The sequence below is a fragment of the Lycium barbarum genome, chromosome 4 (assembly GCF_019175385.1).
Source record: "Lycium barbarum isolate Lr01 chromosome 4, ASM1917538v2, whole genome shotgun sequence".
Classification (NCBI taxonomy): domain Eukaryota; kingdom Viridiplantae; phylum Streptophyta; class Magnoliopsida; order Solanales; family Solanaceae; genus Lycium; species Lycium barbarum.
The window spans coordinates 6,756,161-6,828,249 of record NC_083340.1 but is presented as its reverse complement, the minus strand read 5'-3'; the positions used below and the strand labels follow the sequence as shown (position 1 = coordinate 6,828,249).

Sequence of the window (72,089 nt, the reverse complement as noted above, 5' to 3'; positions counted from 1 at the left end):
GGATGCCACTGCACAAAAAGTTGGAAGAAAAGTTATTCAGCAAGCGGAGGTTTCTTTTTTTTTTTTTTTCAAGTCAGTAAACAAGAGATATTATTAATAGAATAAAACCAGACAAGGAAGTTTTAACAATGAAAAGTAAAGATTATGTATCCCAGTGGAGCAGCATACACCAAATAAAACCCTCCTAGTATAAGTAACAGCCTGCTTTGTATTCAGTTTGCACTCCCCCCCGAGAAGTCGACCAAAACCCAAAAGCTCACAAACCACGGAACCCTTCCCATCCCACTGCACCCCCAGTACAGAGGAAAGGAACCAAAACCTGAAGAATCACAGGCAAGCAAAGTACTAAACATTAAAGGCAATATAACTCTAGCAAAGAAAAGCCAGGAGAAGACACAAAATCGATTGCTTGTTTTCTTCTGAAAGCAAGTATTATTGGACTACAATTACCTTAAAAGGATTTTAACTAGTATAAATAGAAATTCCTCATCATTTATTCTTCTATAGAATTAGGTCAGCCAAATGATTCCAAATCACAAGCTACCTCTTTGTCTTCCCACTTTAAGTATTTAACTTGCTCAAATATAACAGTCGATATGAAGAAGCATTGTTGTTAATGTGAGTCCTTTCATATATCCATTTGTATGAGTTTTATGGGTTTTGAAATCACTCTGTTCAAATTAGACTTAAAAACTTTAGTTTCGGCCATGAAGAACAAATCTTATTACTATCTTTTACCATCAAATATCAATCACTTCCACAATAACTTTCTTGAGAGATAATTTAATGATTTATGCCTGCCTCCACCTGAGCATAAACTTCCTTTTTTTGAATGTTTGAACATTGTCCAATGATAAGTTAAAATTCCGCCTCAGAGTAATACAACAAAAATTGCAAATTACTGTTTTGAAACACTAAAAACCAAAGTTGCAAAAGATAATCCACGGTCTAGGGTTTGTATGCATACAGTAACAGTCTTCGAATGAAAGCTTAGTGCAGCAGCTACAACATACAGCGCCCCTAACGCCAATAATATAATAGAACAAGGAAGCAAGAAAAGAAAGATCGGAAGAAAATTGGCAAATACTGATTACTATCCATGTCGAGGGATTTTAGTTGAGCAAGGACTATCTTACTGCAACAATATGTAGATCACAAAGGACTTTTACTTTTTTTTTTTTCCCCCTTCAGTATTCTCTTTCGCATCAATCATTTTGTATTTTTGACTAGTGGCATAGTTAATCATACAAAAACCAAATTCATAAGGCCCGCTACAGGAAGAAATAGCTTTTCCTGGCTCTTGAAAATAAGGTTTTTCAATATCCTGCAATGACCTCCACTTGCTAGAGCATAGTAACTGTCTAAGTTAAAAATTACAGGCAACTATAAGCATGGCAAGGGGGGGAAAGGGAAATGCGGCCTAAGAAACTTTTCCACCATTGAACAAAGTTATGCTGACACATTCGCCACGCTAGGACAGCTTATATTCCTAACACCTCAAATTGCTATTGCTGTACTTCAGAACACCTCAGGCATTAACCAGTTCAATTATGACGTGACTTGGAGAGCAACAATTAACATTTGTATCCACATGCATATAATCCCTTTTTCACTTGGCCAGCTGTGAGGGGGTGATTAATGGCTGACAATTTGAGGAAGATTACATGTCTCCGATGGTGCATCATGTGTAAAAGCTTGGGAGAAGACGTGAATCATATACTTCTAGAATGTCAGATAGTGTCTCGCTTCTGGTGGGAAACACTGTCATGGTTTGGTCTTGAGTGGTAATGCAAAACACGTTAAAGAAGCCATGTTCAGCTGGACCATTAGAAAAGGAAGAGAAGACGTATGACATGGGATGTTGCTCCTGTAGCACTCATGTGGAACATACGTAGAAATAAGAGAGCTAATGATGGAATAGAGAAGGATTTTACACATTTGAGGAGTGACTCTTATCCCTCAGTTCTTTTTGGTGCAATACGAGGTCCCTATATTATGTATAAAAAAACGGGTGTCGTTCACAGAAAACCGTATGTTTTTTAAGGTTTTCGACTTTTTGGTATTTCTTGCACACGGGTGTTTTGTTGCCCTTCTTTAATAAAATATTATTACTTTACCAAAAAGTTGAAATAGATAGTGGTGCAACCTCCTTAGGCACCACACCTTGCATTTTTAAAACTGACCTCCTCTGAATGTGAGGTGTATAAGCGTCAAATTAGGTCGGTCACCAGTCCTATAACTAGCGAACTAAGGCAAGCACTATTCCTATCCTCTATTAGTATTCAGGAGAATATCTAGTTATTCTCAAATGATTAAGTGACAAAGGTTGCTTTTAATCTTTAGAAACCAGAGGCGTGGGTGGAGGGGAGGGAAGGGATGCAGACATGGAGGGAGGGAAGGGATGCAGACATGGAGGAATGGAAGGGAGGACCTGCCTACACCTGATAGATATTTTATTAAACAGATATTGGTGTCACAAGAAATACACCGAGTCAATTCTCATACACAAGAAAAGAAAGAGAAGTCTTACGTGTAAATTGTAACAAATATTTCTGGAACCATGCCAATGAGTGTCCCCAGCAAATAAGGACCATACTTGACTCCAGTTGCCATAGCACAGTAATTATACACCATGTACGGAAAAGGGGAAACCCTGATTAATGCGACAGCTCGAACCTGATTAAACCAATTCCCTTCACCAGCTAGTCTAATAACAGAAGCATTCTTGGGGTATCTTTCTATCCAGCTCTACAGGAGTAAATAAGAATGAGATTAAGTAATTTATTGAAGTAAATAAGTCAAAATGAAGAACAGTGCAATCAGCCTGTGGAAAGTAATGAAGTACATACTTGGATTCTGTGATGGAAAAGATGACCTATGAAATAAGGAAGAGATACACCAATAGGAACTGCTCCAATGATAAGTAGAAAACCATAACCATAACCGAACGTCATCCCAGCTACCCACATGGAGGGAGTGGAAGGTATAAGCAGGGTGGGGAAAAGTGCCACAGAAGCATAAACTAGCACTGCTAGTACTGGAGTACTGAATGTTCTGGTCTCCCAATTTAGTATGGGAATAATCTCCTGAAATAGGAAAAACAACAGTCAGAAATTGATATGATTCAGAATCATAAAACAGTGGTGATATGCACTACAATAAGTGTCAAAAAATCAGTATCACCAGAGAGAAATACCAAATTAGAATGATGAATGGTGTTTACCCCTAGTACACCATAAGCATTCCGCCTATTCGGGTCTAATTCATTCCAACACTAAATGAATCTCTGAGACTCCTAAAATTAATAACCTCAGTAAATCTTATCTACAACTCTCCTCTGATTTAGTTAGCAAAATTGAGCTCACATAATGCTTTATAACAGTTCTTCCACCTAAAGTACTAAACTTAGTTAGTACTCTAAATCCAAGTCATTTCACAAAGTCAGCCCATATTAAAAAGATCGGTTTAAGTAGAGCTCAAACTTCTACCATAAGCAGTTTAGCCAGAATCAGGAGCCCTTGACAGAATAAAAATTAGTTTTTGATAAAAGACAGCACATTACAATCTCTAATTCTGCTGAAGCATCAATAAACTCACAACCAACTTATGAATTTATCTTATCACTTACAATAATATACTGAGAGGGGTTGAAAAGCAAGAATCAATGCACTTATAGAGCAACCATAAAAGCTAAACCTAGGTGCTCTCTCACAAATATTCACCTGAAGCTATAAAGAATTCAACTTTCTCACATGCAAATAAATAATTTAATAGGACATACAATTCCACAAAAAAAAAAAAAAAAAAAATTATAAGAATAACCAAAGATCATGCTCAAACTGACCTTATCCATGAAAAAGGGACCAACCCATTTAAGAAAAACAGCAGCCAATACTCCCACAAAAACAAGAAGTATTACCAACTTAGCCCACCACCAAAGTGACCAACATTTACTATTCCCTTCACCTGAAGATGAACCACCCATACAACCCCTAACAAAACCTTTATTAGTATTATTTTCCTCCAAATCATCTCCACATAATTTTACATAATCACCTTTTGGATCTTCCCTAACCAACCCTAACAAAGGTGCTGGCACAACCACCACTACCCCTTCTTCATCATCATTCCCAACAAACGTCATATCACCACACAAACAAAAAACCAGCAATCCAAAAATACCAAATTTACAATCAAGAATCACAAAACCCAAATGGGGGTTTCCCAAATTAATCAAGAATTTGATTACAATTACTATCAAGAATCCAAAAACCCAAATGGGGTTTTCCCCAAAAAGTAATTTAAGCCTTAATAAAGGGGTAGGAAAAGGTGGGGATAATTGGGAAGAATTGTAAGTGCGTTTCTTGTAAAGATTTTTTTTTTTTTAAGTGTGTTATGTATATGACAGACACATTTATTTATTACATATACACACATACAAACGTTAGAGAAATAAATTTGGATGCTGATGAGTGAACGATGAAGGAAGAAGAAGAAGAAGAAGGGTAGATGAGAAGAGAAGCAATCAATAATGTAGTAACGAACACACAAAAAAAATAATAAGGGTTTAATATATTTTAATCAACAAGTGAAACCGATATTTTTGTTTAATGTTAATCAACAAGTGAAACCGATATTTTGTTGAGTTATGTTAAAAAAATACACTATAGGCAACTCAGCTTTCGGCCGTTCTTGCAATGAAATGACAACATTGCCCTTAACCAACTTCTTTTGTTTTATATTTGGGAAAAGGGTCAAAAATACCCCTCCACTTTGGAAAAAGTGCTAAAAATATCCTCCAAATTTATTTTAGATCGAAAATGCCCCTCTCATCCTTAAATTTTTCAAATATACCCCTCCCATCCTTAAAGTTTTCAAATATACCCCTGTCTTGACTGAAATTATCCCCCAAAATAACCCGAAATTATTTTTTAAACCCGCTCCATCATTTAAATCCGACCCAACTAAATAATAACCCATAAGATCTCCTTATTCCCCCAATGCGTAGGTTTGAAGTTTGAGGGAATTGGGGGATCTTATTGGTTATTATTTAGTAGTGTTGGGTTTAAATGATGGAACGGGTTTAAAAAATGATTTCGGGTTATTTTGGGGGATAATTTCCGTCAAGACAGGGGTATATTTGAAAACTTTAAGGATGGGAGGGTATTTTTGACCTAAAATAAGTTCGGAGGATATTTTTAGTCCTTTTTCCAAAGTAGATGGGTATTTTTTACCCTTTTCCCTTTATATTTTTATATATGGTGGATTACATGGACATTCTTTAAATATGTCATTAAATTTTATTTAGAAACTCGAACTACAACCTATTATGATTAAGCAGTCTGAACACATGATATTTTCGGGTCAAATTTCGTAAAGCTTGCGTGTTTACAGGAGCTTTGGAGCAACAATAAAGTTATGTTTGTGTGACTTATAGGTCACGGGGTTGGAGGCTTGAAGCTGTGGAATCAGCCACTAATGTTTGCATTAAGATAGGTTATTTACATCACACTCCTTAAGGTGCGGCCCTTCCCCAGACTGTCCTGCTAACATAAGATGCTTTGTGCATCGGGACTACCCTTTACATGTATTCAAACATCTATTATACAAATAGGTTAATCACTTAAAATATATCACCTCTTAATTATACGCATTTAGCCTCTGCAGGTGATAGATTTCAAGCTTGTTTTAATTGGGGCTGATGTATTGCTAGTAATTAGGTTATTCTCTATCAAGTTTTACTAATACTAGTAATTACAAGGAAAACCTCAACAAGCATGCATTACTTAGACGTGAATTTGTTCACGAAATAAATTCCTCATGTTATTAATTACCAAAAAAGAAAATCCTCGTGTTATTTGTCAAAAGTATCATTTTCCTCATGTTATTTGTCTGATGACAAAGATATTACCATTATGAGGCATTTCACAAGAACTCCTCATGGGACAAGATTGTCATTTGACTAACTTCTTTTTTTGACTTTTGTTGGTTTTGGCACACTGCCATATTTTACTCAAAAATATCATTTGGTGGTGACCTCACCAACTTGTACTATAATATGCGTATAATCCTAAAATATGATCTTATCACTTGCTAAAGCAACTTCATTACGACACCGTAAGTAACTGATACCGACACGTATATAGGACACGTGGCGTAACGTCGTTCAATTATGCGTGCCAGTGAAGATACAAGTGTGCTTAACGGGAAGTTTGGTTTGGGGCCTTATGCATTGGGCCCCATATGGGCCCTTGTCTCTTTGTCTCAAATTATTTATTTTTTGTTCTGCATGCTCTTAAGAAATACTTCCTCAGTCCCACAATAAATCTTAGTTAAAAATACATATATTAAAAAATTAATATTGTAATATAAAGTTTATCAAATTGCCTTTATATAATAAAAATAAATTACTTTTATCTTTGGATTAAAGCACGCATAAGAAGTAAACCTTTTGATATTAAGAATTCAACAATACCAAGTTACTATATGACTTTTTCAATCATCATTCAGATGCTACTTTATTGTTTAAGGGTGGAATTGAAAAAAACTAGTCAGTTTATGTCTCGTTTCCTAAGGTGACACTTATTATGGGACAAAAAGTTAAAGTGACACTTATTATGGGATGAATGGAGTATTAATTAGGAGTAGTATTTGACTAACTTTATGTTTATGTCTGAGTTTTAACCTCTCTTCATTAAATATTTATTCTATCTATGTGTCATTTTTATTAATGATAAAATTTATTAAAAATAAAATGAGAAAAAAATAATTAATTGTGTTTTAAACTCTAAAACAATAAATAATTCGAGATAATTATTTTTAGTGACCACAAGGAAGGAGGGAGTAATGACTTCTGTTTTTTTTCTTTTTGTCGTGACTTCACCGCTACGACTGGAATTTTGTGCAGAGTTCCTATTTTGGAAATTATAAAGCAAAAAAGTGAAAGAGAGTTCTGGCTGGATGCGCGTAAAGTCTACTGGAAATTGTGCCTAATCTCTTAATATCAAATGAAAATTTGACACGTATGAAAAAGCTGAATTTGGTGGGCCAGAAGGACAGAAAAGCAGAGTCCGAAACCAAAATAACTCAATAAAAAATCAAGTGAATCAAAATATTTCAATAAAAAAAAAAAAGTTAAAAAACTATCTTTAGCGCAGTATTGCGCTAAAGCAGCTCACGAAGACGGAGCCGTTAACTGCTTTAGTGCAGTAAAAAGATTCTTTTTTTTTCATAGCGCAGTAAAATACTACGCTATAGCGAGCACTTAAAAAAAAATTGGTAAACTTTTTTTTTACAACACTTAGTGTGTTTTTTCATACTTTGACCAATGATCAGTCGTGTGTCAAGACTCCGAAACGTCAATATTTTATATAGAACCTGATATTTTTTTTCTGCGTACAATAATGTAGGCTCAATACATCAAGGATACGCAGACGTTCGGATCATCATTTTAGGGGTTGAAAAGGTTCCCGAAGTAAGTTTTGTTTGAAAAAACTTAGTGTTTGACTGTAAGGTTATTTTAGTCAACTTTATATGTCGAGAAAATTAGTCAGCTTTATTTTCAAAAATTGAAACCACAGAAGTGAAATTGACATTCACAGCCACATTACCTCGGGATTTTTACGTTGAAATCTATTGCATATTATCATATTATAAGTAAATAAAACTGAAAATTTCACGCCAATTTGGAGAAAAATTGAATGGAATAAAAGGTTTTTTTTAAGAATCTGCTCGGCCAAACGGCCTTGTGACAGTTTAATCAATTTACAACTAGTTTTTCTCCCTATATTTTTTTAGAATTATATTTATATTCAAAATAAAGTTATGTCTTGATTAAAAAATAACACGCTCAAATCAAAATCTTAAAAAATAAAACACTCTAATTTTTTCAAACAAAACTTACTTCGGGTACTTTTTCAACCCCTAAAATGACTATCTGAACGTCTACGTATCCTTGACGTATTGAGCCTACATTATTGTACGCAGAAAAAATATCAGGTTCTATATAAAATATTAACGTTTCGAAGTCATGACACACGACTAATCGTTGGTCAAAGTATGGAAAAAACACTAAGTTTTTTCAAACAAAACTTACTTCGGGCACCTTTTCAACCCCTAAAATGACGATCCGAACGTCTAGATATCCTTGATGTATTGATCCTACATTATTGTACGCAGAAAAAAAATCAGGTTCTATATAAAATATTGACGTTTCGGAGTCTTGACACACGACTAATCATTGGTCAAAGTATGAAAAAAACACTAAGTTTTTTCAAACAAAACTTACTTCGGGCACCTTTTCAACCCCTAAAATGACGATCCGAACGTCTACGTATCCTTGATGTATTGAGCCTACATTATTGTACGCAGAAAAAAAAAATCAGGTTCTATATAAAATATTGATGTTTCGGAGTCTTAACACACGACTAATCATTGGTCAAAGTATGGAAAAAACATTAAGTTTTTTCAAATAAAAATTACTTCGGGCACCTTTTCAACCCCTAAAATGACGATCCGAACGTCTACGTATCCTTGATGTATTGAGCCTACATTATTGTACGCAGAAAAAAATATCAAGTTGTATATAAAATATTAACGTTTCGGAGTCTTGACACACGACTAATCATTGGTCAAAATATGAAAAAACACACTAAGTGTTGCAAAAAAAAAAAAAAAGTTTACCAATTTTTTTTTTTTTGTGCTCACTGTAGCGCAGTATTTTACTGCGCTATGCAAAAAAAAAAAAAAAACTTTAGGGCAGTAAAATACTGCGCTAAAGCAGTTAACGGCTACGTCTCCGTGAGTTGCTTTAGCGCAGTATTTTATTGCGCTAAAGGTAGTTTTATAAAAAAAAAATGTTGGGATAGTTTAGTCCACTTGATTTTTTATTGAGTCATTTTGGTTCCGGACTCCAGAAGAGCATACGGCTAAACAATTGAAGCGAATTAATAAAAGGAATTAAAGCATATAAAGCTCATATTATACTGAATATTATTCATTATTATAGTATTAATTAAAAGCATATAAAGCTAATATTATACTGAATATTATTCATTATTATAGTATTAATTAATGTATGTTATCCTTTTTAGTTCGCTTGTGCACCAATTCAGGAGCGGGGCACGATTCTTAAAACTCAAAATGAAGTTTACATAATCTATATATAATATAAAGCTAGGCATAGACAAGACGATGTGACACCTCTCTATAGCCAAGAAACCTATTTATCTTTTTTCTCCTTATTTTGGTATTTTTTTTCTTTTTATTCCTCTCATTCAATCTATTTAATAACCAACAATATTTCTACTAAAGAAATAATCTGGAAAACGTTACCAATCATCAATTAATCTCTACTAACTAAATGGAGTAATAAAGAAAAATAAAGTCACACAGCAGCGTTATCAAGCATCAATTGAAGAAAGAAGCTCAAAGAGTCGTTTGGTTTACATTAGGACGTTTTTTTTGGTTAATACATTAGGAAGTTAAAGCCCACGTAGCATGAATTTTAACATAAACAAATTCTTCCCATTTATTTGGAAATGGAAAGACTCCATTCAATAATGGAATTGAAGGGGTTTTACCATTAAACATTGGACGCCTCTATATGACTATATATACACAGACACACAACATTATCCTTCAGCTTCCTTTATATGGTTATAAATGGATTTCATGCCTTTTTGTTTTTAGCTAAATGCTTTTACGTGTAGATATTTCTATTTCTTCCATTAAAAATATAATAATGATAATCTTTTATTTTCTTATAGGCGCAAGATATGGATATATTAAATATTTATGCTGGCGTCTTTGAATTCAGCAGTTCACACAACTCATATGCTACAATAACGTAAGACACTTCATCAAATGTCGAGGCGTTATGTGTAAGTGCAGTGTAAGAAATTGCTGCTCCAAAACCTATCAATAGTTTTATTATTTCTTTATTAAATTCTTAATATCTATTTATGTTTTCTAATTCAAGGTTTCAAACTTTTCTCCTCCACCTGTAATTGTTTATTTGTTAGATTTATTAACATATTTTTAGGTTTATTTAGTTAGTATGTTTAAGTAATAACCACTTGCCAGTTTGTGGAAGTAGATTAAGAAACGGAAATCAGCCAACATAGCAACTACATTTTTTTTTTTTTTTTTTTTTTTGTTATTATGTATTTTTGTGAGTTTTACAGAAAGGTATGTGTTTCTGGTGCTTTTGAGTAAAATAGAAGTTATATGTAATGTGATTTACATTATATCTCAGGATGAAGTTCTATTTTCTGCTCTACTTTAATGAGTTCTTAAGTTACGCCTAAAGTAGGGCAATATGCATTGCACATAAAAGTGGTGGGGATTTCTGTCCATGAAATTTTGAGAATATATTTCAATTCGAAGAGCATTTTGACATTTAAAACACTCTCAATCAGTCATTTGTTAATGTTGGGAGAAGTGGTAAAAGAGAATTCATAAAATTCAATTTGTTTTATCATTGGCTCTATTTGCGACTAAACAAGGAGAAATGTAAAAGCACCATAATTTATTTCTTAAAAAGAAAAAATCAAACTAGATATTTATATATGCATATTTTAAATGTACAAATGTAAATTCTTAAATTTTGTTAAACATATGTACATAAAAGAATCAATTGTGGTCTATAGCTAATAGCATAAAGGTATGGCATAGTTCTTTGCCAAAGATTCCTCTTTTTGGACTTCTTTCGCTCATTTTCTTCGTTCATTCAATTCACTCTAAGGTATTCATATTTATCATTTTTTCCTTTATGCTTTTATCCCTTTTTTTCCTACTAATTTTATCTTCCTTTTGGAAGGAATGATGAAGATATTTTTTTGGTTAATTACATTTGATGCATGTAACAGTTTTGGAAACTGGAAAGCGAAAGGCCCTTCAACTTAATTACAGAACTTGTAGAGGTCTTTCATTATTAAATCGTGAACACAATTATATGTAAACATACTCGCCATTTTGAAACTAAATTGTTGGCTTACTACTGTTCAGTTAATCATATCTCTTGAGTTAGGTTAGTGTTTGCTTTCGTATATCCTTTTACTAAATTTATTTTTTTCTTCACCGCAAAGCTTTTATTGTTTTTCAGCAATTTTGCCACAACCATCTCAGTTATTATTAAGTAGGAAGTAGGTTTTGGTAGAGAATGTAGATTTATTTGAAGCTTCTACATAGCGTCATCTTATTTTTATTTTACCAGTACCAAAGTTTTTGTACGTGCGCTTTTGAAACGAACATTTTTTTCCATTGTTGCTATATTAGTTATAATATATGGGTATTAATTTCAATATTGCTATATTGAAATTAATATTGTTCTTTTGTGTTTCACATATTTTTTGCATGGAAATTGTCAGTGCCTAAAGGCAAACATATGAATACTTTTTATTAAAAGTAGAATTAAGGAAACAGGAGATGAAATAAAGATGAAAGATTGACGTCGATGATCATATGCATATGTACCCACATTTTTATTTAAAATCAAATGATATAATCATATATTTTGAGCCTCTTCCCGTTGGAAAGGAGTGTTGGGATTGAGAGCGCAATAGTTAACAGATTAATTAAATGGTCATCACAGATATGATCGTTAATAAGTAAATATTTACCCACATATTGTGTTTACACCTCACTAAATAATTAGTTTTAAGAATCGACAATTCAAAGTGACATTCATATGATCACTTAACCATAGTTAAGTGTGAAGAAGTGTATACGCAAGACATATATCCGGCATTCACTGAATTGGGGCAAACACCGGGAGTGTGTGTGTGTATGTGTGTTTAGAATATGCATGAAGATTAAAACAAATCACATTCTTAATAGCTTAAAATTCTAAACAATACTATAAAAGATTATCATTGTAAGAGAATCCGTTTAACTTCTCAAATTATAACAAACTGAAAAAATTATTTCGTAAATTTACTAATAATTTTAATGACCGCATGAAGCGCGGATAAGTACACTAGTTTTTTATCTAGCTATAAGGCTACGAGCTGGTACAGAATACCTCATATGTTATTTTGTTACGTTTTAATTCAACATCTAGTGTATATGATTGCGTAAGATAACAAGATTCACGGGAAATTTGGTACATTTAACATATTTTTTAATTTAAAAATTTAAAAATTAGAAGTTTTTCCTGCTTTATTAAATTTTGCGTTAAGTCAAACTATAAGGCTTAACAATTTACATAATTTTTTTATCTAACTATAAGGCTTCGAGCTGGTGCGGAATAACCCCATTCGTTATTTTGTTACGTTTTAATTCAACATCTAGTGTATATGATTGCTTAAGACAACAAGATTCAAGCGTCATTTGGTACATTTAACATATTTTTAATTTAAAATTTAAGATAAGAAGTTTTTCCTGCTTTATTAAATTTTGCGTTAAGTCAAACTAGAACATATTTAATAAAAGAGAGGAAGTACAATTAATGATGAATGAATTATTACCTTATTGTTGGTTAAAAATGAATTATATTGATACTAAACATAAAAAAAAAAATGAATGAATTATTGGTGAGAAATATAGAAAGGAGAAATTTATGTTTAGAATGGAATAATCTGGCAACAACAGACACACTTGTAATTATTGTGTACAAGGAGAATAGATGACAAGAAAAGGAGTTGTCTGCTATATTTGTATTTTCTTTTCTCTTCTTATTCTTTTCTATCTCTAAGTTTCTCTCTTTCCTGGCAAAATAACTCAAAGAAATATGAGCGAATTGACAATGAAAGCCTTTGATTGATCAATAGACTATAACATTAAAGTGGTTGACATTTTATTTATAAAAAAAAGTACTACTATTTATTTCAGCTGCTTTTATAAAAGAAAAACTTAAGTTAGAACAATTATATCTGAAAATCTGCAAAAAATTGACCTTTTATGGGTGCAAAAATAGATCATATTCTATAGTGCATAGTTGTTTCTTATGGATTCAGAGTAACGAAAAAGACGAGAAGCTTTCACTCAAATGCCTTGTGGGTCCTACCTTTTGCAGAATGGGCCCAGCAGGGTATTGACGTAAATGTGTTAAAATTGGAGCACAGTAGATGACTGAAAAGGAATCGTACTGTAGCTGCCATATAAATATTTGTACACCTTGACTAAATTACCCTTTTGCTTATCTCATCATGGTGCTACGTGGGGCCACATGTAGGGCTGCTTATCGGGCGAATTGGACGGATAATTACGCTTAACGGTTTGGCTTAACGGTTATCGGCTTTTAAAAGTGTTAATCCGCTAGCCAACCTATAAGATATCGGTTGGTTCGGTATCATATTAGTAATTATCGGACGGTTATCGGGTGGTGTATCGGTTAAATCTAAGAGAAAAATGAATGATAAAATCACATGTAGTCAAGGAAATTGCCTGCCTTTAAAGTGACTCAAAATGTAATATTTTTACCTTATAGGTTATAAAGAAGATACTGATATCCTCCAAAAAAAAAAAGGGATAGGAATATAACCAAGAAGATTGAAATGTTGGATTAAATATTATAAAAATACCGTAGCAAGTAGCAACAATTTTCCAAGAAAATTAGCAAACTACAATATAGGCAAACAAGAAATAGGGAATGAACTATTTGATAGAAAACAACCAGGTTTCACAATTAACAGAAATAGAGATACATATTTTAGGTTGAGGCTTTAGCTTTAGGTTTACAAGTTACAATCACAATACATATTTTATTTGTTAGGCTAAGAATATAAATATGACAAATTCTTAACGGATTAACGGTTTACCCGATAAGAAAATTGAGTAATCCGGCCCCGCACCGATAAGTCGATAACTATAAAATTTTAATCCATTCCCCAACCGCTGATCCGATAGCGCAAAACCATTAAGCCAATAAGCCAATTTTGCGGTTGGGTTATCGGTAGCGGTTCGGTTTTGAACGGCCCTAGCCACATGCATGCATTTTCAAGACGGTGGGTGGTGGCGTGGGGCAGAGGGTGGATGAAGATGAAGTGTGTTTGATGGCGGTGGTTGGGCGGGGTGGAATTTGGTTTGGAGGTGCGTGGTGGAGCGTGGGTGCTGGGGTGGGATTTTTGGGTGGTTATTTTTAGAAAAATATTTTTTACTAACCAACTAAACATGAGAAAATAAGTAATAAATTTACTTATTTTTCACTAATCAAGAAACATGAGAAAATAAGTAAGAAATTCACTTATTTTTTAAACACATTTTTCAGAAAAAACATTTTCCTCCGTAGCGATCACACCCTATGTCAAATCATACATTTATTCCTTAAAAAAATCCATGAAATAGTCTTTATAAATTAAAAATTGCCTAGAAATCTATAATATTTTTTTCTTTCTATAATCACAAAATACTTAAACATTTGACTTCAAATAATAGCACACTATCAAATAAATTGAGACATAAAATAGTAATTACTCCATCAAACAACTTTCTTTGACTAGCAATAGAAACAGTCGTTTGACTTCAAAAACTGGTCAACCTTCAAACAAATTCTCATTTTATGTGTTGATAGTGTGCTAATTTATGTCTCAACGACAATTTGTTTGAAGATTGATCAGTTTGAGAAGTCAAATAACTCTTTCTTTTATTACTATTTTTTTGAACTTTTTTCATATATTGTGAATTATTAATTATGCAGACTTATAATACGTTTTATGTAATTTTTAAATATGTAAATTTTATTATAAAATACTCAAAAAATTTATATTTTAAAATTAAGTGAAAGAAAAAATTATTTGCCTCTCAAATTGGTAACGGAGGGAGTAATGATTCTTGAGTTATGACTTATCTACCATCTTTACCTGTAAGTCCGACAGTTGCAGGAAATAACAAACGGCTATGGCAGTTCCTACCTTAATCTCAAAGTTGCCCCTTTTTCCTCAACCAAAACGAACCCAATTCACTACCAATTCCAAATTTCGTATCTCTGCAAAACAAAGATCCCAATTTTCAGCAACAATTAAAAGCAGCTCATCTCAAAACCTGAAAAATGCGGCTACTATTTTGGGGGTCACTGGAATTGCTTTAGCTACAGTAATGGTAGGACCTGCTACTGCAAATGCTTCTGAAATAGCTGTAATGGGTTCTTCTTTACAATTCAATGAACCTTCTAATGCTCTCTCCTTACCTACTTGGGCTATTCATGTTTCCAGTGTTGTTGAATGGTATTTACTCTGCTATTTTTTTGATTTATTTAGCAAGATTAATAGAAAGATTGCAACTTTTAGGGTGTGTTTCGTAAGGAAAATGTTATTCTGGAATATAAGTGGTTTTGTTACTTACTTTTTGCTATGTAAGCAAAAAATATTGTCTGAAATTTTTATATATAATCTGGCAAACAACCATGGTTATGAGGAGGTGGGCAATGGCGGAGCAAGGAATTTAAACAGGGGTGTTCGAAAAAAAATTCTTATGTTAAAGATTATTCAACAACTTATATATATGCAAAAAAGTTCATTTTTGCCTATTAACATAGTACTCCCTGCGTTTCAACTTGTTTGTCTTAGTTTGACTTGACACGAAGTTTAAGAAAATAAATAAGACTTTTGAATCTTGTAGTTTTAAATTAAAGATGTTTGTAATGTAGCAAAACACCCTTTGAATCTTGTGGTCTTAATTATGTCAGGTAGGATGTTGGGTGTAAAGAGTTACTAAATATAGAAAGTGACATTCTTTTTAAAACGAACTAAAAAGGAAATTGAGACAGACAAATTGAAACGGAGGGAGTATAATTTTTCAACGAAGGGCCCTTGCACCCCTCTGTATCCTCCCCTGGAGGTGGGGGGTGAGGTGTGTTTGGAGGCCGGACGGTGGGGGAGAGACACTTAGCGTGGAATGCCGAACTTATTTTCTTAGAGAAAATAATTTTCAAGATGTTTGACCAACCAAACATGGAAAAATTGGAAAACGTTGTCTCCTCCATAATAGACACACCGTTAGAATGGACAGAAAAGAAAAAGAGTGTCAGATAAATTAGGACAAATGAGTATGGTTTTTTTTTTTTTGTGCTGAATGAAATGACTCACTGATACTTTGTTCAAAAGGATTACTGCAATGGCTCTGGTTTGGCAATATGGTGAGAAGTCTGGAAATGCTTCTTGGAAGGGACTCTCTTGGGGCATGGTGAGTTAATGTTATTGTTTTAAGAATTGTGTAATTTGGTGCAGATTGATTTATTAATATGCATAAAGTCGTAATTTTGGATAAGTTTTGTGCTTTCTGCTCTGAAATGTTCCGAAATTACCATTAATTGGCCAATGAGGGCACCTCAAAAGGTTAGGTCAAGTTGTTATAACCAAAAGATTCACAGGCTCAACTCTCACCAGCAATAATTTCTTGGCTTTTCTCCAACTTTGAGGTGCCCATTGGCCAATACGAGCAAAATAGGTTATAAATGGTCAATGGCATACATGTATGCATTGATATTCATGTGTTTGTCTCAATATATACAGAACTATAATATGTAAAAACACATAACAGATGGTGGGTAAACGATCATGATTTTTTTTTTCTTTTGATAAGTAGAGATTTTATTAAGAAAGTACCAAGTTGGTACAGAAAAAAAGATTTTATTAACGATCATGATTGTTATATTAGATCATCTTAATCCGGTGCTCATTAGTGTGGAATGAGATGGCAGGTTAGTAAATCTGAGGCCTTTTGTGTTTTCATGTGATAACTAATTAACTATACGAGGAGTTGAAAAAGAAGTATCAAATACATGCATTGCATGAGATGTAACTCATGTAAATTTCAGCCTTCCAACTCATTGCTTTTCTCTTACGTCTCTGATGGCCATGGCAGTTCGGGGTGACTCATTTAGTCTCTCAAACTTTCAACCCTTCCCTTTATCATTTGTCATTGAGATAGAACCATAAAATCTAGAGGCACAATATATGCAAAAACTTTCAGCAATAATTGGTAATGATATTAGCCACGGAGCATCGGTAGCTCTCACAATCCTCTTTGGTTGGATACTTGGCGCTTCTTCTTGATGTTTGACCTCTTTATCTTAATTTGCCTCGTCCAATTTGTTCTTTCTCTGTAACAGGTGGAATCCTGTTCAGTCATTTAAATTTCCTTACCAAGCAGCATTAGGATAGTAAAAAGGAAAATGCCTCAATCTACTATAGGCATCGGCTAATCTGAACATTGTCAAAAAGATAATATTAACAAGAGGGAGATTTATTTATGGGAAAGGGAACTTTTACCAGCACCAAATATATGCATTTATTCCTCCATCGCTCAAGTCTTATAATTTAGTCTGAACACCTTGTCAGTTTTGCCGTTTCTAATTCTAAGCTGTTGCTCCAATAGTACCAGTTTCAAAAAAAAAGAAAAAGAAATCTAAGCTGTTGTTTTGCCACTAAAAGCACTGCACTCCAAACTGCCACAATCAATAAAATGATACATATCTACCTCAGCATTATTCAGATGTTGTTTCCTAAAAGTCAAGTGGAAACAAATATCAGTACAATGTGATGTTGTGATCAAAAGAAAGTCTATGAGAGCATATATATGTAGGTTAAGAAAGGTAGTTCTTGGAGGGTATTTGGGTTTATTGAGTTGAAGAAAGTCATAGGAAGGGGTGGCTTTTGAGATGCTCACATTTTTTGAGCCATACTGAAGCTTCTTGTATGTTTGTCAAAACACAATAACTATTACTCCCTTCATCCCAATTTATGTGAAGGTGTTTGACTGAGAAAGAAAGGTTTTGAAACTTGTGGTCTAAAATTAGTCATAGATATTTGTGTGACTATAAATCATCTCATGAAGAGTAAAATGAGAAGTTTGAAGTTAAATTGTTACTAAATATAGAAATGTGTCATTGTTTTCGAGACTGACAAAAAAGGAAAGAGCGTCACATAAATTGGGACAGAGTGAGTATTATTTCCCTTTAGATTTTGACTTAATTAAAGGGGCTAGGCAAGGCCATTGATGTGCTACACTGCTACTTGAGTAGCTAATTAAGCTTTTGGAAATAAAAGCCTTCAAATAGTGAAAATGTTGCAACAAGAAAGTTTTAGAGACATATTTTCTGTCCTTTGATGCTTAGTGTTTAGTATATTACTAGCAAACTACACGGGGCCCAATATGATTAATTTGGTTACTCACTTTAGTTAGTCTTTATGGTTTGTATATATTTTGCAAAGGATATCATGATTCTCCTTAGTGAGTCTCCATATTTTGTTTCTTTTCCTCTTATTTTTCCCCTTAATTTCTCAATTATTGTTAAAATTTGTCTTAATTTGGTTATGTCCGCCTCTTTTTATATTTAGTAAGTTGACAATTCAAATATCCTACATGTCAAGTTTATAATTACAAGATTCAAAGGATATTTTATTATATTATACACATTTTTAATTTAGAACCACAAGATTCAAAATTCTATCTTTATTTCTTAAACTCCGTCACTTTAATTAGTCAGTCTTTAAGGTTTGTATTTTGTAAATAACTTTTAAAAACATTCTAATTGTTATTATATATAGCAACATATACAAAATGTATTTATGTACCATCACTTTAGTTATAATTAAAAAATGATGGAATTAAGTCTTTGAGATGGAAAGAGTCGGACTTTTTTCTCATTGTCATGACAATGAAAGTTGTTCATTGATGTGAAAAAGAAAATTAGTAAGAATATGAGGGAAATTAATATTTTTATTCTAGATTTTTTCTTTTAAATTCTTTAATATCTTATATGTACACCAACAGGTTGATATCCATCTTAATTAACTAATTGTTCAGATCCAAACATAAGAACCATTGTTGTATATATTGGATTTTTTAAAAGCAAAACTAATAAAATATTTTTATTAAATTAATTAAAAAATATGTTAATAAGGGGTAAATTAGTTACATCATAATTTTTTATATTAACAATTATAGATAAAAAGAATTGTTACAAAGAAATCAAAATTAAGATTTAATTAATTTTTTTTTGTTGTTGAAGTAAGTTGTTGCATTAATAAAGCATCAGGAAGATGCGTGAATGATTACAAATCATATGGTTATAACTTCAAATACTGCAAAAAAAAACTAGTATGAGCTGGGAGTTAAGATTTAATTAATTTTATCTTGGTTTTGTAAATGAACAAGTAATTTGGACATATATTTTTAGTAATGTGGCCAAGTAATATGGGACGGAGGGAGTACTTCATTTATTAATTCTTAAAGAACGTGAAAAGTCAAAAGTGAATAAGTAAAAATGCACGGAGGAAATAAATGTGTCAGAGAATTAAATTGAAGTGTATACGTGTATACATGAGATGATGAGAATAAATATTCAGTAGCCAAGTAATATGGGACAGAGAGGGTAAGATCGGAAAGATTTAACTAATTTTATCTTGGTTTTGTAAATGAACAAGTAATTTGGACATATATTTTTAGTAATGTGGCCAAGTAATATGGGACAGAGGGAGTACTTCATTTATTAACTAGTGTATATGTCCGCGCTTCGCGCGGTTATTATATTATAATATGAATAATTATTGTTATTTTTTTGTAATAAAAATATCCATTTTTACTTTTGATCAATTTAATCTCATTACATTCCCCAATCGTAATACTCTCAGTTGTTGCTCGATATAATTGTATTGTCAATAATGTTTGCTCTTTTTCAATATCCTCCGGTCTCGCTTAATTATTGTTGCCGATACCATGTTGTGCCATTTTGCCAAATCTGAATAAAATCTTATATCTTACCGAGAAAATGATATTACTATAATTAAACATTCAATTTTAATAATAGTGAACTATAAAATAAATATTATATTTAATATAAGAACTGAATTAGAATCCAAAACAACACATAATTTTGTATGTATTATTGTAATAATTTTGTAATCTTATGATATAATATTAGTTTCATGAATAACAGTGTAAAAAATGTTCAACACATGGTTTAGTTTATATCTTCTAAAATCTTTGTATCATCCTTTTGTTCTTCTTCTTTTGGATTCATAGAATTAGATTTGCAAAATAAGGTAAGATGAAAATGAGAGAATTATAATTTTTAAAAAACTAAATAAAAATTGAGAAAATCACTTTTAAATATTTTATAAATAAACGGTCAACACATAATTTAATTTTCTATGTATTTAAATAATATTTTTGTGCTTATACTGTAATCTTAATTTCAAGAATTCAAAATATAACCAATAACAAATAGTTACGGGAAAAAAATATAAAAAATTAGGTTATCGTTCAGAAGACTTGCACTATTTCATAGCAAACCACATAATCCATCATCCCTAAAAAAAAATAAAAAAAAATAAGTGATAGTCTTAATCTGTAGTTCGCTCTATTTAGACATTTAAAAAAAAACAAATTTTTAATCGAGCGTATTTTCTTATATATATTCCTCCAAAAAATTCTACAAGTCCAAATAATAGTCTTTTGTTTTATAATATATTTTTTTTTTTGATTAATCCATGAAGATAACAAAAATATTCCTCCAAAAGAATGATATCATCAAGAGGAACCCAATCACATATACCTCTCCACTTGAATTGTAATGAAAATATTCAACTACATGTGCATCTTGAAGATACATGCATATAACTTTTCTGTTAAAATGTACTGAAAGTCTCACAAACTTAACACAATCATACATATTCAAGAATACAAATACACATAATTTTATGAGAATAAATTAATATAATATATGTAATAGATATATACCAATGCTTTTGATCTTTGTGGGTATTACACTCTCTGAAACAGTCCCTGCAATAACATTCTCAAATCAGACAATTCTATGTCCAAGTATTACTCCCAAAAGAAATACTGCATTCAACATTAGGCCAAAATATCCCTACTTTAAGCTTTCAAGAAAATCAAACACCTGATCTAAATTAGCGCACTCTCATAAAAGAAAAATAGAAAACACACACACATTTATATGACAGACAAAGTATGCATCACATATTACAAATAAAAATAAAAATGAAAGAGAAATTCGTAGCAGTAAGAACATAGAAAATATAAACCTCTATGGACTTGAATTGAACTTTGAGATCGTATATCCCTTTAAGTGCCAAGAAGATACATATGCTCTAGAATTCACAATGCACAGTTGAAGCAATACCGTTTGGATTATATAAGGCTTAGGTTATTGTCTTTTTAGTTCCAGCCATTACTACATGATTAATACTACACATTCAATAAAATTAATTTAAGGGAAGAGGAGAAGAACCATAACATCTAGAGAATTTAGTAGAGACTTTAAGGCTGCATATTTATTTTTAATATAAGACAAAGTAATAGGATGAGTTTAAGGAAAAAAAACTGACAAAATGTTATAAATAATACAATGTGCAAGGTGTAACATTTGTCATAATTAAGAAATTATAAAGAGAGTTAAAAGAGTGACTTTTGGATTTTTTTTAACATAGCATGTAAATAGAAAAAATGAGAAAAAAATCCAAAAAAAGGAGAAAAAAGATAAATAGGAATGGTGGCCATAGAGATGTGCCACATCACCTTGTCTATGCCTAGCTTTATATTATATATAGATTCTTAAAGAACGTGAAAAGTCAAAAGTGAACAAGTAAAAGTGCACGGAGGAAATAAATGTGTCGGAGAATTAAAATTGAAGTGCATACGTGTATACATGAGAAGAGAATAAATATTCAGTACTATGACATATGTGCATGTGGGATAAAGAAATAGTTGGTTCAAGTGTACAATTTATATAGCTTTTGGTACAAGTATTCATTGCTATGTTAAAGTGTACAATTTATATAGCTTTTGGTACAAGTATTCATTGCTATGTTAGTCCCTCTTGGACACTTATATATAATAGAAAAGAAATATTGTCTTTTGATGAGTAGTATGTTTTGAACTGACAAATTAGGTTATACTAAGTGTTTGCATCTTAACAGTTTGGTCGACTCTAAAACTGGATTGGGGGTGCCAGATTTCCATCCTAAGTTAAAAGTTGAATGTGCTCAATCACGCTCTAGCACAAACAGGAAATTAAGCTTCTCTTTTGACTTCTAAGTTAGAGGCTGAATATGCTAGGTCATACTCCAGTGAAAGAAGGAAATTAAGCTTCTCTTTCCACTTATTAACTTATATCCGTTACGTGAGGAACTACTTTCTCGAATTGCTTAACCATGCCGTTTCACATGACATTTGTCAAGTAGGAATTATTTTTGATGAACCAGATAACTGGGCTGTCAAATATTTTGACCGGGAGTTAGCCTCTTTCATCCTTTCTCTTTATGAATTTTGGAACTTTCATCTAAATCGATGTGAAATCAACTGTTGAAATAGGTGTTAAAAAATGAAGTCCTTACAGTTGCTTAAGGAGGTGCGAGTGAGGTAGTCGCAGCCAATCATGTTATATGTCATGAAAAAGTGTCAATTTGGTGAAAACTCTTGAAACTTACGCAGAGGTGGATCTAAAGCTCAATCTATGGGTTCACCGGAACCCAATAGCTTTTGCCCAAACCCTGCATATGTATTAAGAAATTCATTAAATATCTATAAATATTTGAACTGTGAACCCATTGTATATTAACTTGAGGTCGCCGTAGGAATGCATAAACTTCAAATCTTAGATTTGCCTGTGATTACTTACGTTCCCATGCATCTAATAAAAAATTGAATAAAAGAAGAGAAATATACCTGAAGAGCAGTTTGATGCGCTAAGTATGTCTGATGGGATAATTACTGGTGATCCTCCTGGTGCTTCCAACAGCTCCATGTTTGTACTCTAGAACTTTAAAGGAATTAATTGTCATAACTGACTTTTTTTTTATCAGGTAAAGTAGAAGTTTCATGAAGTTTGCATCCAGTGGATGCTGGAATTACGTCAGTGAGCAAAAAGAAGTTGGGCTCCTTTACGATGAACTTCCTTAATCGTCATAATTGACATGTGACTGCTGTTGTATAAGCTAATGGGAAAGTGCTCTGAAAAGAATAAATTTCATATCCCCTTTGTCAATTACCTAAACAAATATATCCCTTCTCTAACAATTTAAGATTTTAAGTATTTAGATGAGGTAGTCACACGATTTAACACTTTTATCCCTTTTCCCTTTTTGGGAGAAATGAAATGAGATCTAGGTTTCGGAGGTTTCAAAGTCTTGGTTAAAAGGTTATTACATGCTATTGGTATAGGTTCCTCTTCTTTTCTTAGTGTTTTCCGCGATCATATATTATCTTCCTTTTTACCAATCAAAAATATATTATCTTCCTTTTTGTACCATCTTATTGGTTCTTAGCAGCTTATGTGTACCACTTTTTGGTCTAGGTGCCCCTGCTAGGTGGAGCATTTTGTGCCTGCACATGGCATTTCTTTTACAACTCTGAGTCCCTTGAGGTAAGTAGATCAATTCTTATATTTCCTTTGAAATAGGAGTTTCTACCAATGCAATGACTATTAGGAGGTTAAAAAAAAAGCAAAAAATAATATATGATCAATTACTGTAACTTATTCCAGATATTCAATGATAACAACATAACGACTGCGCCCGAAAGGGACTTAGTTCAAGTGGCAAACGTTGAGGGACTTGTGATTTAGGTCACAGGACTAAGCCTCGTATTTAAGGTGGGAAGGATAGAGGGGCGGACCCATTATCCCCGAGTTATGGAGGCTGCGGTTGTTCCTAAGGTTTGGCCCCAGATGGATTTCTTTGTCATAAAATTATGAAAGAATACTTACCAGCTCTCCGTTTCTATTTGCTTACTTTAGCCTTAACACATCTGCGAATTTGGGGGGAGGGGGGGGGGGGGGGGGGGGAGTTTCCTGTCCTCGTATAATGACATTTTTCACTGGATGTAATACGAAGGGTTGTGATAAACTTGTAAACTAACCACCAACTAATCTGAAAGTAATTGTTTGGAAAAAAAAAACAGTGGAAACAATGGCTTAATGCTTCAAAGATTTTGTTGATTTCGCCTTCCATTTTCACTCATTTGATGGAGATAGTAGAATATAATTCTTCTTTTCATAATGTAACCCGACTTCAATATATTTACAAGAGCTGAGCATTCAAACGATGAGGCAATACAGATGTGGCTTGTCCTTGTTTATATTTCATTTTTCCCCATTTGAAGCATTTCCCGGATATTCTTACACAATTCTTATCTTGTTTTATGATTTTAAATGACACGTGTTTCAGGTGTTAGTTGCTTTACAAGCAGCTTTGACAGTTCTTGGTAATGCCACAATGTGCATCGCTGCATTCCGTATATACAGATCACAGGAGCAATAAAAAGTTTATTGACCATTGAGTTCAGTGGACTTCCGCAAATTTCATCACTCGTTAAGCTTCTTTATCTACCTGGTGCTTCATTTGGTTTCTTACAGTCTATTCTCATTTTTGAATTGAACAGAAACTTTATTCATTGAAAATGTTAATCGATTTTGCAGAAGCAACGTTGTGTGACGACGAACTTTGTCACATATCGCACATAGTTGACACACAGTATATAGAAATAAGATAAAGTGGTTATTCCATGGTAGGAAGTAAAAAGCTTTGAGCAAGAAAGCCAGTGTGGATCGAGCTGTCCCCGGAAGAAAAAATATTCTGCCTTTTTGGCGGCTGGTGAGTTTGTCAAGATACTTTCTTGACTTTATCTTTTCCAGTTGCATTGTTGTACATTCTTTATACTACTCCTTTTAGACATCTTAAGATGGCAATTATTGACTTTGTAGGAACTGTTGTCAAATATTATATCCGAAATCTTCAACACTCCTTATTTATGTACTGTTTTATATTCTCCAATCACCTGCTTGACTAATTTCTTACTCATTGCTCTCTTGAGATGATATATGGCAAACTGCTAGCTGCCTGCAATTTGGCTGTATGACCACAGTAACATAGTGATTGTCTCTGTAATTGGCCTCGAGCTTATGGCGTCGCAAGACTATTAATCAATCAACAACTATACCTCAATCCAAATTAGTGTTGGTTGTATGAATCCTCTGTATTTATCCCATTTTGTGCATTCAAGACTGCAGAAATATAAGACTTAAGTGAAGCTAAGTTTTGTGGAGTGGTCTTAACACAATAATATCGAATGTGCACCCAAGGGTGTGGCCTAGTGGTCAATGAAGCGGGTTGAGAACCATGAGGCCCCAGGTTCAATTCCCAGCGGAGGCAAAAACAGTTGGTGGTACCCATTTGTATAAACCTTGATGGACAGTGATACCCGGTAGCTGACTAGCTGTGTTGGTGGGAAGGCAGGTACTCCATGAAAGGTGTGTGCAAATTAGTCAGGATACCATGGTTATAAAAAACACAGTGATTTTAAATGCATGCCTTAATCCTTGAGTTTGTGCATGTTGCCTACAAATTCACAACATATGTGCCCCTATGCTATAGAGTCAATTGGTCTTAATATGCTTGCTTAAGAGTACAGGTGGAATATTAAATAGCTGGAATTTTTATATAGAAACCTTTTATGTGAGATAGTATCCTAAGCACAGTTTGGGTCAATGCATAGGGATGTGCTCTGCCTTTAATAATACCTTGAGGCCCAAAGTTAATTGAGTAATTTCAAATGGTATTATGATTCATGACACCATTTTGTTGACCTTGTGCATAACTTTTTATAGGCCAGTGTTACCTCTCCAAATACACACTTTGAAGTTTGACTACTTGTTACTTCCCTGAGCACGCACAAAATTGATATTAAACACTGTTTAAGTTTTGTCCACTAACAGTGTAAGAAATGTCTACTCAATTAGGTAACTTATATAGGTAAGTAGCATGCGCACAAAATTGATATTAAACACTGTTTAAGTTTTGTCCACTAACAGTGTAAGAAATGTCTACTCAATTAGGTAGCTTATATAGGTAAGTAACATGTAATTTGTTAAATTACACTAGCGGTGTAGGATAGTAAAAAGAAAGGCCTTATGACGACTATCTTGATCTGTTGAGCGAGAGCCCTTACACGGGACTCTTGGATCACTGTGGCCCGACTTTCGTCTCTGTTCGACTAGTCGGTCTTACAGTCAAGCAGACTTATACCATTACGATCACGAGCAAAATTTAGCTTGAGCCTATCTTGAATGTTCGATTTTTTTTGTCTTCATGATATTCGGAAACTAGTAGGAATATGAAAACTTGACTTTGCTAAGGAAAAATCAAAACATAAAGATCTATCAAGAACCCGCTCTGTTTGTATTACCTTCTTTTATTTGCAACTCGCAATGTGAATTTGTTTGTAAGAATAGTTATTAAGCTTTATAATAGCTAGTTATTCATAATATTACTACTATATTATATATATATATATATATTACTATATAATATAAGAGGGAATGTGAGGACTTTTGTAGTCCTCACAAGAGTTTCCCAAATTTTTAAAAACTTTTTAGTTAGTTACTTTTATGTCCTAATTTTATTTATTTAAGTAAATTTTTTGATTTTTTATTTGTAAGGTCTACTTTTCAAAAGCTATCGAACCTGGGGACTTTTGTAGTCCTCACAATAATTTCTAATTCTTTTAAAAAAAATTAATTAATTACTTTTAGGTCCTAATCTTATTTATTTAAGTCAATTTTTTTATTTTTTATTTTTAAGGTCTACTTTTCAAAAGCTATCAAACCTTCTACCTCATTTTTCATGTTCTTTGATTTTCTGGTTCGTGCTCGATATCCGCATTTAAGCCCAATTAATCTAGATAATTAGCATTGTATCGCGCCTATTCGGAGGGAACGCTTCCTCCAAAGATTTTTTCCATATCCATGTTCGAACCCCTAATCCCTAATTAAGAGAGGAGCAGCTCCATTCGCTGCACAAGTTAAATTATGTATTTGTCTTAAAAGTTCATTAACTATGTATAGATTATTTATTTAGAACTAAATAACTTCAGAAAATTAGGATACATAAGTTATAAATGTCAAATTCTGGCTCCGCATTTGATTTGAAGTAAATAATTTTATCAAAATGGAAGTTAAAATATTAAAGCAGTGGAATGAAAATTTTGCTTTTATATAATTACCCACTTGTGGGACTACAATGGGTATATGGTTGTTGTTGTTGTTGTTGTTGTACACTTGTACTAACACAGATTATATTTTTTTACTTAAAATATCTACTTTTATATCTTGAGTTTGGGCCCGGGCTTAGCACGGGCCTCACATATATATGAGGGAATGAGGTGCTTTTGTAGTTCTCACAAAATTTTTAATCCTATGGTATTGCTACATGTGGCTTTGTTTTGTCTTTTGCCTAATCTCATTTTTTGGACTCATTCTTTACCTTAAGTAAATTTTTATGTGAGCTTATGTAATTGGTGTATTACTTTACTTTACTACTATAATATAAGAGGGAATGAGGTGCTTTTAGAGTCCTCACAAAAATTTCAATCCTATGGTGTTGCTACATGTGGATTTGTTTTGTCTTTTGCCTAATTTTTTTTTTTGGACTCGTTCTTTATCTTAAGTAAATTTTTATGTGGGCTTATGTAATAGTTATATAGTGAATTGTAATAAATTTTTGTGAATTTTTCTTGCTCTTTACTTCCTTCGGTTCATATTATATGGCATTTTAGCTTTTATATTTATTTCGAATAAATTTTTTTATATATAATTGAGAAGGTATTAATAGTTTTTTTTACAAAATTTCCTATTATTTAGATAAGTGAATTTTTATATAACCAAAAAATCATATTAAGTTGGTACTATTTAACTAAGATAATTTAGTAACGCTTCTTACTTTCTAGCACAAGCTAAAACACCATATAATACGGACAGAAAGGATTATTAAATTATCCTTTACATTATTTGTTATCATACATATTATGTAGTAAAATTTAGGCAATCATGGAGCCGTATTATCGTTTTCAACCAGAGCATTTATTAGATCTTACTAATTACTCTTGCCTCGATTTTAATTTACGTGACACTTTTTATTTCACCAGAGTATTTGACTAAATTATGAAGCTAAATTGAATTAGATCAACTATGTATTTTAAATTAAATTTAGATATTAAAAATACAAAAATTACTATCAATTGCAATATTAACTTAGAAGAAATAGTATTAACCATAAACTATGTATGAAGAACTAAATTGATTCTTGACGTTCATTTAATGAATTTAATTTTCCCCTTAATTTCGTCTAATACGAAGCTTAAATCACCACATTTAGCTAGCATAAACTCTTGGTACATGAAATATTATGAGTGAAATTGAAATTTAATATACCAAAAAAAATCTATTTATATTTATAAATACAAAATTTATATGCTCACAAATTCATAAAAATGTCAATATTTTTCAATTTATGATTTCCACCGAGTTGTATAATTTTACATAATTTAAATTATGTTACCTTACAGAATGTCAAGTCGCTGGTGTCCCTTTGATATTTGATGATTTTTCTGCTAAACTTCCTTCTCATAATTACTTTTTTTGTTTAAAAATTATCTAATTAGTTGACTAAAAAACATTAATAATAATAATAAAAAAAAGGACTTATCAATAAATATTTAACGTGCCAGTAAATTGCTAATTATGCAATACGAAAATATATGATTACTTTTATATCTTAAGTTTGGGTTCGGGCTTAGCACTGGCTGGGGTAACTAGTTATCTATCTACATTACAAAAAACAAAACCTGAGTCCCAGTTTTTATTATCAATGCGAATGTGAATATTTATCTTTGTAATTGCATTTGAATTCGATATATTATTAGTATTTTGATATCTTTTTTGTAGTTAAATGAAGGATCAAATTAAATAAACCTAATCTTGCCGTAGAGAAACACAGTCTCGAGCCAACAGCCATGACTTTTGAGAAAGTGCACCTTTTTTAACCTTATAATTTTGGTTACCCTCACGGGGTGAGAAGCTTCAGACAACTCCTTTCTTGGGAAAAAGAAAAAGGTTGTTTTTGGTTGGAATTATGCAATAATTACCTATCCTAAAGTACAATTACAGGGCCCAAACCAAGACTATTATCCCATTTTACCATTAATTACTTTGCTTGTTATAGCATTTTCCCCCATCTTTTTATGTACTCAAATGAGTAAATTAGCATCCACACTAGTTGTGTCGCCCCTGACAGAGGGCAGGTTAAGCGAAATAAAGACTTTTAGGTTGATAAGCTTCTAAAGGTGAGATACATGTGACATCTTAGGTGAATTCCACACTAAAATGGAAAGAAGTGAAGAGTTTTATAAGGTATAACACAAGTTCGCATGAAATGTCGTGCTTTGTGGTGCATTAGCGTAGCCGAAAATAAATTCGTGTGGGTCTAGGCTCAAAGCGAACAATATATACCATGAGCTTGAGTGCTAATTACCATTTAAATTATTTTTTTAATTATGTGCAAAGCTAAAACGTGAACAAATTTGTTGTAATAGTATTGGGAATGAACAAGTAGAGAGCAACAACTAAACTAGTTAGAGAAAGAGCAATGGCCAATTAAGCTAGTTAGCGTTATTGGCCATTATTTCACGAATATGCTAACTCTTTCGTTCATTTTTCAGTTAATATGAGATCGTTTTTCACCTTGTGGTGTTTCAACCTCTCGCCTATATATCCGGATAATGTTTAAAGTAAACTTTAACATATGCATTGTTTTTCAAATTCCATATAATGTGTGTGAAGATATCCACAAGTTACAATATCATTTGCAATAATTGAATTATTTAAGGTTTAATCCTGCTAAACTTTTTTTTCTTTCTTCTTCTTATTTTTCCTCATCTTTATTACTTATGTGCTCATCCCCAGAGAGGAAAAAAAAAAAAAAAAAAAGAGCTCATCCCCAAAGACGAATGAAACGAAAAAGTTTGTCCTTCTATTTAATTTCTTGAAAGCATCTAAAGGACCAAAACCTGCTAGTATAAAGTTTGTCAGATTAAGTGTCCTCAAACTAGATTATTTTAGAAGTTTCACATATTCATCTGCTTGCTACTTTTTGGACTTGTTACGATTGAGGAGGAGAAAAAGAACAGTTGCTTTTGCCACGGAAACAGCCCAAAAATGTACATCCAAATCAAGAGAATAAGCTGATAATCGTAGAGCGAAGAATATTTCGGTCATGCATTAAAGAAAGAGTTGTAAATTATGCGGAGGCAAAGTCAGAATTTGAAATTTATGAGTTCAGGAATTTATTATTTTTAAGTTACTGAGTTCTAAATTAACAATTTGTACATATTTAACGAGTATTTTTAAGACAAATACAAAGTTTAGACCAAAGTCTACTTGGTTCAGCCGAACTTGTAAACTATACTCTAATTCCGCCCTTGAAATTATATTATATACACTAGTTGGGTAAAGAATTCTTGTTTGTTAGCTTAGTTTAACTTATTATAGCAGCTTGTTTGCTTTATTTTTCAAGTTACGAACTCTACTTAAACAAGTTAAGCAAATTAGAAAGCAAGTTCAAATGTTAATAACAATGTAAAACGAAGTAATTTATGAAGAACAGAAGTAGCATTATAGCTTGAATACGACATGTACACATATTAAATATATTATTTTTCATCCACACTTTTCTCTCATTAATATAACAGTTATTTTGTCAATTTGGGAGTAGGTGGATTGGGGGTCTCTTTGGTGGAGACTTTATCAAACTTGGAAAATTTCTTTTGAAATTCAGACATCAAAGCAATATTTTCTTGATGAAGGAGACTGGCCTTTTTCCTCAATTTCTCATTTTCCTCTAAAATGCTCATGTTTTCCATGTAAAGCTCCAAGTTCCTCATTTCTATATCCTTCTTAGTTTCTTTTCCCTCACTTCTCTTCCTCCTGCAAGACCAGAATAACCCAATAAACTAACAACTTAAAGTTATATGCACTGAACATGTAAAAAAGATTTACATAATCAGGATATTTGCCCTATAATTACAAGTTAATCTCTATAATAAGCATCAATCAGTAATCTAATAAAAATGGTTGGTAGCCTCACACGTACAAACTACATTAGTAAATAAAACTATAGTATCTATATTATGTAACCACCCAAAAAAAAAAAAAATAGCTACGAAATTTATAGCTAATTTGTTGATAATCCGTCTTTAAATAGAATTAACAACCGTTTTGTGTTATTTAGCGACAAATTTGTCCGTAAGCTAATTCTTGTTTTTCTTTTTTTTTTTTAGAGATATTACTCAAGTCCTAAATGACATATAGACGAAACAAAAGATCATCACACCTTAAAGAAAAGGATCATATATAAAATAAAGTGAAGAATAAATGAAAAGAGCACCAATCTTTTGGAAATACCTTGCAAGCCTATGAACTTGAACTCGAGAGATCTTTGCTCTTTGTTTTTTCTGCATAGAAAAATAAAGAGGACGTGCTGCACTACTCCATTCTGTAGAATTACTGATACACATTTTATCCTTCTTGATCTTTTTTGCTATTTATTTTTTGTGTTTTAATTTGAACTTCAACAAGAAGAAGAAGAAGAAGAAGAAGAAGAGTGAGAGGAATCTTTATTGGAGGTTTGCTATATGATGAAATGAATGAAGATTTAGAAGTGGAAGTGTATGAAGGGTGGTGAGATCCTATAAATAGGTGGAGTTGTAGTTTTCAATATGTGCAATAAGCATTACTTCCCATGTGGTGCCCTGCCTATTTTTTGTAACTAATTAGGGGAAAGAAAAGGAGGGGCTAATAATATAATTTTTCAAGTAGTAATGATGACTAAGGTACTCATGATTACAAACAGCAGCAACCCATCTATTTCCATGAAGAAAAAGCCTTAGAAGAGGGATATGCTTCTCTGCCTTATTAATAACTTTATACTGGTCTCAGTACTGAAAATCACTATTTTTTCACTGATTTTCAACTGAAAAATTTTAAGTGGTTATTTTTCACTCAATGTTGGTGGAGAAAATCTAAATACTAGAGTTTTTAATTAGAAAAATTATGAAGTTTCCCAACGTTTCAATGGAAACTTGTTTCCCACCATGCTTTTTCCCAATGGGAATGAGGTGGGAATTGAAATCATGTTTTATAGCTCAAATTTCCCACTGAATGTCGGTGAAAAACCTCTTTTTCTAGCAGTGTCTAGTGATCAATAAAATGGATCGAGAATTATGTAATTTTAGATTTAATCTCACGGGAGGTAAACATACTATGTAGATTTATATGTTTAAACCTTAACGGATTGAATTATCTGGTACATGTGCAACTGTACTGGTAGGAGATAGCACATACCCTGTAAAATTAGTCAATCTACATGCAAGTTGGCCCGACACCGCAATTATTAAAAAGTAATAACTTCCTATTTTTTCTTATTTTTATGTTTTTTCCTCACATTATAGTTTATCCATCTTAGGAGTTGGTGTATTTATGAAGAGGGCATATTTGTAACTATGGACAAAAAAGATTTCCCTTCAAAGAAGTTACAGTATTTGTTATGTTGAGAACTTATCTAAATATGCCAAGTTCACCTACTATACCTATTACTTATTCACTATTCACCAACATATCCATGCATATGAATGCACATTATTTTTTGGTCGCACCTGATCGGAAGATGCCATATTTCTCAACAGGCATTGTACTTACTCCTTTTGCATTTTATCCTTTAATTAGAATTGTTTTAATAAAATAATCTGATATTCAGAACCTATTAATTAGATTAATTAAGATTCGTGTGATGTAAGGCCTATTTAAGAGAGAAGTGCTCCCTACTTGGAGTTTCTTCATTCCCACGGCAGTTTGAACTCGAGACCTCTGATTAAGGGTGAAGGAATCTCGTCTATCTCACTCACATAGTTTATTATGAAATTTCACTGATCATGATAAGGTTGGTCTCATTTTTGTTCAGGGACTCGAACTAGCATATTGCTAATGCCAATCACCTTTTATGTCTTTGTCAATGAAGTAATTTACTAAGTGTATATAAGCACTGAAATAGCATTTTTCATACAATAAAGATTAGCAAAACATAGCTGTTGATAATTTTGTGTCTTGTTAACAACATTTATATATGTCAGCATGGTTGAAAGAAGATGCATAGTTCTTTAATATTTCGCCTGTCTGTCACCTACTAGTACCTACAATATTTTGTTAGGAAAAAGAATATGTTCTTCTAATCTTTTGGTAGCTGATCAGATGCTAGAATTTGAAATTAATGAATTTAACTTGTTATCGGACTCAAAGCTCGTTTTGATTATTTGTGTCGCTATTAATTTTTTATACATAATGAATTTTCTAATATAAATATAAAGTTTCAGCAAAAGTTACAAAAAAATTTTGGGTTTACAGTTAATGCTAATAGAGTTTTACCTCCGCCTAAGACTTTCAATTGTTATGATGATGAAGTTATCGATTATTGGCAGTATTCAATTTATTATCGCCTGGCGTGTGAAGGAAAGTAATTGAGAAAAAGGAAAAAAAAAAAAAAAAAGGCCCCGTTGGATTTCATATATACTATTCTGTTTATTTTACTCTTCCATGCAATTGAGTACCCCCTATTCCCTTTTTGGATTCATTCCAACTTCTCTTGTGCAGGGAAAAGTCAGACCAAAATAATAGTAATAATAACGATAACTGATACTACTAGTGCTCGTATTAATTATGTAGCTATAGTCAGGTGGTGGGGTTTCTGGCTTTGCTGGATTCTTAATTATTTGCGACCTTCCTCAGTACCATAACCCTTTATTTACGTTAAATGATTTCCAAGCACACTAATTTATCAGAAAAAGATTTACTCGTGTGATTTGGTGAAAATACTAGGTGTGTGTAACTTTTTTCACTACTAATCCTATGTTTAGTTCTGTATTATTATGTTTGACTATTGCAATGTGCGAAGTAAGAATAAAGGTTATGAATGATGAAAGTAGAACTTTGTATAATACTAGCTATATCGAAGATACGTACATTATGAGTTGGTCGAAAATTTTCTTTTGGAGATTGCCGTACCACTAATTGTACACATTAGACTAATCTATCTTAGTTGATTAATTGTTAAACACGTGTGCATGCATTAGTTAATAATTAATCATAGAATCTTAAGTCGCAAAGTATGATTAACTGAAGATGTCAATTTCAACACGAGGGGCCTTGTCTTAGCCCACTTTAAGCTTTATTAGATCACTTTATTAGGGGTTTCAATAATTCTATTGCTATAATTTGAAACTTTTGCTTTATTTTGGACCCTTGGAGGTGAAGAAGGTGGCATTTATTCAACACTTGAAAAAAACATTTTCTATAGTTGTCTCCATCGCAAATCATTATAATATGTTTGAACACAAATATCAAAAAGTCAAATTCAATTTTGAGGACCTTTTTTTTTTTTTTTTGAAACCTCATCTTAGATCTGTACCAATATTTTCTCATCTATATTTGATGGCAACGCTATAATTTCAAACTGTGCTAAAAAACAATTATAATAATTTGTACTATCTATTAGGTTCTACTAGAAGAAGAAAAAAAATTGGAAATGGACATATAGAGAGGCGAAATAGGCTTAGTCATTTGGGACACTTTGTTTACAAGTCTATATGCACTTGATGGTGTACTCAGAACAATGACGTGCACTAGAATTTAAAAAAAAAAAATTGATAGTCTATAATTTGCCTAAATTCATCTAAGGAAAAAAATATCTTAATTCATCTTTTTTATTATGGGCCACAAATAGATAAGTAGGCTTAATTTTTCAAATTGTTTTATCTTGTAATTGCATCTCATAATTTATCCTAAATTTGTCTTTAGTCTACATTAAAGTATGAATTAATTTCGTCTTTATATGAAGACCACGATCGTATTATCTCTCATAAATAAGAGGTATTCAGACTATTATGGAACTTGAATATGATTATTAACCAACCAGTAATTAAAAGTATAGATAGAGATAAAAGAAAGGGAAATAGTAACTCCATTAATCAAGGTAGCATTAGAGTTCTCGCGGTTCGGCAGAACCTAATAGTTTTGGCCAAACCCTTATGTGTGTCAAAAAATCAATTCAACATGTATAAAAAAATTATTGATGTATTAATTTTTTTCTCAAACTTATTGAAGTAAGTCAAATTATTTTGGATTTTTAAAGCATTTCTGGATAATTTAGTAAAATAAATGTTTAATTATTATTTAATTTCTTAATTATAGTGCAAAATGCAAACTAGACAAGTAAAAACAGTTTAAATTGATAGAAGGTAATTAGTTCAATTTTCGTCAAATTATTGATCTATACTTATTATAAAGATATCGCTTCTAAGTGATCTCTCCTTTACCGTTACGCTGGAATTTTTCATTATATCAAAAAAAAAAAATTATAACTAAAATATTTTATTTTTATTTTATTTATGCGGTATAATTTTTGGGATAAGAGATTCAATTGAACTCTTCAAACTCCCTTTGGCTCCACCCCTGCTATCGGTATATTGAACTCGTGATTAAACACAAATATGAAAGAAAGAGTACTGATGAAAAGTGTAGACAAGGGCATATGTAAGCAAATAATGCTATTTTGAAGTGTAGCACAGCCACTCAAACCTTCACTTATTCTTTGTTTTACTACTCCAACTACACGCTATACACACGGCAATGTATGAGAGCTAATTGGGACAATTCATATTTTGTCTGTAGATCAGTTGAGATCTCTTTGTGTATATATATGTTGTACTAGTCAACTAGGAAATTAACTTCTCTACTTTTGCCATGTTCTTCTCTATTCTCAAGTGTCTGTGCAAGTTGGATTTTGTACACCAATTATATGATGACCTTCCCTTCACATGCACCAACAATCATGTTACACCATGCATTTATCTAGTAGGGTTCGAAGGTCACATTGATTTCATGACGAATATTTATGTTTCTCAGATTTATTTCAAATTCTTAGTCTTATGTAATTCCTAAAAGGCCTCACTCTTTTTACGTAGGTTTGTTTTTCTTTTCAGCTACCAACAATCTCTCTCTCGAATTAAATTTCACATATTTCATCAGCAAAATTAATGGGCTTTATGCCTTTACCTGAATATTAATTATGTGTCACCTACGACATCGAGTATTTATGGCTACTAAAACCAACATGCTTCTCTTTTTGTGCATGTGAGCGTCTCCAAGCTATGGATGCAGGTAGAAACTGGTCCGCGACAAGCCAAGGCAATCAATTGGACCTCACACAATCACTCTGCCATTTCCATACTTGTATCGCCGAACCCATCACTTTGATATGGTTCACAAATATATGAATTTGGGATCATCATTTAAACCATATTGCAGCGCGTAAAAATTAGCAATTCCACCCACTTTGGAATAAATTTAGACATGACGTGTTTAAAGCTTCACATTGGATACATGTGAAATATCATAGTTCAAATAGGGCACCCCTGAAATTTTTACCTTTGATATAAATTTTGGGCTAAGTCAAACCCGCATAATTTTCCCCCAAAAGACCTCTTATTATTAAGAATAATTTCTACACGGCTTCATATGTATAATTTCTTTTTCTTTTCTATTACCAATGACTTTGTTGGTACACCCAACCTATAATCCACACATTACATTAGCGGCCACTACGACAAATTAGGAGAGCGAAGTGGTACTTCATGCTCATTTGTTTTAGCTTTTAGGTTTTGGATTCTCCTCTATCAATGAGTTAAACTAATACCAATTACGTGTAATTCTCATACTTTCATGTAAACTTCCAATTGATTCTCTTTATATATAGCCATCTATTTGTATCGAAAATGTTATGAAATAGGTGCAGAGCAATCGATTGCAATTCGCACTTGGGCACTGCTTCTTCTTCTTCTTCATTATTAACATCATAAGTACTGCCACTTCCCCACTAATTATCTCTTTCATAATGTCAACGTTGATATTCAGTATCGTGTATATAATAACTATTCAAAGTCTAAATTATTATGTGCATACCATGCAAGTAATAATGATTTTTGAAATATAGTTCACTTGCATTATTTTCATGTATAAATACGTGTACACCTACCGCACTTTGTGTGAAACACAGTTCTTCATTTTTTTTCCATTTCTATTTGATTGTTTTAGATGTGGGCTAGAAGTCAATATTTAGTGCGACGACCATAAAATCACGTGATACAGTTCGACATTACTCTTATCTTATGTGATATATCTACTATATATATTAGTAGAGTCAAGTGAATTTTTTTCATCATAATTATTTTATGTCTTTTAAATATTTTAAACTATTAATTATTTAATTATTGTGACTTATAATATTTTTTAGGTAGGAGATTATTAGCATTTTTGGTCTCTCAATTATTAATTCTAATTGTGGTATGATATTTGAATAAGTACATTAAATTGTCAGTTAATTGAATTGTGCACTTTTAATCTCTTTGCTTGTAATTATTCACAAATTTATCATGATTTTTAACCGTTCCACCACTTAATTACTCACCCGTCATGTTAAAATTATATTGTTACTCCATATTTGACTGTAATATAGTTCTATAAATTAAATGGTCAAGTATAACCTATATTTCTACATGCATGTGAAGGGATCAAAAACACGCATTTGAATTAATTGAAGGTTAAATATGGTGAGTAATATATCACAAGGACTAAAAACAAAATTTACCAAAATGCGGAGTAGTATTCCCATCTTCTATGCAACTTTTAAATATGCATATTTTATTTCAAAGTTTAAATATGTATATCTTATTTCAAAGAATTTAAAGATATTATGTACATATCATTACTGAAATTTAAATGGTTTGACTCTCGTATTTCAAATACTGTCACATGAAATGAGAAAGGACTACTGTTTAACTGATGCATACTTGCATAGTACCATTATTTATACTTATGTTTCTTTCGTGAGAATGATCATGAACGTAGTACAAATATATTTTTAGAAGATTTGGTCTACAGACTATGAGTAAAAAGAGAGTGTACTTGACCCCATTTAATTGAACTTACACCCAGGGCGGATGTACATTACTGGAGAAATGGCTTTTTAATTTTTTTTTAAGTTTTATGATCATTCTGTAATTAATTTTTATTTTTCGCACATAAGAGATCTGAAAAATTTATTTTCTTCTATTCGAATTGTAGGAGGGTAAGAGATCTCATTTCCTCGTACATTGTTGGTAGTGAAAGCGTTAACTAATTAGCAATAATTTGAATCTTTAAGTATATTTAATTATTTATACGAAATTTGCGTCCATTGATTAAAATAAATGGCATTTCACATTCTTTGAAATAAAACCTTAGATTTTCCGCTACTTCTACACGTGTATTACGTTAATCACATCTAATGATATCTTTACATGTCTTGGTTTGGATTCCAAAGAAAACTTTCAAAGAAAATGTAACTTTGAAAAGAAAGTCATAATAATACAAATATAATGGACTACATCTTTAGAGTATATTTTCATAAAATAAGAAAATTAATATGATAGGAAAGTAGAATTGCGTCTTATAAATTTTTTGTGCAAGTTGCTAGCTCTTTAGCCCATGGTCGAAAAATTTCTTTAGAGCAAACTAAAAATCTTATGAGAATATATTCGATTATGGTCTAAAATTTTATAAACGTTAGACAACTAACTAATGTTTTGTTAGTCCCAAAAGCTATATTTGTAAACTTTTAAAAATTTAAGAATATTATAGGGAAAAAGGACACACAGTGGCCATCAGAAATTTGTACCTGCGTTTAGGCCTAATACCCCGAGTTCGCCGTTCGTCCCAAAGTATTGCCCAGCGGCCCATTCACTACAACAACAACAACATACCCAGTGAAATCCCACAATGTGGGGCTGGGGAGGGTAAAGCATACACAGGCCTTACCTCTACCTTGGAAGGTAGAGAGGTTGTTTCTGAAAGACTCTCGACTCAAGAGAAAGTTTGACAAAAAAAAAAAAAAAGTTAGATACGGACAAGTAGATCAAAGCAGTATTAAAATGTACATAATGAGAGCGAAAAAGTCCTGTTAAAGCAGCCTGAAAAAAAGAGCCAGTAGCTACCATAGATAAATAAGGTAAAAGGCAGTAACTGCAATCGATATACAAATGAATACACTAATCGCAGAACAAGAAATAACAGTATGTAACAGAAGTCGAAGGATAGGAAAATACAAGTAATACTACACCTACTACTATGGACCTACTAAGTAAGGCAACACACGACTACCTACTATCCTTGTACCCTATCTAAGGTCATATCCTCAGTAAGTTGTACCTTCGCCATGTCCTGTCTAATCATCTCTCTACAATACTTCTTCGACCTACCTCTACCTCTCCTGAAACTGTCCATAGCAAAGCTCTCACACCTCTGCACTGGAGCATCCGTGCATCTCTTCAACGCATGACCAAACCATATCAGTCTTGTTTCCCGCATCTTATCATCCACCGAGGCTATTCTCACTTTGTCCCAGATATGTTCATATCTAATCATACCTCACCTAGTATGCCGGCATATCCATCGCAACATCCTCATTTCCGCAACTTTAAGCTTCTGAACGTGAGAATTCTTAACTGACAAACACTCCACCCCATACAACATAGTTGGTCTAACTACCACTCTGTAGAACTTGCCTTTAAGTTTTGAATGTACCTTCTTGTCAGACAAGATTCTAGATGATATCCTTCATTTCATCCACCCTGCCTTAATACGATGTGTGACATCATCATCAATCTCAAAAGATTGTAAAGTCGCCACTAAAGATCGACGGAAAAAATTCATATTGAGCCTTCAAAAAATATCTCAAAGAATGTATAATATGTGTATAATTAGTCAGTATACGTTAATTGAGCCTTAAGAAATATCCCAAAACTTGTATAATATGTGAATAATTAGTAAGTATACATTTATTAAAAATAAATTATACACTAATACATTTTCTAATTATACATTTATTATATACAAATTATACAACAATGATACATTTTCTATACATACACTTTGGGGATACATATTCTATACGATAATGATACAGTTTCTATATGTATGATACATTTTTTCTATTAATAAACAGTAGTGATACATTTTATATACAACAATGATACAGTTTCTATACGAATGATACATTTTCTATACATATACAGTAGTGATACATATACAACAATAATACAGTTTATATACATATGCTGAAATTAGTTGAAAAATGACTAAAAAATGAAAATATTTAGAAAAGACTAAAAAAAGACTTTCAAGATTATTGGGCCATTGGGTGTCAATAATTCACCAGGATGGTCATTCGTGTCCTTTTCCCAATAAAATATACTAAATGATTGTGCCTAAAAAAACGATATTTGGGTAAAGCAGCCTTTAGGTTGGGCTCAACGAAATGAAAAGTCCAAGAACAGAAGCCCCACAGTGATTTATCCGCGTTGACACTCAGCTAGCCCACTTTCTTTAGTTCGTCACTGCTATCTTTTGGAGCTTTTGTTAAATTTTAGGCCCATTACTTGACAACCTTTCTTTTGTGAAGCATTTAAGGATAAAGATTAGCAAGCATCTCAAGTGGTAAGCTTGTAATTACCGTTCCAATACATCTCCAAGTATTATAGATTAGGAGATAATTACTTTGCTATGATCATTGAATTTACATTAGTTTTGTTTAACGTTTATTTAGCAGAGCGATGCACACAAAAGAAAGTAAACATTGGGGTGGGGAGAAAAAATTCGAAAAGAATGCATTTTTCTTTTATTTGTCTCTTTATAGAATATACTCCTCCTCAGTGGATCGCCTATGCAATTTATAGGGGATAGAACACCAATGCCTCCTACACATAAAATAATTACTCTTTCATGTCTTTTTTACTTTCATACCCTCAAATTATTTATCTTTTCTACCCATTGTAGCTTTTGTAGATAATTGTCGCTTTTTCTTTTTTATTTCTTTATTCCTTTTCTTTCTTTTCTTCTTTTCTTTTAATTTACGTTTTTTAAATTTTTTTTTCTCCTTTTTTGTTCATTTTTTTTTAACCAAATCATACTATGTTTTATTTTCTTTTTCACCATAATATGATTCCATATTTAATTCTAGCTCCTTTCTTTTCTTTTTTCTATTTTTTTTATTTCTTGTTAATTTATTTTTTCCCAAATCATACTATCTTTTATTTTTATTTTCACCATAATATGATTTCATATTTATTCTAGCTCCTTTCTTTTTGCTTTTTTCTATTTTTTTATTTCTTTATTTCTTGTTCCCTTTTTAATTTCATTTATGTATTTTTTCTTATTTTCATAATCTAATTTTTCACCTTTTTTGCTATTTTAATTTATTCTTCTTTTTTAATTTCTTCTCCTTTTCTAATTTCAGTTTTTTAAAATTATTTTTTCTTTATTTCCTTTTCTTTTTCATAATATAATTCTACACGCCTTTTGGCTCCTTTTCTTTCGTTTTTTTAATATCAATAAAAAGGATAACTAATATATTATCTCTTTAAGTTATTCTTTTTTTTTTATTATATCTCAAAAAATAATTATTCTAGCATATAGTGAGATTGTATTACCATGATGGTATCATGAAGGACTGCTGGTATCATGAAGGACTGCTGAAGTCCTTGAATAAATAGTCCCCAGTCCTACATGGTACTACAATGGTATAAAAATATACTGAGATGGTATCATGCAGGACTGTTGCAGTTCTTCAACGAAAACACTTTTCAACAGTCTTCCATGATACCATCATGGTATAAGAATATACTGAGATGGTATTATGGAGGAATGCTGTAGTGATGTCCACACCTGCCCAAAGAGTGAAAGATTTTGTCCATAAATTATATATCATATACTGACGGGGTATCATAGAAGGTTGATTCATTCCTTCAAAAAATACTGCCAATCCTCTATGATACATACATTGTATATCATATACTGACATATGTCATAAAGTATTGGCAGTTCATTCCTTCAAGAAAAATACTCAGTCCTCTATGATATCCTGATATATAGTACTACATGATACCACCGCAGTATATTTATACCATTGCAGCATATTCCTTCAATGAGACACTCTTCAACAACCTTACGTGATACCATCATGATATATACCATATACTCATACGGTATCATGAAGGATTGTTCAAGTCCATGAATGCAACAGTCTCCAATCCTCCATGATATAAAAATATACTGAGATGGTATCATGGAGGACTTCTTGAGTCCTTCACATGTGTCAGCAGTCTTACATGATACCGTCATGGTATATACCATATACAGAGATGGAATCATGAAGGACTGCTTCAGTCATTCAAAGTGAGTCCTTCGTGATACCATCATGATATATAATCTACGCATATGGTATCATGGAGACTTCTTCATTCCTTCAATGACATTTCTCAATCCTCCATAATACCATTTGCGTAGATTTATATACCATGATGGTATTTGGAGGACTCTTTTTTAATAGAGCATTGGTTTATTCCTTTAAGAAAAACACAACTCAATTCTCTATGATACCCATATAACATCATCGACCAACAGGGTATCAAGAATGACTGACCCACACATGATATATCATTATTCAGAAAAGAGCTTAATCATATATGATACTCACATGGTATATATCATATATCGATAAGGTGTCACATAGATTGGTTCATTCCTTCAAGAAAAACACAACTCAATCCTTTATGATACCCACATGGTATATATCATTTACTGATAGGGTATTATACAGACTAATCCATTCCTTATCAAAAAATAAAATAAATCTCAGTCCTCTATGATACCCTTATGGTATATATCATGTACTGACAGAGTTTCATAGTTGACTGATTTATTTATTCAAGAGAAACACAACTCAATTCTCTATGATACCCACATGATATATATCATATACTGATAGAGTATCATCAATGATTGACTCACATGATATACCATATATTGATAAGATATCAAAGAGGATTGATTCACTCTTCCAATAAGAGTCCAGACCTTTATGATACCTACATGGTATATATATCATATACAAAAAACACATCATGAGAACATGTTCATTCCTTCAAGAAACATACTATATATATATATATATATATATATATATATATATATATATATATATATATATATATATATATATATAGTATCATAGAGGACTTGTTCATTCCTTCAAAAGAAAAAAAATTACAAAACAAGAATTTAAGCTTAATTTTGATACACTAATTTTATATCATTTTAACAATTTTTACTTGTGGAAAAAAAATAGAGTCATATTTTCGATATAACATTTTTATTTTCATTTGCAAAAGAAAAAATTGTAAGAATATATTTTCTAATATAAATTTTAATAAGTAAGCTAGTGACTTTAGGATTTTCTTAATCACTTTTTGTTGTAGTCCTATTATTAAATTTTGTTATATTTTTATTAATGTAAAAATAGTTAGCTAATATTCTCTCTTTGTATTTAATTTTATCTTTAAAAAGAAAACTAAAAAGATAAGAAAAGAAAGGTAAAAAACAAAATAAGAAAAAGGCAAAAAAAAAACAAAACAAAGTAGGAAAGTCGGGCCCAAAACTTTTGTAACTCAAAAATAAATTTTTAAAACCAAAATAATTCATTAAAAAAGAAAAGAACCTAAATAGCCTTTACGCACAGATTATGTGCGTAAAGGCTATTTAGATTATTTTTTTAATAGGTTATTTTAATTTCAAAATTTTATTTTTGAGTTAGAAAAGTCTTGGTCGTGGGAAAGCCACAAAGGATCACCGAAACATCAATCAAATTTGAGAATAAGATTGGACCGGGGGCACACGGGTAATAATTTGTAGCCGTGCGGGCATTTGTGTTATTTAGATGTGTGGGGGTAGTTTAGGGTAAATATTTTGCCTTTAGGGGTAGTTTGTGTACTTTTTCCATTTATTTATCAGACTGACTGTATTACTAAACATATATTGACCATATGGTAACACTAAGTCAACCATTGGAGTACTCCATGAGTACCAATTTATATCATACAGTTTGAATTTCGATAGTCAAATAAAAAAAAATTGATCGCGATTTATTTGTATATTTTTTAAATTGTTAATTATTAGTATGATTTATGATACTTTTTATGTGATTTCTAAATATGTAAATATATATCAAAAAATATAAAAATGTATGTCCGGATTTACGATTAAAATAAAATAAAAAATTGACTCTCGAATACGAATTGTATCATATAATATAAATGGGGACAAAAAGATTTAAAAGTAGTCCATAATTTTCTAGGAAGCTTTGTTATCACACACGTGTATAATAAATAACAAGGCAACAACACTATGGGATCAGAAAAAAGATTCGAAAGCCATTTGTTTTATGAGCATATCTATGGTTTCAGTGTGATGAACAGTGAATAGTGATAGAGACAAATCATCTTTCCACTGAATTAGAAAATCAAGCGGCCCCTAATTTACATTGTGCGTGCCAGACAAATACCAAAACCACGGCTATACCGTAGTAAACAAGTCACCATAGTCCATACAGAAGAAGAAGAAGAAGAAGCTTGTTTTACAAGTTCACTGTACAGGACTACAGGTATATGCAGATTATATTCTCTTACGAAAATATTTCTGTGTTTTCATTTGATATCGTCTTAATTTTATTTTTATTTGTTTGAGTGAAAAATGGTCTCTTTATTTGCTGGCATAGTCTCTTTTATTTGGCAAAGGATACAAAATAATTTTTTTGTTTTTAAAATAAAGATGCGCATAATATACAGGCCCCGTTTGTCCATAGATACAAAAAAAAAAAACACTTTTTTTTGGAATTTTGGAGTTGGAGTTGTGTTTGACCATAGTTTTTGAAATTATAGTTTTTGGTGAAATATAATTGTAAAAAAGTGAATCTTTTTTTTTAAAAATAATTTTTTGAGTTTTTGGTATTCCGAATTGTATTCGAAATTCTCATGGCCAAAAGCTGATTCCGGAAAAAAGTGAAAAAAAATTCCGGAATAAAGTGAATAATTCTTATAGCTAAACGGGGGCTAAATGTGTAATGTCATTTTGTAAGGAATTATTACTCCCTCTGTTTCGATTTGTTTGACTTGATTTGGATTAGGAGAGTCAAACTAAATAATGTTGTGTACTCGGAAATAATATTTAATATTTTGAAATAAAATGCACATGTTTAGAAAACCTACACAAAAAGTATTACTATAATTTTATAAGTCACGATAATTAATAATTTAAAATATTTAAAAGGTTTTTGAGAAAATTATGGTCAATGAAAATATCTTTTGACTATCTAAATAGTGTTAAGACAAACAAATTGAGCAGAGAGATTAATTACTTTATCATTAGACTACTTTTTAAATAGATTAATTAAAAAAACATATACTCCCTCTGTTTCAATTTATGCGAACTTATTTCCTTATTAGTTTGTGGAAAAAAGAATGACCTCTTTTTATATTTGGAAACACTTTATCTTTATGCAATGATTTATAGCCACACAAAATATGTGTGACTCATTTAGGATCACACATTTAAAAGTATTTTCTTTTTTCTTAAATTTCGTATCTAATTAAATGAGTTCACATAAATTGAAATAGACATTATTTAAAAGCAAGGGGTAGTAATTTTTATTTTTTATATTATAAAGGTAATACTGGAGGAAAGTTTTATCAGTCAACTCAAATGCTGACAACACTTGCATAGGACCCTGTTTGCAAGGATCCAATACTCTTTTTATCTTTTGAGTTCAGCACTAGACGATAGGGATGTACATAAATATTGAAAATCGGACCGAATCAAATAGAACAAAACTTCAACGAACTAGTTGAGTTCGGTATTTAGTGTCCACCTTAAAAAAATTAAACTAAAATAGCCGAATCAAAGTTTGATAAAACCGAATCGAAGAATCGAACACCCACTGAAATTTAATACATTAATCAAAAAAATTAAAATAGTCTTGGCCATTAAGTTTAAGCCAAAATAAAAAACCCAATTGTAACAAGTACTCTTTTGCTTTTGTATCCCTAATTTTTTACTTCAGTTGAGAAAATCAAATATCCTTAACAAAAAAATGTGACTAGAATGTGCCATTAGGATTAATATATGTCTTTTATGTGTTTTCTTAATTATTCTTACGATATGTATATAACACCTAGTAATTTATGATTTTCTGTTCTTGTGTATCCTGTTTGTTTGATTTTGATTTCAATTTATCAGTTTTATGTTTTATTGCTTTTTAGAATATGAATTAGTGTAAATGGAATCGCTTCTAATATCATATAAAAAAAACGAATTGAAAAAAATCGAAACCGAACCGAACATCAAAAAATCGAAATCGAAAGAACCGAACCGAGCTAGTTGGGTTCGCCGTTCGATGTTTACCTTCAAAAATTCGAAACCGAAATAGCCAAATCGAAGTTTGATAAAACCGAATTGAAGTAGCATGGAATTACATTTACGTGTTACTTCAATTGTAGAATCTGATATCTGGTGTTCTTTGAGTTCGAAAATTTCAACTTAGTTTCTAGGAAAACACGTGCAAAAACCTCGATATACTGCTAATTTGAAATAAACCTTTTCCTTTTAGAAAGAAAAAAAATAGTAAAGTCCACGAGGTCACAAATTTACGTCAAACTAACAAGAAATTAAACTAATTTTTTTTCCATAACTTAGAAAAAGTAAGAAAATTACCAAGAGCAAACATTTATTTAAGTTGAAGCCATATTTGAATACACCGACTATCTCTTGCAAAACATATTTAAGCAATTAGAAAATTAGTTCTAGTTTTCCTTTTTTTTTTTTAAAAAAATACAGAACAAATATAACACAACTAACAATTGATAAATTAATTTTCTTAAGGGAGTAATAAGTAATTCCAAATTTGCTAGTTCTAGAAGCTGGTAGAATCAACTGTTTAAGAATCATTTGCTTTTGCCCACTTCTCATGGGACTCGGTTATACTTAATGACGATTCAGTCCTTCCTTTCCACTCCAAAAAGCAAAGTTGTTCAACCTCTTTTTTAACATTATATACACCCATAAGGGTATTCCCGTCTTTTTAACATCACAATCAGAAATTTCGACTCCTTTTCCTATTACAACTACTGGTTCTCCTTTTGTGACCAGAAATAGGACGTGTGAACTGAGCGTATCCCACATCCTACATTACCAATAATACCCTTAATTTGACCACGTCTTAAGGGTATTACCGTCATTTAACCTAATCCGTCCGTCATAAGGAATTGACCAATTGACCCTACAGCTCTCCTATATATACACCCACCTCTCCAATTTGCGTTCTTCATAATCAACTTATATTTATCACTTTCTTTGCACGCTTCGATTAACCAACAATCCATTTTTCCTCTCAAATATTATGGGTTCTGAAGGCAACAAATTTAACGACGGAACAAGTTTCCCGCCGTCGGAGCCAACGTTATGCTCAAACGGTTGTGGATTTTTCGGCACGGCTGCAACGATGGGGTTTTGTTCAAAGTGTTACAGAGATGTTAAGATTAAAGAAGATCATGCTGCTATGGCTAAAGTTGCTATGGAAAAGCTTGTTATAAATAGGCCTCAAATTGACACCATCGGAAAAGTAAGCTGTTCCCCGGCGCCGGCGGAGACGGTGGTTGAGACGGCGGCGGCGGCGAATCGGTGTTTGACGTGTAGGAAGAAAGTGGGTGTTGTGGGGTTTAAGTGCAGATGTGGTAGTACTTTTTGTGGGACACATAGATACCCAGAGCAACATGATTGTACCTTTGATTTTAAATCTAAAGGGAGAGAGGAGATTGCTAAGGCTAATCCTGTAATTAAGGCTGATAAAATTGATAGGTTTTGAGCTGTCGAATTAAAATTTAGTTCGGGTTTAGAAGTTCTTTTTTTTCAGTTGGGGGGTTTTAGAAGTCTGTGGTGTTATGGAGAACAGGCTGGAGGGGTGGTAGGTTTTGTTTCGGTATTTATGATTTATGATGAATGTAAAATACATTTGCTATTTATTATTTATATATTTAGATTCCAGTTGCTCAATGATTGATTGATTGTTTAAGAATTTAATTTTGTTCATAATCCGTATTAAGTGTAATCTGTATTAAGTGCGAGTTGCGGCCATGAAAATTAAATATTTTTCACTTTATTTGGAGTTTTAGAATTGGAGTTTAAGTTGGAATTAGAGGCGGAGTTGTGTTCAGTATATTTGCTGTTTGAATAAAGTGAAAAACAAAAGTAAAAAAAAAAAAAATAGGTATTTTTTGAATTTCAAATACAATATCTTCATGGCTAAATATTATTTGAATTTCAAATATAATCTCTTCATGGCTAAATATTATTTCGAAATAAAGTGAATAATTTAAAAAAAAAATTATGAAATAAAGTGAAATTTTTTGAAAAAAATAAATAAAAATTCTGATAGCCAAACGGTCCTTAAGTATCCTCAGACCTTATTACATCCTTTTATAGCGGGTGTGCAACAGACAATATTAACTAATTTTAAAAAATGTATGCATAATTTTTTTATTTGTTAGAGAAATTATGAATTCACGCGGTACACAAATTTTAGTGTTTAGTGTAAATTCGCCCTCGTTGTCGTGCCCTATTTATCTATTACGATCAAGTTATGATTAATATTGCTCGCTCTAGTTTCTGATTGAGTCACGATAGATGTTGGTGTTTTGATTTTTTTATGGAGTGATTGGCAATCAACGTACAAGCAAACCTACTTGACTATTTTATATTGACGAAGCTTCTTGATTATTGTATTCAACTTATTTATTTCGCTTCCAGTTGCTCAATGTGTGATTGGTGTTAAGCATTTATTCTTACCTTTTTTTATATTTATTTATTAATAATTATTACTAATACTTTGTCAATTGTTGTATATAATTGGCTGAAAGGAAATTTATTTCACCTTTTTTTTATTTTTTTTATTTCAGTTTATTTAATTACACGTCGTAATTTAAACAATAAGAATTGTTGACAAAAGTTAGTTCTTATATTTTACAAGTAGATGAAGAATCATATCACGCCCAATAAGAATTGTTGACAAAAGTTAGTTCTTATATTTTACAAGTAGATGAAGAATCATATCACGCCCGGGGAGCACTCGCATTCTCCTTCGTAGGGTTCTTGCCGATTTAGAAGAAACTCAAGGGTCGTTTGGTAGGAGGATAAGTTATCCAATGTAGATGGGATTGGGTGGGATAAGATGGGATTATTAATCCCACGCTTTATGTGGAATTACTAATCCCACGCTTTATGTGGGATTACTAATCCCAACTTTTATCCGATCTACATGGGATTGATAAGATATCAAAAAAGTTATCCCATCAACCAAACATGGGATTAATCGACCCCTGATGGTGAAGTTTTAGTGTTATGAATGACATTTAAATCATGAAATTCAATGAAAAGCACGTAAAGAAACTTATTACGAAAGCATATTAATTATCTCAGCTCGTGCTCTTTCAATGCGCATAGTTTCTTTTGAGTTTCTCCTTTTATTTCTTTCCTCGTTTAGAGAAAACAATTATAGTGTAGAAAGCATGTGATAGACATATAAGTGGGACCTAAATCGTTATTTTTGTCATCAAAGAAAAATTAAAAGCGCGTGATAGACACTTTAAGTTTCTCCTTTTATTTCTCTTTCGTTGAGAGAAAATAATTATAGTGTAAAAAACACATGATAAACATGCAAGAGGAGCCCAAAACAGTTATTTCTATCATCAAAGAAAATTCGAAAGCACATAATAGGCACTTAGAGTTTCTCTTTTTATTTCTTTCCTCATTAAGAGAAAATAATTATAGTGTAGAAAGCACATAATAGAAATACAAGTGGGACCTAAATAGTTTTTTCTATCATCAAAGAAAAATTAAAAGCACGTAATAGGCACTTTGAGTTTCTCCTTTTATTTGTCTTTCATTAAGAGTAAATATTATAATGTACAAAGCACATGATAGAAAGAGGAGCCTAAACCGTTATTTCTATTATCAAAGAAAATTCGAAAGCACGTAATAGGGCACTTTGAGTTTTTCCTTTTATTTATTTCCTCATTAAAAGGAAATAATTATAGTGTAGAAAGCACATGATAGAAATACAAATGAGACCTAAATCGTTATTTCTGTCATCAAAGAAAAATGAAAAGCACGTAATAGGCACTTTGAGTTTCTCCTTTTATTTCTCTTTCTCCGTTAAGAAAAAATAATTATAGTGTAGAAAGCACGTAATAGACATACAAGAGGAGCCCAAACTGTTATTTTTGTCATCAAAGAAAATTCGAAAGCGCATAATAGGTACTTTAAGTTTTTCCTTTTATTTCTTTCCCATTAAGAGGAAACAATTATAATGTAGAAGTGATAGACATCCAAGATGAACCTAAACTGTTATTTCTGTAATCAAAGAAAAATTGAAAGCACATAATAAACACTTTGAGTTTCTCCTTTTATTACTCTTTCTCGTCAATAGGAAATAATTATAGTGCAGAAAGCACGTGATAAACATACAAGTGGAACCTAGACTGTTATTCTGTCATCAAAGAAATATTGAAAGCACATAATAGGCACTTTGCGTTTTTGCTCTTGTTTCTCTTTCTCCGTTAAGAGAAAATAATTATAGTGTAGAAAGCACGTGATAGACATGAAAGTGGAGCCTAAACCGTTACTTCTGTCATAAAAAAATAAAAAAAATGAAAGCACGCAATGAGAATTAAATACACTTTTTTGTTGTTTCGACCAATATCTTTCAAATTCAAGTTTTGATTTCTTGTGGCTACTTTGTCACTTCCACCTTGCCCAAGAATAATTTTGGAGATGGATGATTTTGAACTTTTAACTTTCACATGCTTATAGACAAACTACTAAGGTTAAAGTTAAAACTTGTTAAATGAACCACCAGACCCTTTTGTTAGTCTAACCAAGCTTGGGCAAGCGAGATCAAAATTTGCAGGATTGGCCTTCGCTGGGGTGATCTTTAATTTTCCCCCTCAAATTGGTGGCCTTTAATTTTCATCATTCGCTATTTTTTTTTTTATTTCGGGTTCGAACTCCCACTCAGTCAAAATTTTTAAAAAAATTCGCAAGGCAGAGTTTTGCATGCTTCAGGCAGACTTTCAAACTCTTCCTGTGCAAAATTATGTTTTCAAGTAGAGTTTTGAAGGCAAAGTTCTGCCTTGCGAAATTCCTTTTTTTTTTTTTTTTTTTTTTTATTGGGTTGAGGTTCGAACCCAGAACCTCGGGGTATTAAGCGAATCAAAAATTAAGACCACCAATTTGAGGGACAAAAATGAAAGACCACCCCAAAATAAGGCCGATCCGTGCAAAAAAAAAAAAAAAAAAAGAGAGATAACCCACCTAAGGCCATTCTTGTAAGGGTCAACTACGTATATATACATCTTAAGGAGAAATATTTACGAAACGTGACGATAGTTTTATATTTACAAAACATAACATTACAAACCCTATACAAAACATGTTTTTTTTTAAATAAATATATATATATATATATATATATATATATATATATATATATATATATATATATATATATATATATATATAAAAATTAATTTAAAAAAAAAAAAAAATCCGCTCAAAAATTTATGATGAAAGTTGTATGAAATGTGTATATCTCGCTCAAGGCTTAAAAAGTTCGCTCAAAATTTAGTGTATGAAAACGGTATGAAAAATGTATGAAATGTGTGCTTAAAAAATCTGCTCAAAATTATGTGTATGAAATTTATATCTCGGTCAAGTCTTAAAATTTCGCTCATATTTTCGTAGATAAAGTTCATGTTAGATTTCTGTAAAATTAATACAACTACAACAACATTGTATACAACTTTGATAAAACATTTAAGACTTAAAATAATTACTCAAATTTTTGTATATGAAATGTGTATATCTTGCTCAAGGCTTAAAAAGTTCGTTCAAATTTTTTGTATGAAGAACGTATGAAATGTGTAAGCAGGCTGCACTCTAGGCGGCTAGGAAGGCTCGCTAGACCAGCAGCCAGACCAAGAATGAATGTGTAATGATGGTGATTCCACACCAAGCTCAATAAATAATTATCTCGATCAAGGCTTAAACATTACACTCAAATTTTTATGCATGAGAATGGTATGAAATGTGTATATCTCGCTTAAGACTTAGAATTTCATTTACATTTTTCGTATATAAAGTTCATATTAGGTTTCTGGAAAATTGATACAACTACAACAACATTGTAACAACTTTCATACAATATTTAAGGCTTAAGTTTTCGCTCACAATTTTGTGTATGAAAATTATATTAAAAATTTCGCTCACATATACACATTTCATACATGTTTCATACACAAAAAATTGAGGTAATTTTTTAAGCCTTTGAGCAAAAAAAATTAAAAAAATATATATTTCTGGAAAAAAAATAAAAAAAACGAAAAATATATGAAAATCCGCCATGTTTCGTAATATATCATTATGTTTTATAAATAAGAAAAACTATCGTGATGTTTCGTAAATATTTCTCCTTAACATGTATATATATATATATATATATAGTTTTCCCTTCTTGTAAATCAGCCGGCAAATCATTGGTAAGTGGTAAATGGGCCAAGTGGTAACCAATGAATGGGCCGCTAGACCCTTCTGCTAGTCTAATTAGACTCGGGCTTTTCTTCCAACCATGAAACCATCATTATAACATTTTTTTGCACGGATTGCCCTTCTTTTGGGGTGGTCTTTAAATTTTGCCCCTCATATTTGTGGTCTTTAAATTTTGCCCTTCGCTTGAATACCTGAGGTTCTAGGTTCGAACTCCCGCTCAGGCATAAAATAAAAAAATAATTTCGCAAGGCAGGGCTGGGGGGAGTGTATGCCGGATCCGGCATAAAGTCCTGAAGGAAAAACTAAAGTTATGCCGGAGGGGGCATAACTTTTCCTCAAGGCATAGTTTAGTTATGCCTTATGGGGCAAAACTTTTCCTTAAGGAACTATGTCTTATGGGGCAGACTTTTAATTAAGGCATAACCAAAAGTATGCCCCATAAGGCAGAACTTTTTCTTAAGGTATAAACTTTGTCTTATAAGACAAACTTTTAGTTATGCCTTAAGGAAAAATTTCGTCTTATGTGGCATGCTATAAAAGTTTGCCCCCACCGGCATAAATTTGTGAAGGAATTACCAAAATTATGCCGGACCCGGCATACTTATGTGATTCTTTTTTTTCAATAGGCACGAATGAGTTAAAAAGTTTCAAAAAGAAGATGAATATTTTTTTAAAATAAAATAAAACACGATGCAGTGCGCTGAATTTTCAAAAGATAAATTTATGACTAATGTCGAGCTAAGAATTCTTTTAAAAGATTTTGTTACATTTCCACTTCCAATAAAGATGTCTTTACAACTGTCTAATGCTATTTGAGGTCCTTTTGTCAAGCCCGACAGATTTTGGTCACAGTAGAATGAATCTGGCTTCCTTTATCCCAAGTTCCCAACAACTTCCCGTTGCTCGAATTATTGATTCATGAACTAATAGTAAGTTGTATCTTATCATGAACAAGGATTGTGGTGGAGCGATAAGTACCCCTTCATTCTTAATTAGAGCTTTTAATATGAAATCACATTTATTAGGGAGCGTTTTGCCCAATATGTGGACTTCCTGGCACGAATCTAAATTTAGTAGGACCCCCATTGCGGATACTGAATACTAGTTGAGAAAAAAAGTTACATTGTATCTTATCAATGTAGTTTGAAACTTTAAAATTTGAGGAGTCTTGGTTCGCGGAAGAAGGGAGGAAATTAGAATTAGAATTAAAGATATAGCCCCTCAGGGCCTACTATATATGGTATTGTCACCAACAACACTTTTTTCCCCTCTCCTTTTCTATCTCAAGTTGGAGATTCCATACATACAAAGATGATCCAATGAGTTGATAGATGATCAATGTGAAATATCCATCAATAGTACTCGTTTTCAGCTTTCTTAGAGCTTTAGCTAGTTTCCACTTTCCAACTGAAAAACATGATAAATAATTTACCTTTTCATGCTTTCAGGCAGTTTATAAGACTAGAACAAAAAATTTAGAGATTGTAAATTGTACACCACTAAATTCGAATAACGTCTCGGTTCAAACAAGTTGAGGTTAATTATATGAATATTTACCGACAATGTTCCTCACTATATTTTGAGGATTCATCATGAATAAACAAGTTTAATGATGCAACCTGCTATAGCACTCTTCCTGTATCTGAGTTTAGGACCGAAAATGTGAACAAGTTCACACTGGCAAAGTTCATTCATCCTATTACCATTCTCATCAAGCAAACTTAACTTCGAAATTCTTAGTGCTAGTTGGTTGATCGCGCGCACATCTATAATCTGTGTTGTGCTTATTGGTTCATCAATGAATATATGTTGTTTATTAGTATATGAATGAATATTTTCCTAGTGAAACCCACCTAACTAGGGGAGTAGTTAAATCTTCAACTTAAAAAGACTCTGCGATTGAGCAAACTATGCAAATAAAATATTTTTCACTTATGACTAATATCTATCTTTAATTTTTTTCTTCTAAAATCAGCTCTTACTCGTTAAAAAACCTCCTAGTTAACTAGTTTCATGTACACAAGGCATCTAAACTTTAAGGGATCGTTTGGTTCGCGGACAAAGTTATCCGAAGTATGTAGTCCTGAGATTATAATGCTTGGACTAATTTATCCATCTCTAAGATGAGATAAAATAACACCACATTTGAGATATATATTATTTTTCATGGGATTAGTTATACTTACAATCAAACAAAGTATAAATTTAATCTCAAACGCATAAAAAGCTTTGTCAACTTTCTCAACTGCATATTTATTGCTTTCACTTTAATTTATAGGAAAGCAACGTTCGAGTAGCCTTAAAATATGGGTAGCTAGTTTATCCGCAGAAGCAAGAAGGTACAGGTCCTCATACAAAGTAATGCATCACCATCACATTATATTTTCTTGCTTCAATAAGTTACACTGATCTATCATCATATAAGTAGGTCCAAAATAAAAGTAATATTCAACAACTTGAATTGGAAAAGGGAAAATTCTCTTAGTTATTATCATATTTAATTATGCTATAATATGGTTAGATTAATTAGGTTGGAAGTAACAAGGATTGAAAGAACTTCTAACCTATTTCTGACCACACATAACTAATAATGTTCCTTTTCACAACTCATTTGCCTTTAAAATCAATTCATACAAATGGACAAATGGTGCACATCTATCTTTGTACCATCACCCCCCATGTTCACTAAATAATACCGTGCTAGACAAAAAGATCATCTTTCAGAGGAATGTTTTATTCCTTAATTGGTCGTAAATGCACTTTCTTTTTTTTTTGGGTGTGATTTTCAACTTTTTGTAGCTACGTATAGAACTGTTGAGTATAAATTTAGTTTTTTTTCTTCTTAAATTTATAATAGCGTCAGAATATCTTTGTGTACACTTTAGACTAATTTACCATATATTTGCAATCTCCCACTAATATTGTTATTGATAGTTTTTTTTTTTTTTTAAATTAACACTTAAGTAGATGAGACCAATTCACCCAGTGTCGCTTATATTGTGATTCAAATCTTGTTCTTTTGTACTCCGTCATTATAAAATTAAAAGGATGATGAATATTGAAGTATGACAATCAAAACGTCGCTAATTTCAATGTAAAAATTAGAATTGTTCTTCGAATAAATTAAACATTTTTAGAGCTATACAAAAAACGTACCATTAATCCTAATTTTTATAAGTAAATATACTCGTAGTTAAAAAGCAAATCTATTTGATGAAAAATATGGAACACTATTTTCAAAAATTGTAAAATACTTACTGTACAAATTTTCCTATTAATAAGCTAAAGACTTTGGTGGGAGACTCATATTATTATTCTCTTCTTCTTGTTACTGTTAACTAGATGTTTGTATACATGCTAACTATGTTAATAATATCCGTGTTAGATAGATGATGTTATGTTGGACCACAAAATAATTAATTTGTACCTTGCGGTTGGGAGCTTGGGGTGCACCCGTGGCCTAATTATTTAAAAAGCAATTCTTGATTAGAGGTTATGAGCCTGTTTGGATGGGCTTATGCCTATAAGCTGCAAACAGCTTATAAGCTAAAAAAATAAGTTGGGTAGTCTAACAACTTATTTTTTTTGGCTTATAAGCTGCTTTAGATAAGCTAAGTCTAATGGGCCCAATTATTTTTTTGAGCTTATTTTAAGCACAAAATGACTTTAAGCTGGCCAGCCAAACACTCAAAAAAGCTGAAAACAACTTATAAGCAACTTATAAGCCAATCCAAACGGGCTCTATATAAGTTGATTTATATACAAAGGGGGCATACTTTGCCATGTTTTTTAGTTGTCTCTAAGGGGTCGTTTGGTACGAAGGATAAACATGATCCTGGGATAAGAATTTAGCAATTTCTTATCCCTTGTTTGGTTAGTAATCATGAGATAAGTAATCTTAGGAGTAAAAATAGTGCTGAGATAACTTATACCTGTCATAGGGTGGAATAAGTTATTCCAGGATAAGTTATCCTGGAATAAGGAAGAAGCCACTTCTTTTTAGAAATTATCCAATGTATAATACTTTTAGTCCAACATACCAAACAGTCAATAAAAAATAACTCCAGAATAACTAATCGCAGCATAACTTATCCCAACGTAATTAATCCCAGCATAACTTATCCCAGCATAATTTGTTTTTGAACCAAACGACCCCTGCAGGACTACAATGATTGGGGGGAAAATATTCACAAAAGAGATTAAGTCAATTCATAAGTTTTTGAAATAGATCATCATTAGATATGAAATACACTTTGGTCATTTTCATACTATTATTAGAGCATAAGAAATAAAATATATTAGTAGTAACAATTATAAAAGGAGGAAGTGGCCCTCGACTTAGCTTTAATTTAAAGGGTTTGTAATTTGAAATTATTGGCACGCAGGTTCAAATCAAATCAAATGTCTTTCAGGTAAATAGTGGCAATTTTGGCGCCTTTTAAGTTTCAACTCTTTGCTAACAGTAGACTTCAACTAGACCACTTTTTCCCTAACTTTTTGCTCCTTCGATGAGAAAAGAATCAAAACAGTGTGTATCTTTTAAAGAAAAGAAGTATTTTAATATGTATTAATTAATATTCGGGCTTTTATTCTTTCAATGTATGTAGTTTTGTTTTTTTGCTTATTTTACTTGGATTTGATCCTAACAATCAAGAGATGATAATTCCAAACAATTATGATATTACTCGTGAAATGATTTTGAGAGTCTCAATTTGAAAACTAAATATAGTTAGAGAATTCAAAAGCTTCTTGACGGGTCGGATGTAGAATATATTTTACGTGTTTTTGTGAAATCAATAGTTCTGACTAAAACTTTATAGATGTGTTAAAAAATATATTAGATAAATACAAGTAATATATTTAGAACCTAATAAAGCACGGGGACTGTATTAGAATTCAAAACTTGAATCTTTAAAGTTCAAATCCTCAATCTTTCGTATGCTTATTAAATTACTTGTAAAAGTCAAAGTATTAGATCGCGTCTCTTGTAGAAACTCAAACTTAGAATGCTTAAAAATGAAAAAATAAAATCTGCTTAATTAGACAATTGCTACTTAACTAGTTATGCTTATGTCATTTGGGACGAATATAAAGTGATTAGGATTAATATGCATAAAACTATCGCTAGAATCCGTATAGTTCTATATTATCAAAAGAATAACAATACTAATTATCAATGTTAACAAGATACAATATTTAATTGTAGTGCACCTATCCTCGTTTGCTGAAGACTTATTTGTACATTTAGATGGTACTACTATACTATGTATTTATCCAACAGTACACTCCTCTGTACTGTATATATATTGAAACCCATTCGCTTCATATCATCTTTATGTCTACTTCTTACAAAAAATTTGGTTTCGCCGCTAATATTCAATTTATGCTAGTCATACTAGGAAAGACGGGGCAAACACATAAGGGCAATCTGCAATTATAGAAGCTTAACCAACAGCAATTCAAATCACAAGACCGTTAATCTTCGACAAGTATATATTAATGATGAAACAGAGATTATAATACATAGTTTAGTACCAAGATTAAACGATATATACGCTGGTAAAAAGGGTGTGTAAGATTTTTTTTAAAAGGCAAAAGTCATAGACTACTTCTCACTGAGTTACTTACGGAGGGGCCGTCGAGAGAGATTTGCATGTGTTAGCTAGCTCGAGCTGAATTACATCCACCCTCTCACGGTTAAAAAAGTGGTTAACTATCTCGAAAAAATCCATATCGTCCTCCCATGCCCAAGATGGCCTTATGGGTAGCAGCCCTTGGATTGGCATAGTTGTCCCCCTTTGCTGGAAAAAGCTTCTCTTTGATAAGCGGTCATAGGGGAGTTCAGAAAGGATATGATCGTAGATAGAGACTTCAGCCTCTCCTTCTCTACTACCGTAGCTGTCGGAAATAGCGAATTTGCCTTCTTTTCGGATATTGATAGAAAAACAGTCACACCAAAAGAAAGACGAAGGGGGAGCCTACGGAGCCGTATGAGGTGGAAGTCTCACGTACAGTTCTCTGAGAAGGGAGTGGCTACCTACTGGAGCTTCGATCAAGCACCACCGGTCAATTCCGCTTTGGGGCCACCCCTGACTCTACCATTATTATAGGGGTATGGGGTTCGAAGGTAATGCCAGGGCCTTTTCAGTACTGACGACTCTTGATGCCAAGAAGGAGACCAACTAGACGAGACAAGCCAGTTGAGTTTTACTCTTCAGTAAGAATGATAAAGCATTTCGCAAGCTTGAATCCCTATAAAAAGTCGCCAGTCAATGACTGAGCTGTGATTGCATAGGTGGTAGAGCAAGCTGGAGCGGAGGCAGCCTGTAACAAGGAAGACAAAAGTCTCCGCGAATCTCTTGTCTTCTGGTAAAGGGTCGGAATCAGTCCACAAATGACTTCCTTTTCTCTGGGGTACCTAAACTGAGGGTTGTACCTATTGAGTATCTAAACCAGTCCGAATTTGTACCACATAAATACTTTTTGCTGATGTGGCAAAAAAAGTAAAATGCACTCTCCTTGGACGTGTGAAGTACTCTTCAATACTAATTTTTTTTGTTGTTGGAAGCTTACCTCTTTTAAAATATGACTTAAAATTAAAAAAAAAAAAAAACCTGGACAGCCCAGCCCGTCAGTCACCTCCCCTCACCCCTCTTTGTGTTCTCCATCACTGCTTCTCTTCTTCAATTCTTTTTTTGTTCTTTTGTTTTTTGTTTCTTTTGATCTTTCTATAAAAATAATTTATGAATTAGATGTTTCTTTTGATCACCATTTTCTTTATTTTTTCTAAATCTGAAAAGCACCATAACCATCACCATCTTGTTCATCGAAAAAAATGGAGACTCACCACTGTTAGCACTCTTTTTTTTTATGAAGCGTGCATTTTTACCTTTCATTGATTAACTTATATTTAGCAAGAATTTTAAAAATTGAAGGACCATAATTTTAGTAGTGGTCTAGCGGTGGCCGTCACCGAATTCACGGTGAAGAAGTAAAAAGGGATCCTAAGTAGAGGAGAAAGAAAGGGATAAGAAAGGAGGGGTGGGTCTTGGAAAGACATTGGTGGACCTAAATAAAGGAAGAAAAGGGGAATAATTGTTGGTGGGGTGGGGGGACGGCGGTCGGGCGTGGTGGTGCGGCGGTCAGTGGTGGGGGAGCAGCGGTCGGAGATGAAAATGGGGGGTGTTGTATAATTTATTTTTTAATTATTTTGACGGACCCTGCCGCCACATGTTATGTTTTTATTTGACAAAATTGGCACGTCATGGAGAGTGTAATACACTCTCATAATTATTGTGAAAAAGATACCCAATGGGGATTGAATTCGAATTGATTTAGGTACCCAATAGAGGAAAATGCGGCACTTTTGCCTTTTTAAAAATACAAGAATTAAAGTTAAAGAAAAGAAAATAGGACATGACCCACCACCACAAACTCGAGGACCCCATCTCTCACACACTCCCACGACTTTTTGAACTCCTCCATTTCCATCAATTTCTTCATTCTCAGAAGCTGAAATTTTGGAAGGAATGCGAGAATGTCTTCTACAACTTACAGAAACGGAACCGTTCCTAAAGGAGCTATGAAGGTAGATAGACCTCTTTCTATGAATTCAAGCACCAAGTCTTCTTCTTCTTCTTCTTCTTTCAAATCAAAAACTTCTGGTCCTCGCCGTAAAAGCACTGGTTCCGTTGGCAATTCCGCTAAGGATGATACCTCTGGTCAGTCAAAACTCCAATTTTGCTTAATAGCTTTACTTTATTCTTTGAACTAGTCTTCTGTTTTTTAGCGGATTTGTTAGCTGCAGTAGCTGTTTCAAGGCAGGGTAAAAAGCGCTTAATTCCAAATGCGGCATCATTTTCTTAGTAACTTTACTTAATTTCGTGACAAAATTGAACTAGTTTTCTGCTTTTTAGCGGATAATGTAAGGCAACTAAGCGGTTGATTTGTTATTTGTAGTACTTGTTAATTGAGCTCTCATATCCTTAATAACTTTACTTAATTTCGTGAAAAAAATGATCTAGTTGTCTGCTTTTTAGCGGATAATGTAAGAGAAGTAAGCGGTTGATTTGTTATTTGTAGTACTTGTTAATTGAGCTCTCATATCCTTAATAACTTTACTTAATTTCGTGAAAAAAATGATCTACTTGTCTACTGTTTAGCGGATAATGTAAGAGAAGTAAGCGGTTGATTTATTAGTTACAGTAGTTGTTGAATGAGCTCTCATTTCGTTAAGAAATTTAACTAATTCTCGAAAAAATTTCTCTGCTTGATTTGTGGTTCTTTTTGCGTGGATACGTGAGAAAATCAAGTGCCTTTTTTTTTTTTTTGAGAAGGCAAGGTAAAAGCGCTTCATTGTTATTTGTGATAGTTTTGATTTAAGTTAGTTAGACACAGCTGGTTGATTTATCAGCAATTTTGTTATGAGTTTAAGCAATGGAAACATGTGTGCAAAGTTGAAGTAATATTAGTGTCCTTAAGGAATTAATTAATCTGGAAAAAAAAATTGCTCCTTTCTTTTTCTTTTAGAAGCATAATGCGGGATAACTAACAAAATTGCTTTGTTAGTTTTAATAGATTTGACCTAAGTTAGTTAGACGCAGCTGTTTGAATTTATTGTACAATTTATGATGAGTCTAAGCAATGGAAGCATGTGAAATTTTGAATTGCCAAGCTAAAGTAATATTAATCTCCTTAAAGATTTTAATTAATTTTGGAAAAAGTTGTTCTTTAATTTTTCCTTTTAGTGTTTTAGCTGATGATATAAGAACACTACGTGCTTGATTTGTTAGGTGTTAGTGTTTATTTTAGTTAGGTAAACGGAGCTGTTATATTTATGTGAATGCATAGGTAAAAGTAGCATTAATTTCCTTCAGGTTTTTAGTTAATTTTAACAGAAATTCCTCTTGCGTAAACTCATTGTTGTTGTTTGTTTTTTGTATAACGTAAGAAAACAAACACCTTGTTTTGTTAGTTGTAATAGTAATGAATTTTTCTCCAAATAGTAGTTATGATTTAAGTTAGTTACAATCAGCCGTCTGATTTAATGCTATCATTTATGATGAGGTCTAAGCAATGGCAAAATGTGACTGCGAAGCTAATTAACTATATTTTCGTTTCTGAAAAAAGGTAGAGTTGGTTACTGAACTAATTGTTGGAATACTGAATTATTTTGTTTGAACAGCTTGGAATCTCAGTAACAGATATTGGTTATATTCTGCATTAGCCAATTACGTGTTCAGGATTGTAATGTGTAGACAGGACATCGATAGCATTCAAATGAAGTGTTATTATTAATTTATTGATTTTCTATAGTAAAACTTCTAAGATCGTGTTTTCTTACTGTGTCAGTGTAAGTTCTCATTCTTGCGAATCAATCAACTACACCTCAATCCTAAAATTAATTAGGATACGAATCCTCTGTATCCCAGTTTAATTCAGGTAGCATTTAGAGGATGTATCAAAGTAAAACTATTTCTATGCTGCTGGCAATCTAGAGGAACCTTCCACTTTTGTCTTGCGAAACTTACATAGGCGGAGTTAAATCATACATTTTGACTAAAAATGATCATATTATTGGAATAATGCTTTAAAGTCATTTAAATGGGTTACTTGTTTAATTGAAGCTGAGCAGAGAAATATGTGTTGCATTATGCTTTAAAGTCTTTTAAGTGGGTTCCTTGTTGAACTGAAGCTGAGCGGAGAAATCTGTGTTGCATTATATATTACCAGAAGTCCTGAGAATATTAATCATGGAAGGTCTCATTTTGCTGCTTTGTAACAGTTTCAGGACGTGTTAGAGTTGCAGTAAGACTTCGGCCTCGAAATGCGGAGGAGATGGTGGCTGATGCTGATTTTGCTGATTGTGTGGAGTTGCAGCCTGAGGTACTCCAAGTAAACCTCTAACATTCTTGTTAAAGTAAAATGAGCATTGTTGATTTTAATTCATGTCTTTTGTCGTTTCCAGCTTAAAAGGCTTAAACTTCGAAGGAACAACTGGGATTCAGACACCTATGAATTCGCTGAAGTGCTAACGGAATTTGCTTCACAAAAGCGTGTTTATGAAGTAGTGGCCAAGCCTGTCGTTGAGGTTGCCTGCAAAATCCTACCTATTCTTGTTTAATACATAAATTATGAACGAACTGTTCATCTTCTGCACATGCTTGGTTTTACATTTTGAATGAACTAGAGGAAAACATGCTACTGACTAGCACTATCTGACTTGAATGCGGGGAAAGCTTACTTCAGAGCCATATATATTGTCTCACTTTGATGCAGATAGCAAGAGTTAAAATATGTATTTCCAAATTACCTAAATTATCAATGAATGGCTTAGATGCCTGTCCTATACAATTAACTCTTCAAGTTCTAAATCTATCGATTTGGCACTTTATCCCACAGAAAAGCATGTTTTGAAAGCCAAAGCTCCAATTTTCAGTTTTCCCAAGTGATTGCTGCCAAAGTGAGCAGCATTTAAAATACTTCTCGAAGCACCTATATGCCAAATGCAACAAACAATTTCCCTGAGTAGCTTTCTTCTAAAGCTTGCAAGACATTTATCTGGCGAGTAACAAAGTGCACCTCAGTAGAAGTTTTTCTGTTCTATCTTCTTTTCTTCTTGAAAATCAAGCATAAGATCCATCACCACATTTGTAATTGTTAAAATGTCTATTGAATTCAGTAATATTACTTTTGTAAATTCTAATCAATTCCTCGCTGGTTAAATTTGGAGTTTTACATGGTTATATAATCACTTCCGCGTGTGTAATAAGGGGCCATTTTGTTCTTACACTGATCTAGTTTCATATGGTTGTATTCTTTCTTTATCTCTTCCGATAAGTGGCTCAAGCTTGCCTTGAATTTTTTTTCTCCTTGCAGAGTGTCCTGGATGGTTATAATGGAACAGTCATGGCATACGGGCAGACTGGCACAGGAAAAACTTACACTCTTGGACGACTTGGAGAAGAGGACACTGCTGATCGAGGGATAATGGTTCGTGCAATGGAAGATATTCTTGCCGAAATAACACCAGAGAAAGATTCTGTCTCTGTCTCTTATTTTCAGGTTTTCTTCCTTCTACAGAAATTTTTAATTACTTTTGTTATCATACCTGATAATAGCTGTGTCACGTTTCATTTGCCTCATTGGTTGTTTCATGCTTGTTTCTGACTCCAAGGTGGTTACCTGTCAATGCAGCTTTATATGGAGAGTATTCAGGATCTCCTAGACCCAGTGAACGACAACATAGCAATCGTTGAAGATCCCAAAACGGGAGATGTTTCGTTACCTGGGGCTACTACAGTGGATATCAGAGATCAGAAGAGTTTCCTTGAACTCCTTCGCGTGGGTGAAGCTCATCGTTTTGCTGCTAACACTAAATTAAACACAGAATCTTCACGCAGCCATGCTATGCTGATGGTTAGAAGATTCTCTCTTGTGGATTATGCAGTTTTTATTTTTATTTTTAGGTTGTGAAATTACTGAAAGTATCTTGACCACTGTTCTTGAGCCTCTTTCCAGTTATGCCAATGGACAGGGAGACGTCAACAAAATTCAATGTCACAGAACTTTGTTTCTGTTGCAGGTACATGTCGAAAGGTCTGTCAAGGGAAGAGATTCTGCTATTTCATCTGAAAACGGGAGTACTTCTCACACAGCTAAAGCATTCAAGCCACCTGTTGTGAGGAAAAGCAAACTAGTTGTTGTGGATCTTGCTGGTTCAGAGCGCATAGACAAATCTGGTATGCTATCAGAGTTTCTGGGCAGATGTACCTTCTGTAGCTTTTATTGTGTATCCACAACTGGAGTATTTTCTTTCTGCTTACAGAGAACTTTGTTTTTGTTAATAGTTTTATATAATTATTCATATCAAGTTTAGACCCTTGTGGTCCGGCCCTTCGCGGGACCTCACGCATAGCGAGAGCTCAGTGCACTGGGCTGCCCTTTATTCATATCATGTTTGAATGACAGTTAAAACAATTATGTTACTTGACACAACTGATGCTAAGTATTCCAAAGAGTTAAGTGAGTTAATACATTGGGGAGACTTCAATATGTGTTTCCCTTCCCTACCCTTTACACTCGCGTCACTTAATTTGAATATGCATGTGAGTCTATTCACCCTTTAACCCTCTTTTGCGGCGTCTGGTGGATTCCAACTAGGAAGTGTTCTGTTTTCCTCGAAATAAAAGTTGAAATGGTCTTTTGACATTTATGATGCAAGAATGTGTCTACACTTTGGAACTGATTACTGCAGGCAAAACTCTGACCTATTTTTTGGGTTTCCCAGGCTTGTGGGGTGGGCTTATCTAAAGGCACCATGTTGATGTTCCTAATGTTTCTTTGAAGCAAGTAGTTGAGATTTAAAACAGGATAAAGTTAAACCAACATTTGTTCTTTGTTCTGTGCCGTATTTGACAGGAAGTGAAGCACATACGCTGGAGGAAGCTAAGTCCATTAATCTCTCCTTGAGTGCACTAGGAAAATGTATTAATGCGCTAGCAGAGAACAGTGCTCATGTTCCAGTTCGTGACTCAAAGCTCACAAGGTTGCTTCGAGATTCATTTGGAGGTAAGGTACTTAATATAAATATTTTGAAGCTCATCTGGGTTAAGGGAACATAACTTAACTTGGTCGAAAATCTTAACCACCACACTTGAAAGCCAAGAAACATCATTAGGTATATTAAATTGTGAGAGTCATGCACTTCTCTGTTAATTGTAGTTCTTGGAGTTACTACGAGGTCTATAATGAAATTAAGTCTACAATGATCAAATCCCTATTTATACTTGAGCGTTTTTAGAGCACTTTTCATGTGAATATTCTTGCATTTCATTAAATTATCTTTAACTGCATGTAGATTCCTTTAGTATGATTCCACGCTACTTGATTTTAACGCAGTTATCAACAACCAAATGAACAAAGAAAGAAACAGAAGAATAATATACTTTTCCTTAGCTTTACCAAGAGATCTGTTAAAAAAAGAAGAAGCTTGCATTCACCTTTTTAGCAACTGAATTTGATGCACTTTTGGTTATTAAAAAAACGGAGAAGGGTAAAAAATGCCCCTGTACTCAGGGGTGGATCTAGGTGTCTGCTCTGAAGGTTTCTCATTAGATCTACATCAACGTTACTCCACGGATAATTTCATAAATGAATGTTTTGGAGAACTCTCAGCTTTATGAAATCAACTGTGACTATGAAATAATCCAGTTGCAATTTGACGAATCAACAACCTAAAGAAATTCTAGTGAGTATGCTCCAGCATTTAAAGTTATTATTTCTTGTTACGAATATGGTAAGTTGGTACGAAATTTCGACATTTCAATTTTAAATTTTTGGCTAAAAGCAATTTAAATTCGTTCAATTTTGGGAACAGCACCTCTCGTGCTTTAGAATCAATGGAAAAGGGCAGAAAATGCCCCTGTTCTAATGGGAATTGGGTTCAATGTGCCCATCATTTTTTTAATAGGAATTGGGTCATGGGGGCCGTTGGGTTGGGGCGAAGGGAAAAGATCCGGTGAGGTGGGTTTTAATTTCGACCAATAGGAAGGCGCCACATAATAAATAACAAAAATAAAAAATAAAAAAGAGAGGGCTGTTAGTTTTAAGGGCATAAGTGAGCCAAAATAGGTGGAGGGAGGGTATTTTTTGAAAACTAGGTGGATGAAGGGTATTTTTAGAACTTTTCTAATAGTACAGGGGCATTTTTGGCCCTTTTCCGTTGAAAAAAAAAAAGCAAAAATAATCCGCACTATGTTAACAGAATCACAGGAATCCAATAATGATTCGAGTAATTCAATAGCTAGAACAGGAATTCAATGGAAGAATTCGAGTGAATAGCTCAATTTGATGGAAAAGATAGAAATGAGAGAGAAAGTAGAGTTCTTGTATTAAGAATCAAAGTAATATCAAGGAATGATTACAATTGTGGAATCTTGAACTACTTATAGCTAATTCTACAAAACAGCTCATAACCAACTCTAACCAACTTTCCCGCCAATGAACTATTAGAAATATTTCTAACTAACTCAACTAATTAATGGACTAACTAATTGCTGATGTGGACAGTAAACCTCTGAACTGTTTCTACAGCTTCTAATATCATGTATCAGTACTCCCTTCCTCAAAAGATCCTTGTCCTCAAAGATCAAAACCAGGAAATGTGGTCTGCAAAACTGTACTGTATTCACAAGTAGCAGCATCAGCTGGGAAATCCACAATTTAACCAAAGCCAAAATGGAGGGATTTTCAGAGGTTATATCATCAATCTTATCTTCATAAACTGCTGCCACAATTTTGTAAATGCTTCCCGAAGTAATTGCTATGTCAATTCTATAACCAAGGATGTCATAGTTTCCAGTAACATCAAAATTCACCATTGGCTTAACTGACTTGATGTTAAACTCATGGTTAGCAATCAATAAACCTCCAATGTTGATATTATTTTGTTTCTCGGTTTCAACTTCAAATGCTTTACACTCATCTAACTCTAGTTCCTCTAGCTTTTCTTCCATCAATTTAAACTTGCTGTTAAACCCATGGTTAGTAATCAAGATACCTTCAATGTAGCAGATTTTAATGCAGACAACACTAAGCTTCCCTTCTGAAGTAGCAGGACTGTTTAGCTCATCAGAGAGAGCTACTAAAGGCCTTTTAATCTCCATAACATGTTGTTCATCATGTTCCATTTCCTTGCTTTCATCTACAACCATTTCTATGTGAATTTTTCCATCAAGTGGTTTAACTTCAAATGCTTCACACTCATCTAACTTCAGTTTCTCTAGCTTTTCTTTGATCACAATAAAGGAATGCTCATCATCCAGAATGCTATTCAATTCAGGCACGCCCATACCATCAATCCACGGTTCTGCAATTAGTTTTGGTATTTCTTCTATTGTTAGGAAGATTGATTTTCTAATCTCTTCACATGAGCCGGTCTTCTTATCACTCTCCAAGTTTAACCATAAATTGTAGGAAGCCGTGATCTTGGAAAGAATTGTATCAGGTCCAACTTTCCATGAGAGCACTTCTTTCCAAGACAATCTTGAATAAACATCACAAATTTGCTGTTAATTGTGTTTTTCACCCCCTGAAACCTAATTCGTTCATATTTATCCAAAATCATAATCTCATATTCCAACATGAAATCATTACAAGAATTCACATCAAAATAACCAGCCAAAATAGGGTACCAAGAAGCCAAAGGTACATGATCAAAATTCATATTATTTCTTGACATTCCATTTCTCTCAGGCAATTGATCGAACATGTAAGGAGCAGCTATTTCTCTTCCAAATTTAGAATATTCATCAAGAACAAGAAGATTAAAATCTACCTCATGATCTTCTAGAAATCGAGAAGGAGAGAATTGGGAATGCATAAGGAGTTCGACTGTTCCAACTTCTATATTCTTCTTGTTTCTTGTTTTTACTAACTTGTCTTCATCAGAATGAACTTCTTCACTGTTTAAAGAAGTTGTAAGAACTTTGTTACCATTTTCTATAGAAAGAAGATCGAAAACCAAGCCTCCAAATTCCCCTATATTACTGTCATCTTCCGCCGAAAGTGCATCAAGAGACCTATCTGCAAAAGCATCTATATCACCTTCATTTTCCCTAAAAAGTGTGGCTAGACACATGTCTTCAAGAAGTTCAGATTCTGTATCCAGAGAAGATATTTCAGTATATTCATCAAATTGTGGCTGAGATTGTTCCTCTGGTTGCTGCTTCAGAATCCATGTATCCAACAATTTCAGTGCACTTTCCAAGCCTTCTTCAATATCTTGGAGCTTAACTTCAATGTTTACGAAATGATTTTCAAGTGTTGACATTCTTCTACAGTCCAAGAACCGCAAGGCTCTGATACCAATGTTAACAGAATCACAGGAATCCAATAATGATTCGAGTAATTCAATAGCTAGAACAGGAATTCAATGGAAGAATTCGAGTGAATAGCTCAATTTGATGGAAAAGATAGAAATGAGAGAGAAAGTAGAGTTCCTGTATTAAGAATCAAAGTAATATCAAGGAATGATTACAATTGTGGAATCTTGAACTACTTATAGCTAATTCTACAAAACAGCTCATAACCAACTCTAACCAACTTTCCCGCCAATGAACTATTAGAAATATTTCTAACTAACTCACCTAATTAATGGACTAACTAATTGCTGATGTGGACAGTAAACCTCTGAACTGTTTCTACAGCTTCTAATATCATGTATCACACTATTTCAAGTCCAAGTTACATGGAAACATCCTAATATGCAGGGTTACATAACATGCATCGTTTTTCAGAGGTATGGAAAATCACCTGTGAAGTCCTTAAACAATTTGGATTAAATTATGAATTATCTACAATATCTAACATATAATCATTCTTTGGTTACAAAAAAGGTGATTCTTAATGTAAACTAGGACATTCAATTTGGGGATGACAGCAAAAAATTCAGACTTAGGCCTAGGATGGTCGTATTGTTCCTCTAACTATGTCCTTATTGAAGACATTATGATTTTTTCTCTGACTTGGTTGACTCAATTTAAGTTCACGGTCAAAATAAAGTGCATTAATTACTGAAAGATTTCACATCCTTTAAGACCAAGAGTTTTATATAGTTTCTGCCAGATACTACAATGAATTACTGAGTTGGCAATGTTTTGATCCAATATATCTTTTTGGGCCAAAAGATCGATATCCTACACGATATGCTTTCATTTGGAGTGTAGTTCCTGCTATAGAGCTAGACTGCTTAAACTTACACTGAACATGAATCTTATGAAAGTAGTCTGCTGTGCATGTCATCGGTTCAGTACTGTTCCTCATTGGGCTCTATTTTGTTGTGGTATCCTACTTGACCAGTTATCATCTGAGATGCTAACTACTTAAAAAGAACATTGTCATGGGACATTAAGAAAGGTCATCGCATTGTTGAATACTCACAGGTACTGCAAGAACTTCATTGGTTATCACGATAGGTCCATCTCCACGGCATCGAGGAGAGACGGCAAGCACCATAATGTTTGGACAGCGGGTAATCCTCACCTCTATTTCTTCTCCCATAGGAATGTGAATTTATGATATGACTACTAGTCCTTTGTATTGATACTTTAGGCAGCATGGGCTGGCTAAACTCAGTTGTGATCTATCCTCTGAGTTTCTCTTTGAATTATCATGCGAGTAGAACTTATGCACAGGGATAAGAGGGTTTTAGCTAACTTCTCTTGCCTTTTTCTGCTTTTCATCCAAACTAGGAGTTGGAGTAAATTATTTGTATCTTACAGGCTATGAAGGTGGAGAATATGTTGAAAATTAAGGAAGAGTTCGACTACAAAAGTTTGTCCAGAAGGCTTGAAATACAGCTAGACAAACAAATTGCAGAACATGAAAGGCAGCAGAAGGGATTTAAGGATGAGATTGAGAGGATTGCCCAAGAAGCTCAGATTCGAATTGCTGAGGCCGAAAAAGGTTATGCAGAGGCATTGGAGGTACGTACATGCTTCATAAATTTTGCACCAATATCCAATTCTTATATAACATTCTCTTTCATGTTCAATTCGTTTTCACTTTAAGTTAAGTTATGCATCATCTATTTCTTCCCACCCTAATTTTCCATGATCGTCTTTTTGTTTGATTTGTGTAATTTTGCATTACCAGATTATATGCCATGACCAGTATTTTCACTGTCATTGTCTTTCTTCTCTTTTTGTTCCCTTTCTTCCATCATCTTCAGAGGGACAGGTTGGAGTACCAGAAAGATTATATGGACGCAGTAAGCGAGCTAGAGGAGCAATGGGCAGCAAATAAACAAAAGCATGAAAATGATAAAGCCAAGGTTAGTTCAGAAGATATACCAGAAAGATTATATGGACGCAGTAAGCGAGCTATTAAATCCTTTTTTCTTTATTCAATATTCTTGGGCACTGAGGATGAATCTTTTAGTCATTGATTGTAGATCTCTTATTGGACGCCCTCTTTCCTGAATTAGCATCCACCTTCCTGTTCAGCTGCTTCAACACAATGTTTGGTTTCACTAAAAGAATCTCTGTCCCAAAAATCTCATAAAATAAGATTATAGGATTGGTATTACTTCCTTTAACAGCAAATCTTTTTTTTTTTTTTCCTTTTCTTATGCTATAAGCACCAGAAAGTAACTAGTACATCTGTATATACTACTCTTATAAGATACATTATCCTTTAGCATTTATTAATCACTAGTACAACTTTGATGTTCAATTGGGACCAGGGAAGTAAAAACCAGATAAAAAATTGCTATAACTGAAATGCCTTTTAGCATATATGCATATATAAGCAGAAGTTCTCAATGATCCGAGTTCATGTGGCTAATGAAGGTAAAAGCCAATTCACATATTATGCTTATAAGTAGATGTTCTCAGTGGTCCAAAGAATTCATGTGGGTAACGAAGGTCAATGTGTATTATGCTACAAGGATATGTAATTGGCTCTAGCCTCTAGTACTGCTGTTATAGAATGTGGTATATTGAATGTGTTTTAGGTTAGTCTTGAAAAGCGATGTTAGTGCTACTAGGAGAAGAATGAAGTTAAGGTCAATTTCTATTCTGAAAGATTATGTGGTAGTATTGTTTTTCCGAGGGTAAGTGTCCCGTTGAAATTGTCCTCAAGCACGGGTTGTTATAATTATGATCTCATAAGTCTCTTCCTTGCAGTTCATGTGTGTAATAGACATTCTTTTCTTCTCTTTGAACTTCTACATACACCTAAGCAACTGTCTGTGATTCGACATGCTCCTCCGAACCTTTGGAATGTTCCTGCAACTTTGCTGAATAGTAACAGTGAAATAGCTTTCCTCTCATGTTCCAATTTCTGGTTCTATGAGGAATATAACTCTGCTTTTGCTGTTTATTTTTCTCATTTGGCAGTCGTCAATGCTCTCCGCTTCTATGGAAGTTTCTGAGCTTAAGAAGTTGTTTGAAAATGAAACTATTTCACGGAAAGCTGCAGAAGAGGAAATTGACAATCTTAAAAATCAACTAGCACAATGGAAAAGGTCAGAGGTAATGATTTGTCTGAAATGTCTTTTGATCGTTGTATATATATCAATTGCAGTTTGTAAATTGCTGATGATGTTTATGATGTCATAGGCTGCTGCAAATTCTGAGATTTTAAAGCTGCGGAAAATGCTAGAAGATGAAGAACGTCAGAAAGCAAAGCTTGAAGAAGAAATTACAGTACTACAAAGCCATCTGTTGCAAATAAGTTTTGAAGCTGATGAGGTAAAACAATATCCATCTTCAAATTAGCTGACTTAGTATTGTTGGAGAAATCTTTGGACTGTTCTATTTCTTATATTTTAATTAAATAAAACTGACAAACTTATTATAGTCTTTCAACCTATGCTGCGTGGACTCTTCACTTTCAATGCCGCACCCTTCTCGGATTCTCCAAAAATACACTACTTTTGGAGAATCCGACACGCACCCGTTGACATTTTTGAAGAGTCCAAGCAACATAGCTTTCAAAAACAACATACCCTGTGTAATCCCACAAAGTGGGGAAGTCTTTCATAATGTATATTTAAAATCTCAGATCTGTTTAGTGAAAAAGTGACTCTTTATATGTCCTTCCTCGTAATTCCATACATCACTTTTTAGAAAAATTGGCGAAAATTGTTTCTCTAATATTAAGAAAATTATGCTTCTCAAGCGGTCTGGCTAAACACAAATTGTACTCTCCCAAAGTATTC

The 72,089-nt window shown here is 32.8% G+C and overlaps 5 protein-coding genes across 7 annotated transcripts in view; 3 read left to right on the top strand and 2 right to left on the bottom strand.

Annotated features, from left to right (window-relative positions):
* The window catches only part of LOC132635027 (uncharacterized), a 5,226-nt gene extending 613 nt beyond the window's left edge, over nucleotides 1-4,613 (bottom strand). The window contains exons 1-4 of the mRNA XM_060351233.1: nucleotides 3,845-4,613; nucleotides 2,850-3,086; nucleotides 2,531-2,748; nucleotides 1-8 (exon numbers count right to left, since the gene is read on the bottom strand). The exon at nucleotides 1-8 is cut by the window's left edge and continues 613 nt beyond it. Of these exons, the coding sequence (XP_060207216.1) occupies nucleotides 1-8; nucleotides 2,531-2,748; nucleotides 2,850-3,086; nucleotides 3,845-4,144 (763 nt within the window). The 5' untranslated portion in view covers nucleotides 4,145-4,613. The remainder of the gene's footprint in view (nucleotides 9-2,530; nucleotides 2,749-2,849; nucleotides 3,087-3,844) is intronic.
* Nucleotides 4,614-14,747: 10,134 nt separating this feature from the next.
* LOC132635026 (uncharacterized) lies at nucleotides 14,748-24,740 on the top strand. 2 transcript variants are annotated; one of them, XM_060351232.1, is made up of 5 exons: nucleotides 14,748-15,164; nucleotides 16,044-16,122; nucleotides 23,261-23,329; nucleotides 24,132-24,296; nucleotides 24,383-24,740. In XM_060351232.1, exons 1-4 carry the CDS (start codon nucleotides 14,839-14,841, stop codon nucleotides 24,222-24,224), a joined length of 567 nt encoding a protein of 188 aa, XP_060207215.1. In that variant the 5' UTR covers nucleotides 14,748-14,838; the 3' UTR covers nucleotides 24,225-24,296; nucleotides 24,383-24,740. The 2 variants fall into 2 exon arrangements, with proteins under 2 accessions (XP_060207215.1, XP_060207214.1); XM_060351231.1 differs by having other exon boundaries at nucleotides 14,749-15,164; nucleotides 24,132-24,274.
* A 5,626-nt stretch (nucleotides 24,741-30,366) lies between these two features.
* LOC132638125 (protein LITTLE ZIPPER 1-like) lies at nucleotides 30,367-31,551 on the bottom strand. The gene is made up of 2 exons (XM_060355103.1): nucleotides 31,199-31,551; nucleotides 30,367-30,721 (listed from the first exon to the last, which is right to left on the bottom strand). The coding sequence occupies exons 1-2, from the start codon at nucleotides 31,309-31,311 to the stop codon at nucleotides 30,487-30,489; spliced, it is 348 nt and encodes a 115-aa protein (XP_060211086.1). The 5' UTR covers nucleotides 31,312-31,551; the 3' UTR covers nucleotides 30,367-30,486.
* A 15,534-nt stretch (nucleotides 31,552-47,085) lies between these two features.
* On the top strand, nucleotides 47,086-47,818 carry LOC132635025 (zinc finger A20 and AN1 domain-containing stress-associated protein 1). The gene has a single exon (XM_060351230.1). The coding sequence runs from the start codon at nucleotides 47,166-47,168 to the stop codon at nucleotides 47,628-47,630; it is 465 nt and encodes a 154-aa protein (XP_060207213.1). The 5' UTR covers nucleotides 47,086-47,165; the 3' UTR covers nucleotides 47,631-47,818.
* An 11,963-nt stretch (nucleotides 47,819-59,781) lies between these two features.
* The window catches only part of LOC132635023 (kinesin-like protein KIN-UB), a 15,983-nt gene continuing 3,675 nt past the window's right edge, over nucleotides 59,782-72,089 (top strand). Inside the window, exons 1-12 of one of the 2 annotated variants that reach the window (XM_060351228.1) lie at nucleotides 59,782-60,087; nucleotides 62,151-62,251; nucleotides 62,334-62,456; nucleotides 63,245-63,430; nucleotides 63,563-63,784; nucleotides 63,951-64,107; nucleotides 64,787-64,936; nucleotides 69,310-69,398; nucleotides 69,649-69,852; nucleotides 70,098-70,199; nucleotides 71,266-71,400; nucleotides 71,488-71,619. In XM_060351228.1, the coding sequence (XP_060207211.1) occupies nucleotides 59,904-60,087; nucleotides 62,151-62,251; nucleotides 62,334-62,456; nucleotides 63,245-63,430; nucleotides 63,563-63,784; nucleotides 63,951-64,107; nucleotides 64,787-64,936; nucleotides 69,310-69,398; nucleotides 69,649-69,852; nucleotides 70,098-70,199; nucleotides 71,266-71,400; nucleotides 71,488-71,619 (1,785 nt within the window). In that variant the 5' untranslated portion in view covers nucleotides 59,782-59,903. The remainder of the gene's footprint in view (nucleotides 60,088-62,150; nucleotides 62,252-62,333; nucleotides 62,457-63,244; nucleotides 63,431-63,562; nucleotides 63,785-63,950; nucleotides 64,108-64,786; nucleotides 64,937-69,309; nucleotides 69,399-69,648; nucleotides 69,853-70,097; nucleotides 70,200-71,265; nucleotides 71,401-71,487; nucleotides 71,620-72,089) is intronic. The other variant, XM_060351229.1, reaches the window with a different exon arrangement.

Excerpts from the sequence above, each read along its gene's own strand:
- LOC132635026 (XM_060351232.1), top strand. The coding sequence starts at position 14,839 with ATGGCAGTTCCTACCTTAATCTCAAAGTTGCCCCTTTTTCCTCAACCA. Across the intron at positions 15,165-16,043 it reads GTTTCCAGTGTTGTTGAATG|GATTACTGCAATGGCTCTGG; the intron begins GTATTTACTCTG and ends TTTGTTCAAAAG. Across the intron at positions 23,330-24,131 it reads ACAACTCTGAGTCCCTTGAG|GTGTTAGTTGCTTTACAAGC; the intron begins GTAAGTAGATCA and ends CACGTGTTTCAG.
- LOC132638125 (XM_060355103.1), bottom strand. The coding sequence starts at position 31,311 with ATGTGTATCAGTAATTCTACAGAATGGAGTAGTGCAGCACGTCCTCTT. Across the intron at positions 30,722-31,198 it reads CAAGTTCATAGGCTTGCAAG|GAGGAAGAGAAGTGAGGGAA; the intron begins GTATTTCCAAAA and ends CTGGTCTTGCAG.
- LOC132635025 (XM_060351230.1), top strand. The coding sequence starts at position 47,166 with ATGGGTTCTGAAGGCAACAAATTTAACGACGGAACAAGTTTCCCGCCG.